The following is a 72,089-nucleotide window of genomic DNA, read 5'->3' on the forward strand; positions in this document are numbered from 1 at the left end:
TCCAGCTCAGTCCTCAAAAACTCAACTCGTAGTTGCAGGACCCAGTGTCTTGCCCTGCAAGAGCATGACCCCAAACTCCCCCATCAATTCCTATCAAACCCCCAAGAGCTCCACGCACTGCTGGAAAAGAAAATCATCCAGGTAGTGCAGCAGCCATTGGTGTCCAGACTTATGCCTAAAACCCCATTTGAGAAACATGCAAAACTTCTCAAAGTAGGAACAGGACATGGAGCAGTCCATAGGCATTCACTTATCTAACTAAAAGGTTCCCTTAAATTGGGAACCTAGGAGATGAAAATCCTGAGGATTGAGAAGGAGCAACCGGAAAGCAGACTCAAAGTTAGACTTTGCCAACAGAGTCCCAGGTCCCTGCTTCTGAAACATCTGGATCACCTGATCAAGGAAAGCATATGTAACTGAACATAAAGACCCATCAATAGCCTCATTCACCGAGTGACCCTAGGGAGCTGGCAGGTTATGAATCAATCTGAACTCCCCCGGTTCCTTTTTGGGAACCACCCCAGAGGGGAACAAACCGAGCCATCAAGTGGGACTAGGTCAAAGGGACCCGCCACCTGACTAAGGCTCAGCTGTTTTTAAATCATTGCCTTTGCCATCCCCAGGTTGGATCTGAGAGATTTCTGATTTTTACATTAAAGGGAGACCACATAACCTTCTGGTGGAATCTTGAAGTCTTGCTTAAAACCCTCATACAATGTCCAGGCTGCTGAATGGTTACTGTAAGTATTGAGTCAAGGGACCATTTTCGTCAAGATAACTGAAGGGGGAGCTTTATAAAAATGAAACTGGTCATTCCTTCTTCATGGTGCCCTTACTTTGGACTTTTTGTAACACTTAGATTCTGGGTGGGACGCCAAACCACAGAACAAAAATGTTTGAATCTACAGCTTCCTGGGGGTCTGGTACAGGAACACTGGTTGAGATCCCCACAAGCCCCCTTTTTTGCTCTCCGTGCCAGGCTACTAGCGGACCCCATTCCTGCCCAAAAGGTCTGGTTACTAGCAGTGTCTGGCTGCTTCATATAACACAGACAAATGATGATATCAATCTGATCCCATCCCAGGGTGGGCCTGTTGGCTTTAATCCTCTTGAACTCTTTATCATACTCTTTCCAGACCAGCCCTCATACTCACCATGCATAATCACAATCCTATTTTGATAACAGGCCATTTGAGCCCCTAGATCATTGAAACGCTCCGCCATAATGGCCTGAGAAGTTGAAAAACCTCTAACCCAATTCACCAGGGTTTCTTCAATTGTTTTCTTGTATGTCCAATGGCCACAGTCCCTAGAGTGCGAGCATTCCTTACAACATTTGGCCTTCTCTTTCTCAGACTTATCAACCAGTAAGTCAGAAATGTCCACATAGGCACCCTTCCATATCTTCCCCTTCAACTCAATTGACACATGCAAGCCCAGCTGCTCATGTTCCAAGCAAATATCACCCAACCCATAGGCAGTAAAGAGGGCCTAATGCCTGAAGTTGTTGTTCCCTGCGTGGGGGGGTGAACATTACCATTGCTGCATCATCCCTGGGTACCCTGCCAGTTAACAAGTTCCCAGACACAGTAGGCATTTGGCTTGCTGGCTGAGCAGGAACCCCTCCAGCCTGCTGTTCTTGGATCCCTGTTAGTGTAGCAGTAGTAGTGGGGGAGGACTCTGTTATGCCCTGTTGTGGGCCAGAGCACGGCCAAGTCCCCTTTTGACCCTTGACTCCCCTTCGCATTACCTAGTTGGGCCACTAAGAGCCTTGTTCTCTAAAACATGTCACCTTTGCCAATTCCCGCCAAGTGTCCCCCACCAGGGGTGCGGAGAGCATTCCCACCTCTGAGTACAAGGCAACACAGATGCTAAATTAGCCACCAAATCCAGCTGAGTGGGCCCTTCCGTGGAGGTCACCCCAATCATCATACCCCCACTAACGTACTGCACCATGCCACCAGCTGCTGCAGCCCTGCTCCGTTACCCTGCACTGCTGCCTGGCCGGAACTATCCACAGTCTGGGGTCGGACCAACCGGCTTGGCTATAAAGGACGGGCCTGTTACTGCTGTGGCGTTGGCCTGTACTGCAGCCTCCATCGAGTTATCCAGAGCCTGTGTAAACCCACCAGCACCACTACCAAAGAGCTAGTGCCATGAATCCCTTGTGTACCCTGGTGAACTGCAAACCCTTCTTACGCCTACCTTGCCCCCAGACCCTCTTTGGGACTGGGGGAATGCCTCCCTGGGAGGCACTCCCGCTCTCCTAGACCTCTCAGCCTGCTCCGCAGACACTCAGGTGGCTGTGACTTCGAAGATTCAATGGCCTGGTCCATGCCCTCCATCCTGAGCATTAACGCCTCCAGCAATGCCTCAGTCCGCAATCACTAGACACTAGCCTGCACATTCCCAGACATGATGCTCAAAGTGCCATTACCATCCTCACCAAGACAGAATCCCGAAAAGAGGCAGCAATCAATAACGCAGTGTGAGCTACATACAACTGGTAAAAGTTAACCGCTCCATGCCAAAAAACCCACAAAATGCAGGGCACAAGTTAACCATGCAATGCCCAAACACACTGCCCTAATTCCAAATATCACAAGAAAAAAACAACCCCCTGGCAAGACAGTCACTTCCTAACAGCCCTGCCTCGAAGGATACTCAGTCACTCCCTAACAGCCCTACCTCACCAGGTAAACCAACAGCAAAGTCACCAGCCCAACAATTAGCTGCTTCCCCAGAAATCAATACACTTTCACCTGAGGTGCCAGGGCCCCCACTGAATCCGCCACCAGGTGAAGTCGGGGCAGGTGAGCAGAAATGCTTCAACCCGTGCGGCTTCCAGGCAGTTAACAGCTGTTATCCAACATGCAGAGCGCAAAGCTTATGTGCCTGTCGGGGAAAAACAAACAACACAAACAACAAAAATCCAATTTGTGCAGAGCGCATAAGGGGGAGGGCAGTGCCTTCTGCGGGTCGGCGAGTGGGAGTGAAAAGACCAGCTCTCCATCCCGCGGCCCCTTCTATGGGCGTGGCTGATGTGCGCAAAACGTTTGCATGACCTTGAAGCCCTAGAAGTGCTTCCAGTGCTGGGTTGGCACAAACAACAATCGCTGCCCCTCTTGTTGTGCCGCCGCTCCCACCCAAGCACCCAGCCCGGCATAACCCGCCTTATGTTCAGCTTCCCTGAAGATGGGGGAGCCTGATGCATTTGCCAAACCCAGACATATGTAGGGAAGCTTACATACATTCTATAGACACTAATTCATGGATTGTTCTCCCGGGAGTGAGTTTTTTGGATGACTTCTGAATAATCTTTACATAGATCCTGGTTTACGCATGCCATTTCTGTCCCCAGTATTCTTTGTATGTGAACTCTTTCCCAATTACGTGCCAAAGGATGATCAACAAGAAGAAAGAGAGCTGAAAATTTAGAAAAATTACTGCTCTGCTAATGAGGTTCGTTGTGACTATTTTCTGTCCCACCTTAATGCCAGAATCTTCACTGCTTTATACATTGTCTCGTTCTAGCTTGGCCTAAGAATCTACCAAACTGTGTTTTTTGTTGAAGATGATGGTATGTAAGGGAAGCTGTCATAAGGAGGGTTCCTAAGGAACTTGAGAGAGACTGAGGACAGCTGCCCTTCTTGAGTTTACATTAAACGTATATATGTGTTCTATATTTTAAATGTCCATGCATATTCGGATTACATTTTAATTTTGATTGACATTAAACTTGTACTTATTAGTTGGGGTGTCTAGACATTATTTACATTTTCCTTGCATTGTTCATGGGCCGTTTTTTTAAATTTCATTTAGTGAATATCTTTAATATTTCTCCCTTGAGCATTAGCTAAAAAAATACTTATTTTGAGCAAAATTTAGCAGAAAGGGAGCTTTGGGATGATAGCTTCAAAGAAATGTTGACAAAAGATGACCAATGCTGCACATTATTTTCTCACAGCAGATATGTAAAACGTAAAAATGTGTTCTGTGTATTATTTGCCCTGATTTTCAGATGATTAAATGTTTAACATCTAGAATATGGCAATGTGCCTTTCAAATGCATGTTTGGTTATTTATTGGTTATTTATTGCAGGAAAATGCCATTGGCTTTGGGAGGGAGAGATATGTGGCATTGCAAGTTAACGACTTCGCAAAGATTGTTAACTTTTACAGTTTGTCAAATCTGCATGACAATCATAACTTTAGTGATAATTTGTGTCATATAAATCCATATTTAAGATAAACAAAATATTTATTTATTAAGATACACTTTTCCAGAAAATAATTAATGTTGTGTGTTAGACTTTTCATTCTTGGTGTGCTCTCCCTTAACTTTCTTCCTCTGTTTCCCAGGTTGTTGATGTGTGCTAAACTCTGTTTTTGCTGTTTTTGTTACTCTGGGCACTTTACCAATGCTAACTAGTGCTAAAGTGCAAGTGCTCCTATACAAAATGTGTATGTAATTGGCTTATCCATGATTGCCATATTTGATTTACTAGTAAGTCCATAATAAAATGCACTAGAGGTGCCAGGGCCTGTAAATCAAATGCTATTAGTGGGCCTGCAGTACTGGCTGTGCCACCCACATAAGTAGCTCTGTAATCATGTCTCAGACCTACCACTGCAGTGTCTGTGTGTGCAGTCTTAACTGTAAATTCGACTTGGTAAGTGTACACCCTTGCCAGGCCTAAACCTTCCCTTTTCTTACATGTAAGACACCCCTAAGGTAGGCCCTAGGTAGCCCCAAGGGGAGGGTGCAGTGTATGGTTAAGGTAGGACATACAGTAATGTGTTTTATAGGTCCTGACAGTGAAATACTGCTAAATTCATTTTTCACTGTTGCAAAGCCTGTCCTTCTCATAGGTTAACATGGGGGCTACCTTTAAATCTTATTGAAGTGTAGATTATCCTTGGGGATGGATAGACATGTGGAGTTTGGGTCTCTGAGCTCACAATTTAAAAATACATATTTTAGTAAAGTTGATTTTAAGATTGTGTGTTTGAAAAAGCCACTTTAAGAAAGTGAGCACTTTTCTTGCTTATACCATTTCTGTGACTCTGGCTGTTTGTGGATTCCTTGTCTGGGTCAGTTTGACAGTTGGGCTGGTTGCACCTCACACTGGACACTGACACAAAGGGAGTTGGGGTGTAGTCTGCATTTCCTAATGAGCCATCTGTGCTAGGAGGGGGGGGAGGAGTTGTCACTCACACCTGAAAGGGCTGTGCCTGCCCTCACACAATGGAGTCCCCAATCCCCTGGTGAGTGTCTGGGGCCTGGCCTGGGCAAGGCATGATTTCACATTCAAAAGAGATTTTGCTTTGAAGTAGGCCTACTTCAAATGAGAAATTGGGTATAAGAAGGGCACCCAAAACCACAGACTTTAGAACACTTCTGGAAACCAAGAGGAATCTCTGCCTGGAGAAGAGCTGAAGAGCTGAGGAAGAAGAGCTGCCCTGCCTGTGACTGTGCATTGTGGAGCTATCCTGTAGTTGCTGTTTCTGCCAGAGTAAGAGGGCAAAGACTTGACTTTGTAAGCCTTTCATCTTGTGAAGATCTCCAAGGGCTCAATTTAGAGCTTGCCTCCTGTTGTTTGAAGTCTCAGGGACAGCAAAGACTTCTCTCTGCCAGCACCTGGAGTCTCTGGAGAGACTCCTATCCTGCCAAGTGGTGCCCATCCAGTTCCTGGGACCCTGAAAGGAGGAGCTGGCAGCCCAAGAGTGAGAAATCCACCCACAGAACGCCGTGAGGGGAAAAGATCGGCACGACTCCGATCTGCGGCTGAAAAAGCGACACGCTGCTGGTTTGGTGGCTGAAACTTGACGCTCGCCTGCAACGCGACCCAAAGATCGACGTCTGGGGCTGGAGAAATGACGCACAGCATCGCTGACGGAGGCTGGTGAGATCGCAACCCGCGCTGCGTGGTTTTCAGAACATAGTGCGGCTGGATTTCTGACGCAAACACCGCTGGGCGTGTAAAAACGACGCAAGGCCTGCCCAGACCCGAGAGTGCTGACCGGATTGACGCATCGCGCTCCTGCGGAGAGAAGAAACAACGTGCACCGACCTGACGAAAGGAGAAACAATGCCAGGTCTCAGCCGTGAGTGAAATCGACGCATCGCAAGCCCTTTCTGATGCACACTCGCCCGAGTTGGGTTATTTTTGACGAGCCCAAGGTACATTTTCACACTAACAGTGTTAGTGTGTGTTTAAAATTACATGAAGACTCTTTTTAAATTTTTAGTGATACCTTGGCTTGTTTATTGTGGATTTTTGTTGTTTTGGTCTTGTTTTGTTTAGATAAAATATTTTCTATTTTTCTAAACCTGTGTTGTGTCATTTTGCAGTGTTTCATTATGTTACTGTGTGTGTTGGTACAAATACTTTACACCTAGCACTCTGAAGTTAAGCCTACTGCTCGTGCCAAGCTACCAAGGGGGTAAACAGGTGATTCTCTTTTACCCTGACTAGAGTGAGGGTGCTTGCTGTGACAGAGAATAACCTGATTGCCAACCAAAGACCCCATTTCTAACATTGCGTGAAAATCTATTGTGCATTGAAAAACTGAAAAACTCAGCAAAATATAAACTTATAGAGAGAAAATCTGCAAACTTTTTCACTGTGCATTTAAAAACTCTGCAAAAAATAAAATGGTAGAGAAAAGACAACATACAACTAACATCTTGTCTATGTTCTATTAGAATGCAAACTATATTGTTATGCCAGGAAAATTATCTCTCAATGAACGTAAAACTTTGCACCAGCAAAAATAAGTGAGGAAGCTTTGCAAGTTAAAATGAAATGTGATAACCACCAATGCCACAAAGCTGCCGGCATAAAAATACAAGCATTGGCAAAGTCAATCTATCTCGCTTTTCCAATGTTTGTTTGCTGCTAGTTATGGCTTTGTTAATGCTTATAGAATTGGAGTGTAAATATTAGCAAAGCCAACATGGGTGGCCAGTCATTTTGGATTGTTATTCGTGTTTGCTTCCAAGATGGCCATCATGTTGCCTGTATACGTAGAATGAAGCCCATCTTTACTTGGCATAAAATAACATTATTGTAATTGTATTTATATAGTGCTTACTACCCCTGAAGAGGCATCAAAATGATTTTCGGTGAGTAGCACACTGAAAAAAGGACCCCAAAAAAGGTTTGGTGGTGGATTAGTATCGGGAAATATTAGTTAATTTGAGTGGTGTCTGTTAGTTTGATTGAATAGGACATTGGATGAATAGAAGAGGAATGAGTCTAGAAAGCGTTATTTGGGATATCATAGTAGTAAGATGAGGTTTGGTGTGAGTAAAAGAAGGAATGGAGGACGGAACAGTCTCTAGAAATAGACAAGGGAGATCATACTAGTGAAATGAGGTTTGGGATGAGTCAAAGGAGGGATGCATGAGGGAAGAACTTAGAAAGGGTTATTTGGGAGATCATAGTAGTAAAATGAGGTTTCGGGTGACCCAAGGAGGAATAGAAGAGAGAAGAGTCTGGAAAGGGTTATTTTGGAGATCATAGTAGAAGAATGAGGTTTGGGATGAGTCAGAGAGTGGAGGCACAGGGTATATTCAAAGAGATATAGGGTGAGATATAGAGTAGTTCATTGACTAGAGGAAAAAGTGTTTTTTTTTCTACAGCAGGAGTGAATTAATACATATATAGATAAATAGGGGTATACATGTACAAGGAAGAGAATATATTGAGATTTAAGGTTGTGTTTTATATACTCAGATTTTCAAGTGTTTCTGTACTTTCAGCTAATTTATTTGTGAATTTTCATAATTAATGTGTTTTAATTTATATTTTACTCAATATTTAAACAGTGAAGCACTTGCAGAAAAAATAGTCACAATTCTAGTTACATATTGTGATAGATAAATAAAACAGAGACCCATAAGCATCTATTCAAATAATGTATATGAAAACTATGCTGTGACCGATATTCATGGTAAAGAAATACACATATCTAGCTACATACATATAATCAAATTATAAATGCTTTAATACACTGGGATGTGGTATACTATGTTTTGACCGTTACCAGACGGCTGCCACATTGTGGAAACACATGAAGTAATGATCTTAAGTGGCTGCTTTCTACTACAGGCAAAGTTAACGTTTTCAGTTTTACAGTACATGAAGTTTTGGTTAGACAATCGGGGTAGGTGAAGAATAGAAAGGCAGGAGATGGGGAGAAAAGGACACCAAGTGGCAGTCGTTATTAATGTTGTCAAAGGTAGTGGAGAGATTAAAGGGAGTGACGGCAATATGGGGGCGCTTTATGAACATTGGGAGAGCGAGACAAAAGGGAGAGAGTATGGGGCTGGACGGCCATCATTTGCACAGTTCAAACGGCGGCAAAGCATGCAAAAGTAATATAGGTCCTTGACGTCAGCAGTAGAAGGATACACTCAAATAATGAAAAGCTGGGGTGAAACTAAAACGCTCTGGGCTCTGGACAAATATAAACATAGAGCGGAAGCCATTCAATTAGTAGCAGTGAATGGAAATAGACATGCGGGCCATCCAATCTCGAGCAGGGAGCAGACTCAAAGTTTACTTTAAGATCATGTTAAAATGTTAAAGTATAGGATAAAAGGCTGTCTCTGCAGAGAAGTATTGCTGTCTGTACGGAGACACCTAAGTTCTGTTGAACAATTTCAGACGTGTACTCATGTTTAGGGCTTTTTAGAATGGTCTGGCAGTGAGACTTTGAAAATAATGAAGCTAAGAACCAGTGCAGCTCACCTTTGTTCCAACTGGTGCAAAACGTGTTTTTTCACTCACGAAAACACCACAAGCATGCTATATTTGCACGGGATGGTTTGTCGGTGCACTTTGTTTTCCACTGGTCCTAGCAGAATACAACTGAAACCTGCCATGTAAAGGTGCACGTGTATGTAAATTGGCTCCCACTGTCAAATACATCAACGGCCCAGTAGGACCTGGGAATATGTCCTTCTGTTGGGCAGATTCAGCCTTGAAATAGGAGAGGTCGCTTGTGTCAGTTTATGTTCCAGCTGCTCCGCATCAGAGTTCATCTGCTCGGGAGCTGGTGTGACTTGCGCCCAGGCCTTTTATTGCTGTTCATTCCTGTACCGGGTCTCTAGCATGTGAATCGGAATGATAAGAGAGATAGTCCTCCCCGGGGGCTAGCCGTGCAGGGGATTCGTTTGAGGCTGGGTGTGTGCGGGGGAGGGACGCCCGGCCCTCCCTCGGCTGTGAGCTGCCCCTCGCCTGAGGGAGGAATGCCTGGCCTCTTGCATTTGTTGCCTGCGCGTTGTGTTAAGCTCTGATTCGGTGTAAGCCGCAGCTTTCTGATGCAGATTTCCTTTTAACACCTTCTAAACAAAAGCAAATGAGGGCATCGCATTGCAATATCAACACTCGTTCATTAAAAGCAAATGGGAGGGAGGAGGAGGGTGAGACAGCATGGGGGGACGGGGGCGCAGAGCGAAGGGAGTAAGCCCGGCAGGGAGTAAGCGAGGCAGACGGAGCAGAAAACAGGAGAGGGAATGAGTGGTACAGGAAAAGAGTAAAAGGGAGGGGAAGAAGGGAAGAGAGAGAGCGCGGTATATTCAAGAGGGCGACTAAGGTGAAAACGAAGGCAGAAGCGAGGAGAGAAAAGGGAATAACATTTTTTTTGTAGTTTTTAAATAGCGCGAACGCGACCCTAGCGTGTACCTGAGCACCGGTTACATTGCATAAGGACACATTTATCTTTTGGTAGGCACGGGGAGGTAGAGCGATTTGCTCAAGATCACAGGATTTTGGGCCGGGGCGGAGGCTCGGGCCTGGTTCCCTGGTCTTCATGGGGGACGGCGCTGCCAGCTACGCCACGTCCTCTCCCCCAACATCAAACGAGATTGGAGAGACGGGAAAAGGAGGTGGGAAGGGGGCATTTAAGAGGACATCAGAGAAGGAGGGACCGATAACAGAAAGAGGGAGAGACAACAAAGATATTATGGAGACAGAAGGTCAGGGGAGGAAAAACGGGTGGGGAGAAACAACTGAATGAAAGAGAACGGTAATAGAAAGTGGAGGTGACAATGGAGATTGAGGGCCACATTTACCAGTCTTTCACGCAGTGCAACAAGCCACACAGCAACATTATGTGGCACATTCCTGTTCTTTCCTAGCGCTGGTGCACTTTTGGCTACCTAGTGCCAACACAGGCCCCCTAGCGTTATGTTCCAAGGGTGCCTAGGTTGTAGGCAGGATTGGCTTTGAGCAGGAAGGTACACCTTGTTGCACAAAAACAACCCCTAGTGGTATTTTCCTCTCTCTACGTGTGCTGCATAATGCAGCACACATAGAAAGAGTAAAAAATATGGAGCTCTGCCTCACAGAGGGAGATGTAGAATTTTGACGCATTCCCAGGTCTACCACTAATGGAAAATCTAGGAATGCAGCAAAATTCATGGGTGGATGAGTGTGAACACCCACGCTCCACCCATGGAACGCCTCCCTGCCACAGAGTAAAGCAAGGCAGAAATTTGTACTGCCTTGTGTTATTCTAGATTTATCAAGTCATGCAGGGTCACGCAAGGTGGCCTTGCATGGCTTGATAAATCTCACCTAGGTCTTGCATCACCCTTGCGCCCCAGGGCAATGAAAAATCTTGATAAATATGCCCATAGTTTTCACGGACGTAAGGCAAACCCCTGCAGCCCCTGTCCTCCACCTCCAAACCCTTCAGAAGCCTCTCAGTCTTTCAGCAGGGCCCCTTTCAGCCCAAGGTCAACGATTATATGTGAGATATTGGGAACCCGGGGGGGCTCTTTTCCCAATCTGTAGGCGTGGGAAGCAGAGGGGGGCACTGTTTTGCATTTGCACTGATCATTGGAAAAGGTACATGTGAGAGAGGAGGTTAGAAATGGAGTGCGTACTAGCGAGCAGGGAGGGAAACAGAGCTCAAACTTGTATTATGAAGAAGGGATAGTGAGAGAAATGAAAGGAGAGAGGGATCTTTCTGAGGGTGAATGAGGAGGGAATGACTAGAGAGTCAGAAATGGTGAACGTGAAAGTTATTGTGAGACAGGAATGAAGAATGGGATAGAGAGGCAGAATAATAAGTGAGGGATTACTGGGGAGGGAGAAAAATAGAGACATTGGGGTAGAAGTTGGAGACGGAAAGAGAGATATAAAGAGAAGAGGAAAACCTGTTGTATTGTAATACACTCTAAAACCTTTGGGTAATATCTGTGCTGTATAAAAATGTATACATAAAAAAGCAAATAGTAGTGCACAGACAGAACCCTGGAGAGGGGGACAGCAAACAAGTGGAGTACTGGAGCAGGAAAATGAGGTAGAAACTGGAGGTGGTCTGAAGGCGAGGTCCTCAATATTTCCATATATTGCTAAAGAGAGGCATTTCATATTGATAATAATGAAGGTTTGATCTTGTCACCAACTAAAGCAGCCTCGGAGAAAGACAGTTTGTATCTATGTCTAAATTGACGAAGGGTCTAATTTGGATTTTGGAGGAGGGGAATACTTTGTCACAAATGCTACGAATATCCTGTCCCCCATGTTACGATCCCAATATATCCTACGGAGATCGTAATATGGAAGACAGGATATCCGTCATGTTTGTGACAGAGTAACCCCTTCGCCAAGATATAAATCAGGTGTGTGTGGGTGTGTGCTTGCCTAATTTGGGCCTCTACATAACTTCTTATAAATTATCATTCATTTTCTTAACAGCCAAATGATTAGAAGGAGGAGAGAGTTGCTTTGTGGGTCTGTTCTCCATCTGCTGCCCTTAGCTGGGAATCCTAAAGTCATCTCTGAAACCCACATATAGTGTCTGTGGTGCCTGCCCGTCTTCCTAGCTGGACAATCAATACATCAAAGTGTTTAAAGAAATAGGTGATGGTGCATTAGAGAAAAAATGTACCTGCATCAGAGAAATCCAGTGCCAACTCAGGACGGGGAATGAGAATCCTATAGTCCTTTCCCCTTGATTTTTTGTGGTATCTGGGCATTGAGTGTTAAGACAGGCCACAGGCAGGCGGGTCTCTTTGACACTAAGAGAATTAGGTGTCCAACCACAAGGCTGTTTGCTTATTTAAGTTTGACTCAGTGAATGAGCTTTGTCTGTTGACTGATGTTAAAGTAAGGGTATTTTGTGAGTCATTTGCCTGCCTGCAAAGAATGGCCAAAGGCACGCCCCAAATGGGGCATGCCCTAGGCACCCTATGAGTGGTTAGCAGTGCTTTATAAATCTTGATTGATTGATTGATTATGTGGGGCACAGTGGGAGCAGGTCTGAGTTGCTGGTGAATTTGCCAAAGGGCACCCTGGGTCAAGGAGTGACACCTGCCGCACTGGTGGTATCATAGGGCTTATTTGGTCATCATCGGTCTCCTGTTGCGGCACAGAAGGGGCAGTTCCCATGTCCCCTTTTCAATAGAGGGCGAGAGTGGATTTCAGCCTTTTTTGCCTCCACCACACTCCTGCTCATCACTCAGCACCACGCAACAAGGCTGCCAACGGACTTCTCCTGATTTTTCCCAACCACCAGACCCTAAGTGCATGTGGTTTGCTGGGTAGTGTTGTTACTCCTCTAACCTTCTTTTCGTTTTCAGGTATGGTCAATTTTTCTGTTGACTTTTGTCATATTGGGGTGGGGTGACTTCATGGTTGGCAGGAATTTTCAGGGCACCCTTGCAGGTCATTAGGGAATGCATTCACAATTACTTTGTCTGTGGGACCTCAAAGGGAGCAGGTGCAGCATTCAGTAGAGAAGCTACCCAGTCTAGCTCAACACATGTGTGGTGGCACTTTTGGTACACTGGCCCTTTGGGGGGTTGGAGAGTGAAGCCCATGCCAGGGGATCAAGGCATGGCCCGGATACTCAGGCTGGGTCTGTGGTGGGTGTGGTGGGTGCCCGGGGCCTAAGCGCCCTTTTGGTGAACAGGCCTTCTGCAGATGACTTAAGGATCCACTTGTTTAGTCTCAGGAGGGGCATCTTGGTAAGAGATGCTGAAGGAAGTTACAGCTAGTGAGTGGGTCCTCGAAATGGCAGGGGTGACCCGGGACGAGTCAACCATGAGCTCACTGAAACCTAATTACTTGTATGGTACAGGGGCTAGGAGACTCTGTTTAACATCTGACTGGATGTAAACTCATGTAAAAAGTTTGCAACTGTTGCTGTGGATTTTTTCCGAATTCTGTTTGTTGGTGTTTTATTTGACCAATGTTTTATGAATAAAATCTGGCCTGAGCTGTTAAAATCTCTAGCCAACAGCAAAGCAAGGTCTCAGGCTGGGTTATTTGGGGTGGCTGGAGGGTGAAACGATGAGCGTATAGGGTGGGGCACTTGGGATCATCTGGCTTGGTGGAAGAAACTTGACGTATCCACCCACATATGTCATGACACACCAGCTGCCAGTGATGATGGCTCAGTTACATTTGGACAACAAGCCCTGACTTTTTGGGGCACAGCATTATGGCCCAGGGCCCACAAGCATTGGGCCTTCTCCCGTCGAGACTCGCTGGCATGTAGGTGAGGAGGCAAGCAATGGGGTTGTGCTGCATGGGTTGTTTCTGGAATTGGAGGCCTTTATGGCCTCACTTTCGCTCCAGCCGTTGCAACTGTCGTGACTATTTAGGGCGCAACATGCTTCCTCCTTTCCACTGGAGGCTTTGTGACAGCGGGAATGTTGTCATCATGAACGCGGCTTCTTTGAGCTTCCCATGGACCAACAGCTACTTTGGGCAGCAGTTACATTGGCTAGTGCCTCCTCTCCCCCTGCTCTGATCTGTGCACTTGACACTCCCTTGTTTCAGTGCAGGATTTGGGCCACTTGGGTGGCCTGGACATAGCTACTTTCTTCAAGTTTACAGCCTACTGTGTCCATCCCCACTCTTACTTAGCCTACAACTTCTCCCAGTACGGAGCACTGCATCAGGACTGCCTCCTCGCGACCTAGGTGTGATCGCGTTCTCCATCATGGGTAAAAGCCCTCAGGCTGTCACTCAGTGGTTTGGGGTTGATATTTTGGGTTCTTATCTTGCCATTTTCCCGTGGGGAACACTGCATCACTGCATATTGCGCTTCATATTGCTGTTGAGTGCTGCATCAGCGTGGGCTCCAGTAACTCAACTTTTTTTCTTTGTCTCATTTATTTCTTGTGTCTAAGTGAGCATTGCGCAACACAGGCATCACCGCAGGCCCCCAAGGAAGTTCTGTATGAGCTGCATGTAAGCTCAAAAGTCCCTTGCCTTGTTTTTTAAGGCCCCAGGCTTGCACCCTGTTTATCTGGAGCTAATTATTACCCATCCCTGAAGATTTGCACAGCTTTCCCAGGCTTGCACCCTGCTTTATCTTGGACTAGTTATTCCCCATCTGGTCACCCTCTCTCTTCCCGACAAGAATTTTTGGGGCTGTTATCTTGTATGTACAGCTCACTTTCACACCCACCTCCTGCAGCTGCCCCCTTCAAGGAACGCAAACGGGGACTTAAGGCGAGTACTCTTTCAGTTAATTAAAAGGTGTGTTGTTTTGCTGCGTGTACTGTTGGGGAACTAATGTCCCCTGGGTCTCCAATACATGCAAAGGGTGGTAGAGTGGGCAAAAGGAAGGGTCGGGAACATGAATTAGCCCAGCTATTGTAGATAGTCTTTGCGAAGTTGGGTGATGTTGGGGAGCCTGGCAGCTAAGCATCTGAGTCATAGCATGAGCTGGAACCCAAGCAGGTAGTGGTAGAGAGTCCGAGATGGTCAATTGATCCCCTGCTGGCAGCCTTCCCTCCATGAAGAGACGGGCTAAGAAACAACTGGGCCATTCTTTCCCACAGGGCCTAGTCAAGTCTGCAGGTCCAGGGGCAGTGGTAGTGGAGGAGTCCCACAGTGACATGGTGGCAACTGGCTCCAATCGTAGCATGACCCCCCTGCCCTAGGCCGCTGCTCCACTTACTATCCCGAGGTTCACAGCAGGTGTGTCGGATTCCAGTGAGGTCCTTGCTCTGCTGGTGGACATTAGGTAGTCGTTGATGCAGATTTCAGATCAGAGAACTGGAGCTTCTGCAGGACAACCAGGGATGGTGCCTGGCACTCCTTTGCTGTGGGTAGTGGAGAGCCGAACGTTTGAGTCATCACCTACAGTACCACAGGCTAATCCTGGGAGGGGGCTGGGGGTTCCTTCAGATCCTTTCACTGGGGTCTTTTCCGCAATTGCAGCTTTGCTGTCTCAGTTGGCAAGTCCTGCAGCAGAGAGTCAGAGAACACACACGCTTACTGAACCTTGGGCCCCTTCACCCACCAATTGTCCACCATTGCTGTCTTACAGAGACAGGTTGAATCCATGGCAAAAGCACACAATGGGTCTGGGTCAGACCTCAGAGCCCAGAAGGAGGGCACAGGGGGCCTGGCAGGGAGCACTGATTCCACCACGGCTCCATTGATTAAAGGAACTGAGAGTGGGGCGAAGGGCTCTGGCTCTGTGTGCAAGGCAGTGAGTGGGCAGGACACTTTGCTCTACAAGACAGGGAAGTTAGCATTGCATGTACCTGCGGAGATCATAGAAAACATTTGGAAGGGTGAATTTCTTTATATTTTCTCTCTAATTGGGCCCAAGAGGGGCAGGGTGAGGCAAAGGAAAAAGAAGCGAGGATGCCTCCTCGAAGGAGAAGCCTAAGGCAAAGAAGTTGATTGTAATTGGTTGTTTGCTTTTAATGTTTTTATGAAAGTTATTCTAAAAAATAAACCAGAAGTAGCTGCAGCCATGATATTTTAAGCGAACAAGATACTTAATGTGCATCACATGTATGGCGGGACAGCTTGGTTGGATTATGATAGAGACTTTAGGTGGGCTAAGGTGGAGGACCCTGACATTGGGTGGGATCAGACAGAGTTAATGCATGGCTTGATAGCGTGAATAACAAGACTCCCCTCAAACAGCCTTTTCATACTTAATGTGGTTCCGGGGACAATAAGTGATCCTGTTGGGTGTTCAACAGGAAGCTGTGCACTCAGCCAGCAGGATCTTGTAAATTCAAACATGTATGTTCATTTTGTGGGCACCCCTGCCATCCAGAATTCAAATCTGTTAAAAACTCCATAGAGCAGGGGGAGAAGTCCTCTAAGTCATCCAACCAGTAAGTCCTTATCCACACCGGTCCGGTGAGAGAAACTTCTCCCTTGGCTTAATTTGTACCTTAACAAAAAGGCGGCTCAGTTGTTACATCAAGGTTTTCCCAGTGGATTTTGCATACCAACTCATGGGGTCTTACCTGTCCTATATTGCAATATGTTGTTGTCTGTGTGGGCCCATCCTGGAGTGATCACTCAGAAGTTGGAGAAGGAAGGCTTGTTGGGCAGGATCTCTGGTTCTTTTGTCAAGCCACCATGGTCTAATTTTGTTTGTTCCCTGTTGGGTGTGGTGCCGAAAAAACAACTGGTCAGTTTAGGTTAATCCATAATCTCTCTCTACCCAGGTGCTTGTCTATCAACATTGCAATCAATCTGGAACTTTGCTCGGTGTCTTATGCATCAGTGGACATGGCATTCGCTAAGCTACTATAATAAAGCTGGTGACTGTGGGTCACCAGTAGCCAGGGTGCAGGGCATTTATGTGGGCCAATGACATACCAGCAACATTGTACTAATCATTTTTCTTGTTTTTCTTAATCTTAAACCACTTTTTCTCAAACCAATTTTGTCAGTTTTACACCACTTCTAAATGAAAACGAAATGTTTATATAAAAATCTTCTTCATTTTATTAGCAGTTTAATGGATCCACCGTACAAAATCCACAAGAAAGTTTGTACAAATTTTCATCTTATGCCAATACAGATTTCATCCATGATCATATGCACCCAATGCATTTCGGGAATAATCCCTTCGTCAGGGGTAACTGTAAAATATTGAAAAGGGTCCTATCAGAATAGACGCTAACACACTTGTTTTCTATGACTAATAATCACTCAATCATACACTAATGTTTAGTGCTAAGCAGTTACCCTGCATCTATAAACATATTGTCACCTGTTTCCGCTCCTTAAAAAAATCAAACTGATTATTGTGACCCCAAATAAAAACCACTCCGTGATAAAGCACTGCCCCCCACATGAAACTGAATGCACCGTGACCCCCATCTGAGAAAACGAAAACAAGTGCTCCCTCCAAAAACACCTAATGCAATGTGTGTCAATTAAAACGGTGTGTGTTAAAAATATGCTCTGTACCAATATGTATTAGCAGTCACATTCTTGAGCCCCATGCCATACATCAGATAGAGACATCTAGTTGGAGATTCCTTAACTTAGCATAGCCAACCATCCCAGCAGGTGGGTCTGCGAGCTAAGTTCATACCAGAAAGTACCTGTCCCTACGGACCTAACTGTCCAGGCAGTAGTGTTTGGTAAACATGTGCAGAGATGCCCATGTTGCCACCTGACAGATGTCAAGGACTGGAACACTGTATGCTAATGCAGTGGTCGCAGCTGTAGCTCTGGTAAAATGAGCACAAAACCCTCAGGAGGTTGCTTCTTAGCCAATGTGTCGCACATTTTAATGCAGATGGTCCGCCTCTGCACTGCCTGACCTTTGTTTTCACCCACATAACTGACAAAGAGTCAAACTCTTTGGGTCGATCAAGGTAGAAAGCCAATGCTCTTTTTTGGTCGAGGTGGTTTAGTCTCTCCTCTTCCTTAGAAGGATGCGGGGGCGTGTAAAAAGTAGGCATGGTGATGGATTAGCCTACATGGAAGGCCATAACCACTTTTGGCAAAAAGGAGTCCCCAGTATGAAGCTCTACCTTGTCTGGATAGGTGAAAAGGTAGGGTGGCTTAGATGACAATGCCTGCAGCTCAGTCACCCTGTGGGCAGAGATAATAGCCACAAGGAAGTCTGTTTTCAAGGTGAGAAGCCTGAAAGGACAATTGTGGAGTGGCGCAAAAGGAGCGCCCACAGAAATGGCAAAACTAAATTCATATCCCATTTGGACATAATGAATGGAGACGGAGGAAACATATGAGTAAGGCCTATAAGGAACCTATTTACAACAGGAGACCTAAACAAGGAAGGTTGATCAGGCAACAGCAAAAAAGTAAAAACGGCAGACAGATAACCTTTGTGAATGCCCACAGGGCCAGAGAAAGGATATATAATGGGACTTCAGAAAGGGGGTCAACAGAATTGTCTGTGCACCATGCCACAAATTTCTTCCAATGACAGGCATGTGCTGTTTTAGTGGAGGAACCCCTGGCTACCATGAGTACATTACAGACTTCAGGCGGAAGGTCAAAAGCTGTCAACTGTCACCCCTCAATCTCCACGCAAGAAACCAGAGTTTTGACAGTGTCGGGTGGAGCACTCTCCCCCTGCGGCTGTGATAAAGAAACTCCTGAAGGGTCAGTCTGATCAGAGGATCGATGGCCATGCTCAGTAGCTCGAGATATCAGACTCGTCGTGCCCAGTCCAGAGCCACAAGAATTACTTGGGCCTGGACATTCTTTATGTTCTTGACAATTCTGGGTAGAAGTGGATGAGCTGCGACCATAACTATCACCTTGGTGAACACCCGAGGGGCACTGGAAAGGCCAAACGGGAGCATGGTGAACTGAAAGTGCTTGTGGCCCACCATGAACCGTAAGTAATGTCTGTGGGCAGGCAGGACGGGAATATGGAAATAAGTGTCCTATAAGTCCAACGTTACCATCAAGTCTCCTGCGTCCAGGGAAGAAAGAACCTGGGCACCAGAAAGTAGCAGGATTAGCAACCACGACCTACTTCTGGCACAAGAATCCTCTCTATGGCTCACTTGGCCAAGAGAGCTGTAACTTCCTCTAGGAGAAGTACCAAGTGATCCTCTGTCATCCGATCGCAGGATGGTGGGATGGATGTAGGGGTAGTCTTGAAGGGGAGAGCGTAGCCCCTACGGACTATCTGTGGACACTTCTGTCTGATGTGATAAATTGCCAGGGAGCAGATGATGGCAGATCATGCCTCCAACTGGTTCCTTGTGGGAAAGAGTCAGACTAGGAAGGTTTGGAGGCAGCTTCAGAGGGAAGGCAGTGGACTGGCCACGCTGCTGGCTCCATGATCCATGAGGTCGGTGGATCCCATGACCCTGGCCACGCAGAGGCTGGGCAGCATGCACTGCATGGTGGCTGGACGGGAATGGACATGGCTGGGCACCCCTTCTGTAGCCATAAAAGGGGCAAAAAGCAGACTGAGGGGGATGAGGGGCTGCTGCACGGCCCGTGGAACTGGACATTACACGAGAATCTTTGAAGCGGTCGAGCGTCGATTCTGCTTTTTCTCCAAAGAGACAGGTGCCATCAAAGGGCATGTCCATAATGTTGGCTTGGACATCCCCTGAAAAGCCGAATGTCCTCAACCAGGCGTGGTGCCTCAGGGCCACTGTTGATGCAACTGCCCAGTGAGTCGGTTGTGTCCAATCCACATTGGATCATGAACTTTGCTGTGTCTCTCTTTTCCGCAGCTGCCCAGGAAAGTACAGCCTGTGCCTCCTCCAGCACCTGCGGCAGCACTTGCACAACCGTATGCCACAGCATGTGGAAACAACGGCCCAAAAGGCATGTGGCATTCAAGGACTGCAATGCCAGATTGGTGGAAGAAAACATCTTCTTCCTAAGGGTGTCCAGCCTCTTGGATTCACAATCCGGGGGTGCGGAAAGGAACATGCCATAGGACGTAGAGATTTAGATGACCAAGCTCTCAGGGGTGGGGTGTTGCATAAGGAAACTTGGGTCACCTGGGGCAGGGTGAAGGTGGAGGGCAATTGTCCTGTTCACAGGAGCCTCCGTGCTGGGTTTGGGCCAGGCATCCAGTAGATATTCGGTAAGCGTCTCATTGCAAGTGAGCAAGGTTCGGAGGCTGAAACTCCAGGTTGATGCACCTCTATCAGGCGGTTAGTCCTGACTACTGCCAAAGGCAAATCAAGGTCCAGGACCTCTGCTGCTCTTCGCACCACCATAGAATATGATGCTTCCTCCTCCTTATCCATATTGGGGGGGGAAAAGCATGCCAGTATCTGGGGTGGTATCCAGTTCGCTGGCTTGACCCAAGTCCGTAAGCCAGTCCATAGATTCTTGGAGCTGGTATTCCAAAGGGTCTGGCGACCCCTCCTATTCCTCATCATATCCTAGCACATAAGAAAAAGGCTCACGATCTGACACAGGAGGCAAGGCTTCTGTCAGTGCCAGAGTCCTACGACGTCCATCTGAATCTTTGTTGGAGCCGGCAATGAGAATGGGGATGCACTAACTGGAGCACGGGCTGCAGCGGAAGCGTCAGATTCAGGACCAGCATTGTGGAAGGTCAAGGTGGTATGACCAGTGCTGTCCTTAATCTAAGCATGGATCCCGGGGTGCCACTCAGGGGCAATGCTGAAGCCACCTACGTGGACCTGAAGGAGCCCATTCTGACTTCGCAGAGCCCAAAGATGCGTCAGCGGGGTCGGACTGCCCAAAAATTAGGAGCATGGCCTCAAAGAACTCTTTTAGTTGAGCAGAGGTCGCTCCGGCTCCCAGAAACTCAAGGTGGCGCAAAGTTGGCTCAGAAACAGGCTCCCAAGAGGGAGGCTTAGAACTACGATGCTCACGATCCCTCATCGGATTGACGAAGGGAAGTCGAAGAATGTTTTGTCTTCTTCAACTTCTTCTTATGCCTCGACTTACCTGATTGTCCCAAGTATCTGGATGGGACAACGACGAAGTCTCCCCGACTGATCCCAAGGATTTCCTCTCAACTGAGCCTGTGACTTGCTCGGATTCGAGAGCTCAGCCACCATCAGCTGTACGGACCGCTACCTCAAAGCCTTCGGATGCATGGCCGGACACTCAGAGCAAGACTTTGGGTCGTGGTTGCTCTCCAGAAACCAAAAGCACACAAGATGCAGATTTGTCATGGACATTGTCAATGACAGGGCCCACAAAGCTTGAAACCATTCTCCCTTGAAGACATCCCTTGACACGCCAGGAATTAACAACTCGAAAACGCTTTGAGAAAAAGTAAAAAAAGACCAGTCAATAATTGACTGAGGGGTAGCTCTCTTTGGATCAACACTGGCAGGCACGGAAAGAAAATAACTGACATCAGCACCCTGGGGTGGTGATGATATAAGACCTGCGATGTCACATCTGGTGCTGACGACACTGACAACCGACACGGAGCCGATCGGCGCCACCTAACAGCGTGCATGGGTACTACTTGAAAAAAATCTCCAGATCCAGACTGATGCCAGGGGAAAATTCTAAGGTAAGGAATCTGAAACAAGATGTCCCTATCAGATACAGCATATTCTTTGCCCTTCTGGGGTGTGTTATGCATTTGCAAGCTCAATTCTCCCAGGAAGGTAGGCTGTTCCAGGCTTGCAAGTGGTATACTTAACATATAGTAAGACCATGATCAGATTTCCCAAAATCAAAAACTGGCAGGAATAACAGAGGGGCCATCACTCATTTTAGAAAGGTCCCAGGACAACCACCATGATCAACCTGAGAAGCAAGGTCAGTCAGGCAACTGATTCCATTAAGTATTTCCCCAGGGGGCTGGAGCTGTTTGGGGGTTGGTTTTGAAGGTACATGCCTTCTGAGGATGAAAGTGTTCATAATAATGTGAAAACATGTGCGGGAACATTGTACCTCACGTTACCGCTGTAATTTTGTAAGATGAACAAAATCATGAGGCGGTACCTGCTGAAGCAGATGTCTTAATTAGAAATTATTAATGAGCGTTTATGTATTTTGAATAATGAATTTGAAGAAAATGAATAACGTAGAAAAATAATGTGCACGTTTGAAAATGTGACCTTGAAGAATGGCCTCCAGTGTTCACGAAATGTATTAATTGATGATTAATACTTATGAAATATTGAAAATGTATTAGATTAATGTAGTAATATGTCATATTAAGGGCTATGAAGTATGCTTGAGCGTATTATTTATAAGCCTTAACTTAGTGAGTGTCTTGGCCTAGTTTGCCAGGCCTCATGCAGAAGCTGTGTTTCTTAGTGTTTAATAGAAAATGCTGACAGAGTAGACTAACTGTGAAATGTTCATTGTTTAATAAAATGCTTAGCAGAAGCTTTCCAGGAGAACCGACTAACATTAGACAGTGTCCTTAAAATGTATCGGACTGTATGTAATGTGTGCAAGAGGTTCTTTCCCAGAACGCGAACAATGAAGACACTGACTGGAGATGAAGATGCAACAAATACGATACCTGACAAGCCGGATGATGAGAACATCGTAAAGCGGACCAATCAACGTTGTGTGAAAGGTGAAATATTAGAATTCATAGATGTGGTGCAGAATCACTATTGGGAAGAGTAATAACTTACAATTAATTGACCAATTGGAAATTAAGGGATAGTTTGGGTGACTTTGATATAACAACTTGACAGAGGGAAAAGACTTCAGACCAGATTTAGGCAGATCTTACCCCGTTATGAGATGCGATATTGAAAAGAAGAGATTTGAGATGATGTCATTGGGCTCATACTCTCTGACTGCTTTTTTGATCAACTGATGACCTGAGGACGAAGACTGATTCTGTTTGCTGACCCATACCATGGGTAGGTAGATATGACAATATGACTGAATTGTATTTTTATGGATTTTCTTTCTAGGTACCAACTGCGCTGTTTTATTAATTTTACTTAGCTAGATGTTTTCCTAAATTTGTGTTCTAAATGGTTTTGCATGAAGCCCCACATGCTGATGCTGATCTGGATTATTTGAGGGTATCTCCATGACGACTGACAAATTACAGAAATAAATGGTTGACAACCTATTTTGCCGAACTGCATGTATTATGTAGCATTATTGAGAGCTAACTTTTCTGATGATTTGCACTGATGCTTTAGAATATATTGTGATTCAAGCTTTAATTAGGTTGTGTTTCTTGCGTCTTTTTGGTTAATCAATATTATTCTTATATACATTCTGACTTGATTTCGAGATAATCTATATGACTTTAGCATTGTTAATATAAGGGAAATAAACTTACTAAACTTTTACTAAAGGTGTGGTTATTCATGGCTAAAAAGTCATGCTGTGTGAAAATTACTGACTTTATTGATTAATTGATTTGACTAATGATTATTGATTATTGTGTATTGATTCTGTTCTGGAGCTATGGTAAGAACATCTTAAATGAGTCAAAAGGTTTATCGACCTGTACGCGTCCCCTTGTAAGTTCACTTATTAAGGATTGACGCGCTAACATACCCAATGGACAGTCGGGTGGCACACCCTTCACCACTCTGTCCTGTCCTGTATGGCAGACACAGCTCCAACCTCAGCATTTCTCCAGCACCCACAGCCTTGGAAAACAGTTCCAACACACAGGGCCTGATTACAACTTTGGAGGAGGTGTTAATCCGTCCCAAAAGTGACGGTAAAGTGACGGATATACCACCAGTCATATTACGAGTCCATTATATCCTATGGAACTCGTAATACGGCTGGTGGTATATCTGTCACATTTGGGACGGATTAACACCTCCTCCAAAGTTGTAATCAGGCCCACAGTGTCCACAGTGGTCACAAACTGCCCATAACACACACTGCATGCCAGGGCTTTAAGTGGGATGAAAAAACTGGGGGAGGTCTCTTAGAGGGGTGTGGCTTAAAAACGCCCAAGTTAAAAATCTGTGCTTCACATCATGTGCCGCCCGACTGGTATTTTCCTGCTTCTTTCTGTGGTTGCATCCAGATATATAATACAAATAAGATCACACCTTCAACAAGCCAGGACTATTGTCTTTGTCAATGGTTGTTAGTTGCATAAGATAAATAAGCAACAACAATGGATTCATTGTGTAAAATATTGAACACGCTTCAGTTTTGAAATGATGAGACTGAAAGAATTGTAACGAGTCTCTGATTCAAAGGCAGTGCAGGATGGTACTGCTGCCCAGTTAAGATTTTTTTTTCACCCTGGGGTGAGGGCAGTGTGAGAGCCCGCTAGGGACCCGGCTCAGCAGATGCTTTTAGAACTGCCGGAGCTGATCACCGGCAGGCCCCGGCCCACTGAAAGGCCTGCTGCGCGGGCAATCTGCTCTTTCGTTCCATAACAGCCATACCCCAAATAGAGTCGCCGTTCTTTAAAAATTGCACCCGTAAAAGAGAGGGGGCGCCGCAGACAACAACGCACAGAGAGAAATTAACACATTCAGACCACAGCTGTTTTTTGAATCTGGTATTTATTGAAGTATATGTTTAAATATTAATTTCAATAAGATGTCATTAGAAGTGTGTGTTTGCGCGTCTCTTTGTCTACGCGTGTCGGTTTATGCTTGTGTTTCTGTACCTAAGCGTGAATGCGCATTTCTGTGTGCATACGTAGTTCGGTGTACATGAGTGTGAGCGTGCAATTTGTATGTTAGTGTTATTGCTAAATTTGTAGTGTTAAAGAATAAAAAGGAAGATGCTATAAAATACGCCTTCGTATGTTTTGATTTGTTTTATGTGTGTTCTCGGTTCCTGTTCAGTGTCGATGTCCCTTACGACTGTCCTGCTTTTGTTGGCAGTTCTCACCGCCAAGCGGGTCTCAATTCCATTTTTCTTCAGCGGCCTCCTTCTCCAGATTTCTGTATCTATCTGCGGCCACCAGCGCCCCTCTATTCCTTGCAGCTGCCATACAACACCTCGATTGTGGTACAAATATATTCTCTAAAAATGAGATCCTGCCCCGTGAGCCTCTGCCACTGACAGTGGGAAACGAGAGTGGGCGTCGCCAGAGAGCACTGCGCACTCGCGAGGAGGCAGATCACAAAGGCAGGTCGGGTTGGAGGGCAGGGGTGTCAGAGAGAGGGGATGGACGTCAGTCCTGGAGATACAATGCCCAAGAAGGGCAGAGAGAGGGGATGAGCATCCGTCCAGCCTGATCATGTGCCAAGGAAGAGCAGGCGTTCAAGGGGGCAGATGGGGAGTCCGAGGATTGGCCTATCTGGAATTGTGCCAAAGAAAGGAGAGCAGAGAGAGGCTGCGCATCACTCCTGTCTGGACCAGTGCACCAAAGAAGGGCAGTGAGGCTGAGCACCAACCGGACCTGTTCCAAGGAAGGGCAGGAGGGCAGAGAGAGGGGATGATGAGCATCACTTCTACCTGAACCAGTGCACCCAAGAAGGGCAGGAGGCAGTAAGGCTGAGCACCACCTTTACCTGTGCCAAAGAAGGGCAGGAGGGCAGAGAGAGGGGCCGAGCATCTGCCTGCATAGACCTGTGCCAAGAGATAGCAGGAGGGCAGGGAGAGGCGCTGGGCATCAGCCCTAGCTGGTACTATGTCAGTAAGGACAGAGAGAAGGGCGCAACATCAGCCCTACCCTACCTGAGCCCGTACCAAGGAATGGCAGGGCAGAGAGAGGGGCCAAGGGCCGTGTGCCGAAGGGCCTAGAAGGAGCTGGGCATCAGCTGTGCCTAGACCTGTGTGCCCCAAAGAGAGGGCAGGCGGCGGCAGACTGATACTGCACCACCTCTACATGACCAGTACAGACCCTACAGAAGGGGGGCGGAAAGAATATCCGCAGTCATAGAACACTGTCCATTATTAGGAAAATGCAATGTCTTTAGTTAGTTACAGTGTTGAAAACAGTCTGCCTCGCGCGTGAGTGCGCACGAGTGTGCGGGAGGTAAGGGAGGGGCAGGGGGCGAAGGAAGGCCAGGTTGGCGATCTGACACCTCCAATTGTAAACATAATATCCTGCCTTCGGACTATGGGAGATTATTCTAAAATTTGACTGTTGTTAGAATTGTCTGAACATATAACAATAATCGTCATCTTACTACAACTTCTGCTATTGCTACTAATAGTAATAATCTAGCAGTGTTGGCTGGATTCATAATATGTAAGGCGTTTTCTGACTCTCCATTCGCAGGTTACCTAAGCAGTATTGTAGTGCATAAAATGCCCCCTCAGACTCTGCACGCCCACAAGCTGCGTCACGACCGGTATGTGGCAAGTGATATATACATGGTAAACGGCAGAGAATGAGTTGTGCGTAAACTGCTTCCACAGAAGAGCAGCACGCGGATTGTCACGTGCGTGCCTCTGTGCGGGGTCCCGCCCTCGCTGAATCACTCCAGGCCTCTTGTCTGCCGCGGCCCGGAAACTCGTATTCAAAGACGTGATGCGAAGGAGACGGGGTTACCCGGGAATGGATCCGGGAGGGGTCCATGTGAGCTGCTGTTCCGTCCAGTTGTTTTTTTCCTTCATTTCACCCTGTGCCCCATCGTGTTAACGCCGATGGTTACTGCTACAAACCCCTCACTTTGCTTCTCACAGGGCTGGGATGTAGTCTCCCACTGAGTCTGTGCCTCGCACTGGGATGGGTGTCTGACCTGGTATTCGTATGGTTTCTTTCTGTGACCCTGTACCTTAAGGAGGCTGGGTGTCTGACCATGTGGTTGTGTTGTTTCGTTCTGAGGGCCTCACAATGTATGTCAAACGGGTGCTGGGTGTATGATCTTGTGTTCCTGTGAATTCTTTCGATGAGCTCTGTCCTCACTGTCCCTCGCACAGGGGCAGTGGCGTAACGAAATTTGACCCCTCCCCCATGCAAAGTACGTGGAGGGCGCCCCACCTTCGGACTTACTCAGGTACTCTCAGGCCCGGGTAATGTGCTGAGGGGAGCTTCTGGAGCTCAGCCCTCCCCCCGCCCCCCTCATAGCAGGGGCTGCCGGGTGCTTTGTTATGCCACTGCACAGGGGTTGAATATCGCGTGGTTTCTTCTGGCGAGTTTCTTCAGATTCCCTTCTGGAATTTGCTCAGTGTGTCTCACATAGGTGCAGTGTGTGACCCCTTGGTCTGGTAAACTTTCTGTCTATGTGCTCATCACTGTAACTCACACGAGCTAAATGTCTGTGTTTGTGGCGGTCTCTTCTGTGAGCCGCCTACTTTGCCCCACACTGGCACATCAGCCTAGGTATGGTTGTTCGCAGTTCGCCCCTCTCTAGCTCACCACACACATGCCCAGTGTCTGACCATGTGGCCGGATTTCCTTTTGTGACAATTCTATGTGTCGCAACCCGGCCCTGCGTCTGTCTTCGTGGGTTTCATTATTGTCTGGGCGCCCCAACTATGTGCCTCAAACAGATACTGGGCGTCTGGTCATGTTCCGGGTTTCCCTTCTGTGAGCCGCGCACAGGGGTGAGGCTGGGTCCTGGGTGTCTGCCCAGGGGTTGATTATATAATCTCTCGTCATTCTGCCTACAGGGACCCATAGGTCTCTTGAAAACCTCTTCCTCGTTTCCTCTTTTTAGCGATATCTCGCGCGAGCAGCTTGCCGGCGAAGCACCCCGCCCCCTGGCAAAATAAAGCAGGGGCAATTATCCCGCCGGCATTTCTCTCCAGCATTTTTTGCTTTCTACTTCAGAGGCCGCCGCTTAACGCGAGCAGAATTAACGGCTCCGTAGTAGACTGGGGCCGTTTTCGCTGCCCCTCCCTAGACATTCAGCACGGAGCAGCATATGTGTTTAATTCGGACGAGCTCGATGCGGCTCGGAAGGTTTCACTTACCTGCGGAGGTCGCGGAAAAACAGAACCTAACCAGCAGAATTTCAGGACTGAAATGGAGAAACATACCCCTCTCCCGAATTATACCAATACTCCTTGGAAAAACACCTGGTGCAAGAATGCATCTATTACTCAAACAGTGCAGAGGTTAAATGACAGGAGCTGGTAACGCGGACAGTGAAACGTTCCCATTATTGGTACATCATACATCATGTACAACGGAATGTATAAATGTGTGCAAATGTGCCCCACCAAAAACTGTACAAATTACTGCTGCAATATATATACCATCTGATATATAAACCTGTTTTAAGATGCTCTGTATATAATATCCACAGAGCTGCCACACGTTCTACAAAAGAACAAGTGACTCAGCGCTAAGGTACCTCGTAGATTACTGTACCCAGCACTGGCGCAACAAACTGTTTCCATTGCTGTCACTTAGTACTCAACAGAGCAGACTGGCACAACTTGCACAACTGAGCATATACATCCGTATTAAGGTGCTGTACAATCTCCCAGCCCCACCCAGCACTAGCTCACTATACACAACTGAATGCACAGTGTATGTGAAGTTCCTAGAAATGGTCCCATACAATACTGTTCCCATTATTGGGACAATATATACTACAGAATATATAAATCTGTATTAAGGTGCCCCATATAAATCTGCACCCACTATATTCACAATATTTATAACAGAATTCACAAATCTGTATTAAGGTTCCTCTAAGAAAACCGTCCTAGCACCGCCAAAATATATACAACAAAACATAAAAACCTGTGTTATGGAGCCCCGGAAAAAAAGCTGTTCCCATTACAACATAGACAACATAACTTAGAAATCTGTGTTAAGGTGCCTCGTGGAAAACTGTTCCCTGCACCAGCACAATATATACAAAAGAGCATATATAGCTGTGTTAATGTGCCCCCCATAAAACTGTTCCCATTATTGGTACAACATATACAAATCTGTGTTTAGGTATGCTATATAAAATTGTTTCCAACAGTGACAATATAGAAGATACACAGTATTTGATATGGTTCCCCTTAGAAAATTGCTCCCAGCACTGTGACAATATATACCACCGAAAATACGACCTATATTAAGATGTCCCATGTTGTTCTTAGCAGTGTTCTCACGTACGAGATACACAACGGAAGATATAGTTTATTTTAAGATATACAATAGAAAACTGTTATCCGTGGTTTCACACAATATATTTGCAACAGAGTGTCGAAGCAGCCAAGGGCTCCATAGAAAACGGTTTGCTCGCCCTATCGCAATAGATAGTGATCGGAGCACGACATTACGTGGTTAGGCGCTGCTGGAACTGTTCCTGGCGCTGTGACAGTATCTGCAAATACCGCTGAGCTGGACGACTGACCAGCGAGGCTCAAACGGCAAGTTACATTTTATTCTCTGGTAGCCTATAATAAAATATTTACTGGCCTGATTAAGCATTGCGAGGTGATGGGAAGCGCTATATAAATAGCGCTAAACTATCTCCAGCAGAGCACCATCTGATGTGTGAGGGTTCCTAGTTCGGAGTTCCTGATGCTGCCCGCAGACCCGGAAGAGAGGGCCCTTTTCATTTCTTGGTAGATAAAGCACCATATACCGCCGCTCTGCGGCCGCCATCCGCGGCTCGCAATAGATTCTTTCTCCGCTGGGGGCTTATTTTTTGCAGCCTGAGTTATATTTACACCCAAAACAAAATCATGCTACTTTTGTAAAAAGGGGAAGCAGTGATTAGGGCCGGTCATGCACGCACGGCGGGGAGCAGGGCCAATTCTGCACGGATGGATGGAATCAAGGCAGGGCGGGGGCGCGCCCTGGGAGCCATTTAAATGTACAATTTGTAGCACAAGCGGTGAGAAGGGGAGGAGCAACCTCCGTGAGGGAGGGGGAGCTGCTGCTGCGTTTGGTTAATGCTAAAATAGAAAGCGGCGTTTTCTGTCTCACACTGAGGAGGTGACGGGGTCGGGTAGGCATGCAAAAACAATTTGAATATATACACACCGCAGCCAATCAGGAGGGAATTTTAGCAGGAGATGAAATATTCACCCTCACGAGGTTGGGCGGCCCAATAACAACACACCAGAGACCGGACTCTGCGCACACCCGCCACTGCGAAGGTGGATACACATGCCGAAATAGTGAGCGTATATGTACACACTGCAGCCACCAAGGCACAGTTCATTGTATAGATGCCTATGCACCCCAAGACTTGTGCACACAATATACACGCAGCGGTCTCATCTGCCATCGTCGTATAGTAAAGTGTGGGTGTGCGCTTACACCGTTAGAATATGTGCACCGTGCAGAGAGGATGTACATAGAAGGTATCAATGTATGCCCCCCACACCCCCCACCCCAAAAAAAGGTGCATGGCCCTCTTAAGAGGTAAGCACAGAATGTACAGATCATCTATAAATGTACGGCCCACTGTGGAAGGGCACCTACATCACCAAGGCGTGTGCATACATTGTAAAGGCACCAGCCATGAAGGCATAGTTATACATTCATTTGCACCCCGATACATGCACGTCATACAATCTGCAATCATCGAAGCCAACGACATCTGAAAAGGCGCACTTATGAGTGTATACATTCTTCTGTGTGTTTGTGTGCGAATGCACTGTGTCAATACACAAGCGTAAAATTAAACAGCACAACCACGTGTCTTTCTCGTTTTAGCAGCTCAGAGGCTCGCCGGCAGAAAGTCATTTAAAGGCTACTCTTGGCTCGCTTCAGTCGTGTTTTTATTTGATGTATCGAGACTTGTGAAAGTCATACAGCTGAGCATACATATACATTGACTCCTAACTAACTGCAACCACCCGTCCATTAGTGGAAATGGTTTGGATGCTCAGTTGAAACACATCTGAAATTCCGTCGCCGAAGGCAGGTGTTAAAAACGGATCATACAGCTAAGCCAGGCACATATACACCCCCTCCAATCAACGCCAGGTTCGAATTAAGGAAACGGGTAAGGCATGTACACTGAACAGTCTACAGGAAGAGACACTGCACGGGGCCATGCAGCCTGTCCGTACATGGCACACTCGAGAAGGTACTTAATTCAGCATGAGGTTCTTCAGCCAACTTACTGTGCAGCCTCCCTGGCCCCTAACCACCCCCCCACCCACCCCCCCTCACATGCAGCAGTGTACATCTCCAGGCATTTCGGTATGCGCACCCCCAAGAGTTAGTTATTTAAGACGTGACACTATGTGTGAGCAGTTTTCACCCCCCTCAAGACGCGCGTCTTTATCGGGGTGCAGCGGTGTTGGGGTGTGCAGCGTTGCTCATAGACAAAAGTTACATCTCGCCTCGAAGTGATGCGGGAAGAGAATGACATGGAACAGGGGACGCGGGTAGGTTACACGTCCGAGAGGGCTTAACTGATTGGAAAACATATTATTTGCTTGTTTGTCCTCTGTCTCTTTCACTTATCCTTCTGCCTTCTGTCGTGCTGTGTAATTGTTTTGCACTTGCTTCAGGAAAGCAGTACTGGGGGAGAGGTAGAGGATGTAGGGGCGAAGTGGCACACAAGGAGCTGTGGCAACGCCCAGTATGGGTGTGGCAGACAGAGGAAGGGTGATTGGGATGGTGGTGGGCGGCCAGGACACGCACAGAGTGTGTTGTTTACACACTTGGGTGAATATGTTACACACGCGAAGAGTGGGTTGCACGAATGAGTTATACACAGGGCATTTGAGGTACATGAGGAGTGGGACACTCGATGGAAAGTTTACACGAAGGGCAATGACGTGCACGCATGCTGGGTGAGCTAACCCATGCTTGGTCGTTTAGAGGGGGGTTTACATGGAAGGGCGGTATATTGATGTACTGGGTAGCTGAATTACGACGTGGCCCAGTGTTGCACCGATAGTGGACATACACACACATAATTAGTTAGGTGCATGTTTGCACCCTTATTTGGTGTTCTGGACAGAGAATGAATGCTTTACATGGGTTAGTAGATCAAAACAGACTAAAATGCGCATATGAAGAACAAATAGGTTGTTAGATTACACGAGTGTACGTGTTACATACATGGCGTTTGGGTTACACAAAGGATGAGTAGGTTTACCCACAGCTTATGTGAGTTACTTAAACACAGGATGGGAGGGTTATACTCGGAGTATGCAGGCCATATACACACACATGGCTGGTCTCTTACACAGAGAATTACTGGACTACACAGAAGGTAGATGGGTTGTGCACAGAGTGGGGGGGATCACACGAAGTGGGTTAAAAGCAAGGTAGATGGTTCGCTTATAGACTGGATGATTTTACACAGGGTGGATGGGTTAAAGGCAAAAGGGGTAAGTAAAATTTTAGGAGACGCAAAGAGAGGATGTGAGATTTATACCCAACTAGGGTGGGATTCGCACTTCTTAAGGAGGATGGATGTGTTTTATAAACGTAGCAGGTGCCGCAGTTGAAGCTCAGCTTCTGGAAAGGACAAGCCACCCTAACTCGCGGGCTTGGCAAAGATAAAGCAAGGCTGTGCGCTCAGAGATCCCATAGCAGAGGAAGATCCAGAATCCTTCCTGGAGGTGAACTGATGATGTACTGGAGCATAATCTGTATCTGACTGTGACGCGCGGTTTCTATCTTCCTCTCCTGGAGACACAGAGTAGAAGGTTCCCCCTTTATGAAGCACCTGTAAGCTCCGCCCGCTGAGCCACGCCCCGTCAACCCTCGAAATAGGTAGGGGAATTCCCACCTCTTGCCAGAATGATGGACAGCTTTCCAAGGCGACCCCACTGCGTTTGCCGCCGACTCGCGTGGTGCATCGTTGATGCGCAGGGGCGCGAGGACATCTCCGCGGGGACGCACTAATGGCAATGACATTGCCGGGGGCACACAAGGTTGCTGAAGACGTTTTGCCCCCGTGGCCCATCACGTACCCTAGTGTACAATGTGGACGCGGCAGATGCCGCGGTTGAAGCTCACCTTCTGGAAAGGACGGCCCACCCTGGCTCTTGGGCTTAGCAGGGATGGGGCGGGGCGGGGCTGTGCGCTCAGAGATCCCATGGCGGAGGGGACCTGGAATCCTTCCTGGAGGTGAGCTGATGATGTGCTGGAGCGTGGTCTGTGTCTGACTGGGACGCGCGGTTTCTGTCTTCCTCTGTTGGAGACACAGAGTGGAGGGTTTCTCCCTTTGTGGAGCACCTGTGGGCTCCGCCCGCTGGGCCACGCCCCGTCCACCCTCGAGGTAGGTGGGGGAGTTCCCGCCTTTTTACCAGGATGATGGATGGACGACTAAGTATTTTTTACCCATGTTTCTAATTATGTATTGTATGTGCAGATGTGTGTGTATAGTCATGTGTGTGTGTGTGTATAAATATATATATATATATGTGTATATGTTGTTTCTGTGCCTGGCATGTTTCTATGAATTTCTGCTCTCTTTTTATCACACTTATCTACTCATCGCTCTTATGTCATGTCTCTATCAAACTATCCTCCATTCTCACTCGGACTCATCCCAAATCCCTTCGACCACTTCCATCTCCTAAATATCTCTGCCTAAGCTCATCCCTCCACCCCCACATCTAACTCACCAAACCTCACTCTACCTCTGTGACCTCCCACACAACCCTACTAAATTCTCCTGCATTCATCTCACCCTGCTACTATGCTCTCCCTAACCCTTCCACATCCTCTTTCCCCTCCGCCCCCCTTTTATTCATCTCAAGCCTTTGGATTGAGCAAATGAAGGATAAACTCCCAATTAACACTTCTGGATTTCTTTCCTCCTCCACCCCTCCATTACTCCAGTCAATCTAACTAACAAACTCTCATATCCGCAACTCAAATTAACTCATAATAATACTAAAACTGTACTCCTTATTAAATTATACTAATCCATCACTAATTCTTGTTGGGTACCGGAGTAGCGTGCTACTCATCGAAAAGCTCTTCGACGCCTCATCAGGGGTAGTAAGCGCTATATAAATACGATTACAATTACAATTACAATTTTATAGAGAAGAGTTGCAGACACGCTGAATGGTCACACATGGGGGAATTAGAGAGATGTGACATTTAAATACAGAATGTTTGGTTGCACGCATAGTGAATGCTTTGCACGCACGGTGAATGGGATATAGACTGAGTGGGTGTGTTAAACAACGGGTGAGTTTCCGACAGTGCAAGAGAGCTGAAACTAATTTGAAAGGGGTGCGCACAGTACAAGTCATTCACTGGTGATACACATGGCGAGTGGAATACACACACCATTCTAGGAAATTAACTGCTGAGGCTTTTCTATCTCAGTGCTGAGACCTTTTTTGGCTATTTGGGGTACTTTGCGCTGACGTCCTCCTAACTTTTTTCCACATAAGGGATCAATGCCACATTTGTGACCTTTTTTCCCCAACATCATGGGGAATCTAGAGATACAAGAGTTTGTGGATTCCCCTGGAGGAGACAGAAAATATAGCCAAAATATAGCACATTTTATTTTTTGAAGAGGGAAATGTTGAAAAAGTAATCCACAAAAAATGTCTATTGTTTTTGCACTAAAAACGGCTAAACAAAAGGTTTGCTTTGCTAAAATCACCATCAACCCAGCTTTTAGGAACATTCAGAGCTATATAAAAAAAACGTTTTTTTTACCACAGTTTTGGCATTCTGTAAGCAATAGCTCTTTTGTCTTAATTGTACTTTCAACCTACTTCCAGGTTATGGTGGAACCAGGTGTGAAACCAATGGGTGACACAGGAAAGCTATATATTTCTGAAATGTAGACAAATTTCTGAAGTCAAGAAGGGGTCATTTGGGAAAATCCCACAGGATTTCTCCAAATAAATTAACTCTTGAAATATAAAAAAGTGAAAAATGGGTAGGAAAAACAACCAGCTGTGACAATGTTTTTATCTATAACTTCTTGTCATGATGGCCACTTTACAAAAGCAATACACTGGTAGGTGTGCTAGACTCTTCTGGTGGTGGGGATATATAGGATTTGTAGTTTCGCCAAAAACACGAGGTACCCAGAGCCAAAAACTGAGTTACACCTTATATTGGTTATATTTTGTGTGCCACACACAGAGTAATTCATGTGGTAAAATATAAAGAGGGAAAATGGGTCTGAAGGGAACCTATGTATTTTTAAAATGTACATTAGATACTGAGTTTAGGAGCAGTGGTTATTGGTACATCTCTGAATTTTGGGGGCCCATACTGGCATGTGATTCAGAGGATGTTATGCAACATTTCTTCTTTTTTACACAAACCCTTACATTTGGCATGCACAAATGCAAATAAATGTAATTGATACTATCAACTGTTCTACAAATGTATCCCATTGTGTGGCTGAACCTAGCACCTGCAACACAATACACTCCAAAATGTGACCAACCGTAACCAGAGATTTCTGTAAACTAGACACCTTTGGCATTTTCCCAGGGTGGTGTATCTTCTGTTGTTCTAACAAGCAGTTTTTGCCCAGAAGCCCTTCCAAATCTCAAACTTTGTCTAAAACATATTTTTTTCAAGTTTCTGTGAAGGAGAGTTCTGGAATCTATGGGAGGCCACAAATTTCCTCCCACCCGGCGTTCCCTCACAGCTCCTCATAAAAATGGTACATCACTTGTGTCGGTGGGCCTGGGCCTAGCCCCCTCAACAGGAAAGGGTCCAAAACATAACCTAGGCACATCAACTTTTTTCACTGAAAAAACACTCCTTTTTTTGCAATTTGGTTAGCTATGAATTTTGGGCCCTAGCTTAGTCTGCACCTAGGAAAACTTACCAATTCTACACATTCCTGAAAACTAGACACTGAAAAATAAAAAAAAATCCCCTCGCTTGCCAGGGAAATGGGGCTATGCATCCAAGATGGGCAGGAAGAAAGTTGAGGATTTGGGGTTAGAGGCTCTGCTGAACACCAAGGTGGGCCACCCACTCACTATATTTGTTTCTACAATAAAATATATCCTTGACGTCTAGTGTACTTTCTTTCCCTCCACTGTTAAGGCCCAGGGCTGTAGGAGCACAGGCCCATCCACAGGTGCAATTCTCCACTCCCCAAAAAAGCAAACAAAAAAACCCTGGTGTCTAGTGGACTTTCTGATCCCGAGGGGCAGATTGGGGGTGAACACTCCCACCCACCCCAGCACGGGGACTGGAACACTAATGGGGACCCTGGTTGTAAGGGAGTACAGATCCATGCCCAGGGGGGTTGCTCCCCCCCACAAAAAAATAGTCTATGCTAAAAACACTGTGGTGTCTAGTGGACCTTCTGACCCTCTGGTGGGGAAGAGGGGTGGTTGGGGTGAACACCCCATACACTCCCAAGGTGGGCAGAAATACTAATAGGGCACCTGGTCGGTAGTAGCACAGACTGATGCACAGACCGGCCGCTCGCTCCCTCCATAATTGCCTATGCTAAAAAGTTGGCTTTCTTCCTCGCTAGGGGGGCAGATTAGGGGTGAACACCCCCAGGCTCCCCCTGGTGGAGGAGAATGACTAATAGGGCTCCTGTGGGGGAACAGCACAGTCATATGCCTAGGGAGCTGCCCCCCCAAAAAAATAGTCTACCCTTAAAGGGCCCTAGTGTCTAGTGGGTTTCCTGCCCAACAAGGGGGGGGTCAGATTGGGGGCAAACACCCCCATCCACGTGCCCTGGGAAGGGGGCCAGAAGGAACAATTGGGACCTTGGTGGGGGGGGGGGGGGGACTGGCCCATATCCAAAGGCTTGCTTCATCCTAAAGAAAAACAACTGCAAATTAAATAACCCAGGTGTCTAGTGTGCTTTCTGTCCCTCCCCAGAGACAGATTGGGAGTAAACACCCCTGTTCACCGTCCAGGTGGTGTAGAAAGACTAATGGGGTCCCTGATTGGCAGGAGCAGAAGCCCATAGCCAGGACAGTGCCTCCCCCAAACTAGTCCACCCTGAATAGACTTTGGTGTTTGGTAGGCTAAGGGGCAGATTGGCAATGAACAACCAATCGCCCACACTCAGGGGGAGCAAAAGCACTAATGGGGCACCTGATTAGGGGGTGGGGAGGCACAGGCTAATTCCCAGGGTACACTCCTCTCCCCCAAAACTTGTCTACCTTGAAAAGACCCTGTCGTTTAGTGGACTTTTTGCCCCCAACTCTCCTGGAGGGGGGGCGTAAATAAGGGGTCAACACCCACATCAAACCCTTGGGGGAGGTGACAGGCTAATGGGGCTCTTGGTTGGTGGGACAACAGGCTCATGTCCAGGGCGGATGTCACCCAAAAAACATACTGTGCATCTAAATTCCCTGGTGTCTAGTGACTTTCTGCCCCCAAGGAGTGTAGATTTGGGGTAAACACTTCCACTGATCTCCAAAGGGAGAAACTAAGACTAAAGACACCCCTGGTGCTGGAGAGTACAAGCCCTAGCTTTGGGGGGGGGGGGGGGGAGGCCCCCCAAAGAATTAGTCTCCCCCAAAAAGACAGTAGTGTCTTGTGGGTTTTCTGTCCTCCCCACGGAGGGGGGTGGATTGGGGTTCACTCCCATCCATTCTCTGGGTGGAATGGGGGAGAGAAAGACTTATGGAGTGCGGGGCCACAGGCCCATGACTAGGGGGGCTGCTCCCCAAGAAATACTGTGCATCTAATTTCCCTGATGTCTAGTTTGCTTGATTGGGGGCAGAATGTCTAATGTGCACTGGTGCATGGGAGGCAAGGGCCATGCACACAGAGTCCCCTCCCCCGCTGTAATCCTATCCCTGGTGTCTAGTGGGTGGAACCCTGATGGGGATCACTCTCCTTCAGTGACCCCCTAAGCAGGGGTACACTAGGGAGATATGTGATTGGAAAGGGAATAAATATTCTTCCCTATGATACCTGCTCCATTCAAATCAGTGCTGGGGAGGTTGAGATATGACCTTGAACACTGATAAACTGCAATGAAATAAGACTATTGGCGCTTTTCACTCTTACTTTCATAGGAATGACATCAGTGCACCATGCATGCTGATTTTTCTCATCTCCTCCCAAAAAAAAAAATAGATTCCGGTTGCTAGAGAAGCTCTTCCCTAGCAGCTCGATCTTAAAAAATAGATAAAGGAAACCCTTTGGTGCGAGCATCGGAGGGTCCTTTACAACCTTCCCCGGCATCGGCTAGTGGCCAACAGGTGCACTTAAAAGGCTGACCTGAGCCCACTCATCCACCATATGCCCAGGCTTTTTACAGGGGAGTACATTGGAGTAATTCTTCCAGCAGTGTCAGGTGGCGGACCGCTCAGAGACCTGTGAGATCTAAGTCATGACCAAAGTTAGATTCCCCTATTTTTGCATATTGGTTTTTATTGGCATTTCAAACAACTTCAAGATGTAGCACTGCAAATCAAATTGACAGTGTCTTAACAGCATTACGGAGTATGACAATTATCATTAATGGACCCAGTCCAGCCTCTGTTCCAGGTACATGTTCCTGGTCCCGACACATCCATAGCCGGACATATACCATAGCATTAACATGAAAAAACAAGGCAATCACCCCCCCCTAATATTAGGTGGAGCCCCCCTCACCCATCCCCCAATTCCCAGGGATTCCATCTTCCTACATTGCACAGCTCACTGGGGATGGGCATCAAGTAGTTCCAATAAGGAGATAAGCATCTCAGCCCAGGCCTGCAAATTATCCATCAGCTTGTTGTTCATACTAGATTTACACATTAAGGATTCCTCTGAACTGAGCCATATCATGGTCTGCTGTGCAAGCACCATCTTCCTGCATCTCCAAGGCCGTGTGATGGAGTACCCCTGAAGGCTAAAGAAAAGCACTGTAGCACATGTCCCATGCCCTGCTCTACAGACCAAAGTACTACTGCCCTGGTTTGAGGTAAGGCATAAAAAAAACAAATCCATCCTGAGTTCACCAGCACTTATATTCCCGATGACAAGGTGTCAGTCTGGTTTGTGGCCAAACACAACTCTGCCCCCACCATAGGCCTGGGTGCTTAACCAACAGACCAGAAAATGCTGTATCACCAAGGCTCCCAATTGTTCAGCAAGCAACTTATTACTCGGGGTTCAAAGATTAACTCCACCTCTGTGGAATAAAGACCCATTCCCTGAGACAATCATAGGGAACTGTCTTAAACAATGCTGTGTTAAGAACTGTTTCAATTCATTAAGACCCTTGGATGAATGGCCTACTGTCTATGCCCCTCTCAGGATGATATGGGACCACGCAATGACCAATCCAGGAAATCTTTAAGCTAGCCAAGAAATCTCTGACAAAAAGTTCTTAAATAAGCATTTTGTCCAAAAGAGTAGCAAGTCATAGCCTCATAGTGAAGGATATGAGCGTCTGCAGCCCCATGCCTGCTACCTCCCGATCAGCTGGCGTAAACCATTCAAAGAAAGACCGCCTCTGTTGTACCAATGAAACTGTAAATCTTCTTAGGCTGTCTGCCCACTGAACCAATTCTGCATGACTGTTGTTCCCACTCTTTAGACAAAGGAATGGATGAGGATCCACACCCTTGCTGTTTGCCATATGACCTAATGCAAAAATGGATAGGGAATAAAAAATAAGTCATTACTTAAACAGTCTCAATGAGCCAATTCAATTCCTGCAACTTGCTCAGACAAATATATAGGGGGTTATTACAACTTTGGAGGAGGTGTTAATCCGTCCCAAAAGTGACGGTAAAGTGACGGATATACCACCAGCCGTATTACGAGTCCATTATATCCTATGGAACTCGTAATACGGCTGGTGGTGTATCCGTCACTTTACCGTCACTTTTGGGACTGATTAACACCTCCTCCAAAGTTGTAATAACCCCCTATATAGTGCTTGTAGCAATCAAATCTCCACATGCCTGTTCTCTTTTTTATTATTTTTATTTCCATTTTTTCATCATCTGAACAACAAACAGAGACCTCTGACTTCAAGCATGAGTATATCGAATAATGACACAGACAATCACATCCCATCTATATTACCAAACCCCTCAGACCGGTTGAGGCGGTACCCACTATGCATAGAAAAGCATCTCCAGCATAGAGATAAGCCTTTTAGAGGAGGACCAACACCTACTTCCAAATGACTCCATCTCGTCCATATTCTCGAGTGCTTAGCGCAACAATCATGGGGCCTGTATGCACTCTTGTAATGAAGTGGTTTGGATTGTATGTATGTCACCTAGAATCTGGTGACATCGCTGGTTGTTGAGCGCTCTACATCCGCTTGGTGTTCACTGACTGACGCTACAGCTGTGCTCTGTGCCCTTTTTTTATTAATTGTATCTGCTGACTTCAATCAAATAAAACCTTATGAAACGGATCGTGTGTCGAGTCTTATCAGGGTGACGACGAGGATGAAGACTTATGTGGGGAAAAAAGAACTGTTTTCCCAGCACTTTTGGTTATGGAGTGTTTCCGGCGGATTCTGGAACTTTGGGGGTCATTCCAAGTCTGGCGGGCGGAGGCAACCGCCCGGCAGGCGGGAACCGCCATTTGGCCGCCACACGGCCAAAATAGCGCTGCCCCCATTCCAACATTCCCGCTGGGCCGGCGGGCGCTAACCATTAGCGCCCGCCGGCCCTGCGGGAATGAGGGCCACAACACAGGAGCCGGCTCCGAATGGAGCCGGCCGTGTTGCGGCGGTGCGACCGGTGCAGTTGCACCCGTCGCGCTTTTCACTGTCTGCTAGGCAGACAGTGAAAAGCTTCATGGGGCCCTGTTAGGGGGCCCCGCACTGCCCATTCCAGTGGCATGGGCAGTGCAAGGGCCCCCAGGGGCCCCAGGACACCCCTTACCGCCAGCCTCTTCCTGGCGGTGAAAACCGCCAGAAACAGGCTGGCGGTACGGGGGTCAGAATCCCCAGGGCAGCGCTGCTTGCAGCGCTTCCACCGCCGGACCCGGCTGGGCGACCGCGGCTGTACCACCGCGGTCAGAATGACAAGTGAAGCACCGCCAGCCTGTTGGCGGTGCTTCCGTCATTCGTGACCCTGGCGGTCCATGACCGCCAGGGTCAGAATGACCCCCTTTCTCTGGTAACTGTCAACAAACCGCTGTGAGTGCATTTTTGTGGGGGGGCAAAGAGTTATTTTGCCGTGCTCTTGTGGTTTGTTTTTGGCAGTTTTTGATTGCGGGTGCAGTAACAGCCTTCTGCAGCGCGTGAGAGGCGGTGCGTGTTAAGCACCTAAAGCGTGTGCAGTAACGTTTTTCTGCAGCGCGTGTGAAGCGTCTGTAGCGCGTCTTCCTCGTCCAGGTTGCACGAGGAACGCCGTGTATTCCTGAAACGAAGAGAATATTTTCCCTAATCTTATTGGACACTTTTCTCAAGCAATTAAGTTTTAGAAAGAGACTTACAGGATCTTCAGGAGTCTTTTTGTCTCCATTAGCAGCTGCTGTTCCATCAAATGTAGCTTTGCCTCGACCTAGTTCATCAAGAAGCACAAGTGAATGTTCTGTCAGAGGCTCCAAGTCTTGTAAATACCTTATCAACAGGAATAAGTCTGCAAGTTTCAGCAGGTACATAACATCCCAACTGAGCCATGATGACGATAAGACCAGCCTGTCTCATGAGTGTTGATTTTCCACCCATATTTGGACCAGTTACTAACACAGTGAGCTTCATTGCCGCCTTCATCATTGTCTTCCTTACATCTAAATACAATATCATTTGGAATAAAATCGTCCCCAAAAAAGTTGTTGTGACGCACGGATGGCGTGATCCTCTCAGGTCCAGGAAGGGTGTAGTGTCAACAGGCAGTTGAATGTAGGGCTGGCACACTGGCTAGTCACCACCTCGACTGTAGCGAGCCAGGCACAGCAGCACATCAAGCCTTGCGAAGCAGTCCACTGCAGTTTGCCAGTTTTTGTAGTTTTTATCAAAGTTGTAGAAAAGTCTCCTCATGCAATTTTTTAATGCTGCGTCTTTACGCTCTTCAGCGCTGGCCAGAGTCACAAACAATTTCTCGATTGCTTTCGTCCAGTAGCGTTTAAAACCCTTTTTGGTCGACTTCAACTCATACTCTTCTGGCAAATTGCATTCAGTAACACTCTCAGGAACTTCTAATTGATGGTGATTTTTCCCTGTATCCCAGTACACAATGGACTTGCATCCTAGTCTTGGGTGTGTAGGAAAGTACCATCTTGCCTGACATGTTACCCCAATTTTTACTGTATGTATGTTTGTTTTTGCCTGTGTGTCACTGGGATACTGCTAGTCAGGACCCCAGTGCTCATAAAGTATGCCCTGTATGTGTTCCCTGTGTGGTGCCTAACTGTATCACTACGGCTATGCTAACCAGAACATCAGTGTTTATGCTCTCTCTGCTTTTAAAATTGTCACTGCAGGCTAGTGACTAATTTTACCAATCCTCATTGGCACACTGGAACACCCTTATAATTCCCTTGTATATGGTACCTAGGTACCAAGGGTTTTGGGGTTCCAGGAGATCCCTATGGGCTGCAGCATTTCTTTTGCCACTCATAGGGAGCTCAGACAATTCTTACACAGGACTGCCACTGCAGCATGAGTGAAATAACGTCCACGTTATTTCACAGCCATTTTACACTGCACTTAAGTAACTTATAAGTCACCTATATGTCTAACCCTCACTTGGTGAAGGTTAGGTGCAAAGTTACTTAGTGTGTGGGCACCCTGGCACTAGCCAAGGTGCCCCCACATTGTTCAGGGCAAAGTCCCCAGACTTTGTGAGTGCGGGGACACCATTACACGCGTGCACTACATATAGGTCACTACCTATATGTAGCGCCACAATGGTAACTCCGAACATGGCCATGTAACATGTCTAGGATCATGGAATTGTCACCCCAATACCATTCTGGTATTGGGGTGACAATGCCATGCATCCCCTGGTCTCCAGCATAGAGCCCGGGTACTGCCAAACTAACTTTCCAGGGTCTCCACTGCAGCTACTGCTGCTGCCAACCCCTCAGACAGGTTTCTGCCCCCTGGGGCCTTGGCAACCTGGTCCCAGGAAGGCAGAACAAAGGATTTCCTCTGACAGAGGGTGTTACACCCTCTCCCTTTGGAAATACGTGTGAAGGGCCTGGGAGGAGTAGCCTTCCCTGGCCTCTGGAAATGCTTTGAAGGGCACAGATGGTGCCCTCTCTGCATAAGCCAGTCTACACCGGTTCAGGGATCCCCCCAGCCCTATTCTGGTGCGAAACTGGATAAAGGAAAGGGGAGTAACCACTCCCCTGACCAGCACCTCCCACGGGAGGTGCCCAGAGCTCCTCCAGTGTGTCCCAGACCTCTGCCATCTTGGATGCAGAGATGTGAGGGCACAATGGACAGCTCTGAGTGGCCAGTGCCAGCAGGTGACGTCAGAGACCCCTCCTGATAGGTGCTTACATTTCTCTGTAGCCAATCCTCCTCTGTGGGCTATTTAGGGTCTCTCCTGTGGGTATCTCACCAGATAGCAAATGCAAGAGCTCACCACAGTTCTTCTGCACTTCCCTCTTCGACTTCTGGCAAGGATTGACCGCTGACTGCTCCAGGACGCCTGCATAACCGTAACAAAGTAGCAAGACGACTACCAGCAACATTGTAGCACCTCATCCTGCCGTCATTCTCAACTGTTTCCTGGTGGTGCATGCTCTGAGGACTGTCTGCCTTCACCCTGCACTGGAAGCCAAGAAGAAATCTCCAGTGGGTAGACTGAATCTTCCCCCTGCTAACGCAAGCACCAAACTTCACCGGTCCTCTGGGTCCCCTCTCATCCTGACGAGCGTGGTCCCTAGAACACAGGAGCTGGGTCCAAGTGTCTTTGACAGTCCAGTGGCCCTTCTGTCCAAATTTGGTGGCGGTAAGTCCTTGCCTCCCCACGCCAGACAGTAATCCTGTGTACTGTGTGAACTGCAGCTGCTCGGGCTTCTTTGAACTTTTGCAAGACTACCTTTGTGCACAGCCTAGCCCAGGTCCCCAGCACTCTGTCCTGCATTGCCCAACTTGCTGAGTTGGACTCCGACGTCGTGGGACCCTCTTTTGTGGCTCTGAGTCAACTATTGTCCTCAGATCTTCTAATTGCCTGTTCAGGTGCTTCTGCGGGTGCTACCTGCTTCTGCAAGGCCTGTTTGTGGTCTTTCTGCGTGGAAACAGCTCTGCATCCTCCAGCATGCCGTGGGACATCTTCTGTCCAAAGGAGAAGTTCCTGGCACCTTCCGTTGTAGCAGAATCTTTGGCTTCTTCCACCCGGATGCAGCCCTTTTGCACCTTCATCCGGGGTTTAGTGGGCGCCTGCCCCCCCCCTGACAATTGCATGACTCTTGGACTTGGTCCCCTTCCTTTACAGGTCCTCGGGTCCAGGAATCCGTCTTCACTGTTTTGCAGTCAGTTGTCGTCCTTGCAGAATCCCCTATCTCGACTTTACTGTCTTTCTGGGGTAGTAGGGTAACTTTACTCCTACTTTTCAGGGTCTTGGGGGTGGGGTATCTTAGACACCCTTAGTATTTTCTTACACTCCCAGCGACCCTCTACACACTACACTAGGCCTGGGGTCCATTCGTGGTTCGCATTCCACTTTTGGAGTATATGGTTTGTGTTGCCTGTAGGCCTATTTCTTCCTATTGCATTATAGTGTGGTCTACATTGTTTGCACTACTTTTCTAACTGTTACTTACCTGACTTTGGTTTGTGTCTATATATTTTGTGTATATTACTTACCTCCTAAGGGAGTATATCCTCTGAGATACTTTTGGCATATTGGGGGTGATTCCAACCTTGGCGGGCGGCAGTAGCCGCCCACCAGGCGGAAACCGCCATGTGGCCGGCATGCGGCCACAATAACGCGGACCCCATTCCAACATTCCCGCTGGGCCGGCGGGCGCTAACCAAGTTAGCGCCCGCCGGTCCAGCGGGAATGAGGCCTGCAACACAGGAGCCGGCTCCGAATGGATCCAGCGGTGTTGCGGCCGTGCGACGGGTGCAGTTGCACACGTCGCGCTTTTCACTGTCTGCTAGGCAGACAGTGAAAAGCTGGCCGGGGCCCTGTTAGGGGACCCCTGCACTGCCCATGCCAGTGGCATGGGCAGTGCAGGGGCCCCCCGGGGCCCCAGGACACCCCTTACCGCCAGCCTCTTCCTGGCGGTGACAACCGCCAGAAACAGGCTGGCGGTAAGGGGGTCATAATCCCCAGGGCAGCGCTGCCCTGGTGGATTATCCCAGCCGGGGCAAAAACGGCGGAAAACCGCTGGCCCCGGCGGGGCGACCGCGGCTTTACCGCCGCGGTCAGAATGGGGATTGAAGCACCGCCAGCCTGTTGGCGGTGCTTCTGTCATTTTTGCCCTGGCGGTCCAAGACCGCCAGGGTCAGAATGACCCCCATTGTCACTAAAATAAAGTACCTTTATTTTTTTTAGTAACTCTGAGTATTGTGTTTTCTTATGATATAGTGCTATATGATATAAGTGGTATAGTAGGAGCTTTGCATGTCTCCTAATTCAGCCCAAGCTGCTCTGCTATAGCTACCTCTATCAGCCTAAGTTGCTAAAACACCTCTAATCTACTAATAAGGGATAACTGGACCTGGCACAAGGTGTAAGTACACAAGGTACCTACTACAAGCCAGGCCAGCCTCCTACAGTGCGCTGCTTATCCAAGTACTCCTGCAAACGTTGCTCAGTCAGTCAAGCCATTAAAGATCTTGTTTGGTCCTATCGCACTACACCACACGTGGCCACTGGCAAAAGTCCATTAGAACTTATGAGGGGTAGAATCGCCGCAACTCAACTTTGTCCTTTTTGGATGATTAAATTCTTTCATGATGAGGGTAATTTGAAAGAAATTTGGCAAACAGCAAAAAACAATTCAAATTTTGTGGGAAAGAAAAGGCTGAGTGGAATAAGAGATGGAAGTGGGAAATTGCATGTAGGAGATAGGGTGAGAGTGAAGAATCCCATGTTAGTTAGGAAAGGTATGTCTAAGTTTAAGGATTCCCAACAAATCCATGAAATACGCAGGAATGCCGCAAAGCTTTCTGATGGCACTTGGTGGAGCATCACACAGTTAGCTCTGGATCCCAGTATGAAAGTGCAGAGTATACCTATTCTACCTATTGGGGATAGTTCTACTGGAAAAGGAAAAAGTGATAAGAGAAGAACTATGAGAGTTAGTTATAAGTCTACAAAATTTGAAGATTATGTTATGTATTGATAAACTCATTTAAAAAAAAAGTCATTTTGTTCTGTAGAAATGATATAATATGTATTAGGGTTGTTTTAGTTGCTTCTTGCATTTTCCTTAGTTTGTTTTGTTAATTTTATGGTTTTAATTTAAGAGGGGAAGAAGTGTAATGAGGTGGTTTGGAATGTATGTTTGTCACCTAGAATCTGGTGACATTATGGTTGTTGAGCGCTCTACATTTGCTTGGTGTTCACCGACTGATGCTACATCTGTGCTCTGTGCCCGTTCTTTATTAATTGTATCTGCTGTCTTCAATCAAATAAATCCTTATGAGACGGATTGTGTGTCGAGTCTTATCAACTCTCTTCTTCAAAGGTGGGGGCAGGGGGTGGTCAACGCTACTCCACTATCATGCCAGGTCATGTTTGGTGATCAGCAGTCTAAGTCCCACAAGCATCCAGGAACATGAACCGCCTTCCCATCCATCCATTATCCCCAACTGCACAATCTTGGGAACAAAAGGAAAAGTGTGGCCCACCACCTGCACCAAGCAACCATGAATCTTAGTCCAAAAGTGGGATATGGCCAACACTCACGTTTGGTATGCAAAAATGTGCCCTATGAATGCCTACATCTTAGACAATTGAGTGAGGGAGTCCTACCTATCTTCCATAGCTTTGTGGGTGAAAATAAACCCTGTGCAAGTATTTACACAGCATTAACCAGAGCCACACTGATATGGACAAAACATTTGATGCCACCTTAACCTCAAACTGTTCCTCCTCTTCTAGATCCCCCAGGTCGCAGGTAGCAATGGAGCTAAATTAAGTTCCTGACTCAGAGTAGCATCTCAGGTGGTCGTTTTGTTTAAGTATTTAAAATGTTTTTTGGCGATCCTCAATTATGGAATACAAGCTGGGTCAAAGGCGCCCGGACCAAAAACAGGAAATTTGATTTGTCCCTATGCATCCTGAGGGCAGAAGCTTCACCAAAAACATGCAAAATCTGAAATGCCCTGGGACTGAGCACTCAGGCAGCTGGACATTTATCAGCATAGAGGGAAACTCAGTCCTCAGAGCCACTATGCCACAGAAATCCACTCATATCAGCATCACGTTGAATCGATTCCATCAAGGGCTCAATTACCAAAGCAAACAACAGTGGCTATAATGGGCACCTTTGATATACCCCACAACCAACAGAGAAGGGCAACAGTGGTTCAAGTAGCCTGAACCTGGACCCATGGGGAAGAGTACAGCATTTTAACATAACTCAAAGCCACCCAATACATGCAAAGCTAATGAACTGCGTCAAAAGCTTTGAGAAAATCTATTGATAGTAATGCAGCCTCTCTCTGAAAGTCTCTTGAGTTTGCCACAGCCACATGTAGGCACCTGAGGCAATGCTGGGTACCCCTGCCCAGCATAAAACCATTTTGGTCCTGGTGCTCTATGGTAAAAATCTTCTCCCTGTACCTCGTGGGTAGGGATCTAGCTGCAATGTTCGCTTTGATATTAATGAACAAAATGGGCTTGTATGAGGCACTGAACTCATACAGACCACCTGCCTTGTAAAGGGACCATATTGCTATCACCTCACAAAACACGTGGTAATTTCCCCACCTCCAGTGCCTCCTCATAAATCACCAGGAAGTGTAAAGCCAGCAGCGAAGCATATTTCTTATAAAACTCAAGTGCGATGCCATTGGGCCGAGGTGTTTTTCCCAAAGGCATGTCTGATATGGCCTGTTGAAGCTCTTCAGCAGAGAGAGACAGATCTAGATCCACACTGTCTGTCTCCCACAGGGTTCTATAGGGAGGTTGTCCACAATTGGATGCTCATGCAAAAAGGGGGGCAAGCATTTGGGGGCATTTAATGCTTTGTAGTATTTTGCAAATGATTCAACTAAGTTAGCCAGGCCAGTGATGCCCTGTCCCTTCGCATCTTGAATCTCAGGGCTTATGCACAATTCCTCCTCCTTGTGAGCAAACCAAAATATCACTTTTGCCAGCTTTGTCACCCCAGTCATATATTCTGTGCTGTGAGACCAGCCCTGCGCACCTAATGGTAATCATGAGCTTCCCTTCATTGCCTCTTTAACAGCCTCAAGTTGCCCCCAGTGGTGTCTGTGGGAGTATCAACCTGCTGAGCTTCTAGAAGTCCACCTGGACTTCCAGAGATATTATGACCTACTCCCTCTCCTTTTCTAATTACCCTTATATTAAGATAGTGCTTGTCTTGGGTACAATCTTGTAGGCCTTCCAGAGAGTGCCCTGGGAAGTAAATGTGCCCTTGTTAAACCCCAAGTACTCTTCTATACCCTCACACAGAAGGTCAGTTAGTTGGGGGTCCTGAAGCCACCACACCTTTAGACTCCAGAGCTCTTCCTGTCCACCTGCCTATTGAGCCAAATTTCCAGTAGGAAATGATCTGAGAGTCCCTTGTACAGAATCTGCACCTGCCAGATGACAGGGATCTCCCTGGCTGGCATAAAAGTAATGTCAATGTGGGAAAATGAGTAGTGTGCAGCAGAGTAGTGCGTGCATTGTTTTACCGGCTATTTGCACAATTTATCTACTAATCCCAGCAAGACCACCCAGCTAACCAAGTAGGATATCCTACCTGCACAGAGCTGAGAAAGTCCACGTCTGAGTCCATCATTGCATTAAAGTCTCTGCCAATAACCACCATCCCCAGTGGCAAACCACATACCAAAAGGTACCAGACCAGTGGATCTGACTGTACTGTGATAGAAGCATGGAGAAAACATATTTTATGAAGAAAGACAACCCCTCTGGAAGTCTGGACAAACCCAGCATGGAAATCCCTCATATATACAAATCTGCCCAGAAAACTGCATAGAGACAATTATGTGGGTTTTCTACAGAGGCAAGGCATCTGGGTCATGCCTTACGGCATACATCAGGACTGCTGCTCTCTTTATCTCATCACTGAGGCATTAATTTCAATGAATTATACAATACTGGCCATGAAGTAGATCCTGAGTGGTATAAACCACATGTATTGTGTCTGATGTAAGACACAGGAGGACAAAATCCTCCTCTGTCTGTGCTTGTAAGACATGAAAAGGCAATTGGTGCGGGAAGTATATCAACTGGACACTTTGTATACCCTAATTTAGCAGTTTGCCAGAATTTTACTTCCTGTCTGAGCTTTGATATTGACATTTTTCACAATGTCCTACCAAGCAAATAGGAGAGAACAACACACCTCCAAACTGGGCCAAGTGTTTAATACGACTGGTGCTGGCATCAAAAATTCCCAAACTGCCAATCTGTTAATCTAAGAGTACGTTCTTAGCTCTGGAAAGACCATTAAAGAAAGAAACTTCAAAATGGTGTGAAGTTGCCTCCCTAAAAAAATATCTTGAGCATGATCGAATCCTTCAAGGACTTAGAATACTTATTTTTCCACCAATGGATACTACCTCTGTGGAGTATCTACAAAAATGGGAAGCCAACCTACAGATGGCATCAACTAAAATGATGAAACAGCTCATTGAGATATCTCAGGAAGAGTATGAGAAACACCGATAGGAAGTTGATAATCTCACCCAAGGTATAGAAGAGGCAAACTGGGGAGAAATCACCACCAAGAATTATGCTATTCTTAATAATATAATTGATCGATATGAGAAAGATATCATACAGAGAAAGAATCGCAAGTTCAGATGGGACCTAAATGACTATCAACGGCTGGCTGAATGTTCACTCTGTCCTATGATCCAATCAATTATGTGCAATATGGAATTAATCTATCTCTTCTGAATAAATTTCTTTTTGAGAAGTAGCTTAGAATATTTCAAGGAACTTTCAAGAATAATTGGCAATTGATTGCTCTAAATTTATTGCTACAAGTGGGAACTTACCATATACCAGTTAGTTTACTCTAAGTATGGAGGATTAGGGTCCATTTCCTCCAGTTTAAGTTCCCACCTCTATCGCATGAACAGGCAATTGGTATGGGAAGTATATGAACTGGAACCTTTGTATACCCTAATTTAGCAGGCTATAAATAGTAGGCCTGCAGTTATGTTTGCATTGTCACTGTAATGGATGGCACACTGGGTACTGCAGTTCACTAGTGACACTAAGCATATAGGTCTAGGGTACCCTTTGTATTATATACTAGGGACGTACAGTTAATTTAAACATACCAATCAGGGAAATGCCAATTCCACCCTGATGAAAGGGGAAGCACATGTTCTTTATCACATGGTAGTAGGAGTAAAATGCACAGAGTTTACAGCTGGCAAAAATATAAGGGCCTACAGAAGGTGGAAATTCAGGTGTGGCCTTGCAAAAAGGGGAAATTTCCTATACAAGTGAAAATTGGTGATTTATCAGCATTATTTTTAAGGCATGATTGAATTGGCCCACCAATACCTGCAGCTGCCATAGGGAGACCTTGCGCCCCCTAAGGCAAAATTCCAACAAAGACCTCAGTGCTTCAACTTGTTTGTTCTGCAGCCTGCATTTGGAAACAGTTTCCAAAGTGGTAGCTGGCTCTACAGTTCTTTTCCTGGGCCAAAGGTCCTCCAAAGTCCGACATATGTTTTGTGAAGGTGGATACTTGGCCCAGCCCATTGAATCTCCAAAACCACTCCATAGAAAATTATCTAAGTAGTGAATGACTGAAGCTGACCTCAATGCCTGTATGAAGACCCAGTCTAGGATGGTGCTAAACTGCTCTAAGTAGGCTCATGAGTCCGAGCACCACATGAGCATCCATTTGTCATAGTAAAAATGTTCTTGAAACTAAAGATCCAATATGTGGTAGTCATCTGGATAAATTGGAAGAAGCTGGAAAGCAGGATCAATATCCCCTTTGTTCATAAGGGCTTGAGGGCCCAACGCCCTTGATATTTCTAGGGCCTCATCTAAGGAAAAGTACTTCACTGAGCAGGGTGATGGGTCAATTGCATCACTAACCAAGAACCCTCTTGGTGCTGACAGATTGTGAATGGTGAATGGGTCTAAGGGCCAGATGTAGGAAGGCTTTTGCGCCTCGCAAATGGCGAAAATCGCCATTAGCGAGGCGCAAAAGCCCTTACGCGATGCAGAAACACATTTTGCGAGTCGGTACTGACTCGCAAAATGTGTTTTCGACTCGCACATAGGAAGGGGTGTTCCCTTCCTATTTGCGATTCACACCACGATGTAGAGTTGATTTGTGACCGCGAAAGCGGTCGCAAATCAATTCGCAGTTACCATCCACTTGAAGTGGATGGTAACTCATTCGCAAACGGGAAGGGGTCCCCATGGGACCCCTTCCCCTTTGTGAATGCTCACAAAATTATTTCTTCAGAGCAGGCAGTGGTCCATAGGACCACTGCCTACTCTGAAAAAAAACGAAACAAAAAGGTTTTGATATTTTTTCTATTTGCAGCAAAGAGAAAAAAAAACCTGCTTTATTTAAAAGCAGTCACGGACATTTTGGTCTGCTGTCTCCAGCAGGCCACCATCCCCGTGAGTGCCTAGACTCACTATGGGGTCGCAAACTGCGATCCACCTCATAAATATTTATGAGGTGGGTCTTTGGGACCCCATAGCGAGTCGCAAAAGGTGTCTGAGACACCTTTCTGCATACCAGTTTGCGAGTTGCAAATTGTGAGTCGGAAGGACTCGCAATTTGCAAGTCGCAAATTGGTTTGTACTTACATCTGGCCCTAAGTTCCCAGGTCTTTTTTGGAATAAGGCCCAATGATGAACAGACAAAATCTACCAAGAAGGAGGTATAGTAAACAGCCATACAATTCTTCCTGATTTAAAATATTTTCTGATTTTCTTTCTGGCAACATCCTTGCTCAAACACAAAATCTGAGCAGTTGCAGCAGCACTGGAGCCGATTTTCTGAAACCGTAGAGAAAGGCAGAGTATAGTGGATGTGCTACATCATGTTGTGGATATGAATTTAACCATGGGTTCAAACCCAGTAAGGAGACTTCACATGGGTGTTCTTTACCACTGGCATCAGAACACCCTTACTACAGACCACTTTTTCTCTGTTTTTGTTTAAACATTTAAACTCTGTGAGTTCTGCTGTCCCACAGAAGGAACAGTTATTGCTAAACTTACAAGACCCTTCATGGGTGTGGAATGTAATAAAGTATATCCTTGTCCATGGAACAGGTTGCATAACATATCTACTTGTCCTGTACCCTTTTGGTACCATGTAGTGCGGCAACAAATTATGGCAGCAATCTCATTATATAAGAGCTCTGATAATACGCCAGGCCTAATACTACAGTAGGGCTTGAATACTAGCAAGTTCCTTATTTTGCCACCTTTCCGTAGATCTACATATTGTAGCTGGAGGAAGCAATAAGCAACAGTTCCAGGGTTGGAATGCCTTTGAGTCTGTGCAAACCTACTAACTTGCATGTTTTAAAGATTTTTGCCAGCTCTTTTCTAACCTTTTCCCATACTGATAAAGGTTGGAAATTTACTCCTGACGAAGGCAGGACAGTTTTTTTCCCACTTGCGTTTTTTTTTTTACATTTCATTTTGAAAGCAAAGAATCATCAATCTTCCTTACGTGCTTCTGCAGAAATTTGCATCTAATCTGGGAGCATTCTGTGAACATTATAGGTAGCCTCCTTGTTAAACGTTTCAAAAGAGTGTGTACACATTTTTTACTGTAACCACTATCAGTAGTGCAGTGTAAGTTTACAGCATTTATTTTGAGTGCTCACCTTAATAATAGAGGCTTTGCATTAATGAGCCATAAATACAAGTTCAAACAGCATTAATGTGTGGACCTCAAATGTAGACAGTTCCCTTCCATGTAAACTGGCAGCCCAAGGGCCTGCGCTGCAGGTGTGGTTGGGCCTACCTGCCCCAAGGACAAGGTGAGCATGAAAACTTGTTGTACTTGACCCTAATCAGCATGTCCTGGGTGTCAGGCTATAGGAATTCCACACCTTTGTCCTTGTAGTCTAGAACATGCTTTCTTAATAAAGGCACAAGATGCTCCCTTACAATCCCCTCTCGCAGCTGTTTTCCGAATAACTGGGGCTAGTTAAGACCACCTGATGCTCCAATGGTGAGAGCAACCCTCTTTTGTTGTTTGTGGGAAGTCCTCTTCACCAGGTTCTTTCCCACTGCTAATCTCCCTCACAACCATGTGGCACTATTCCCCCTTTGCCCAGTATTGACAACCATGGTTTTACGCAAGCTAGGTTTGTCACCAGGTCACACCTACATCTCCTGTAATACCCTCTTTTTATACCATGCCACCGGCTCTCACCTTCCCAACAGTAATGACCTTAGTTTGCCCAAAATGGGATGGTGGGTACTCACTGGAACTGATCAAGGAGCTATACCTTTGACCCCCTTCCCATTTTGTGCCCCTCCATGCATGTTTTGGCAAAGGTAAAAATGCTGCTTTGGGTGGGCTGGGGTCCCACCAAAGCAGCATTTCCACCCAAGCGCTTCTAACGTGCTCCTAATAGCCCCCGGAATTAGCTGCTGCTGATTCAGGACTAGTTGCTTCCTGTGAACTGGATTAAGTTTAAGGTCCAGAGGGCTAGGAAGGGATGCAATGAGGCCAACACTCTATCAGTGACATCCAGGTGCCCCATTACAAGCATCATATCTGATTTTCTCTTGACCTGTTTTGTAGGCATACTCTCCTAGGACGTATCTGCCACTAAACAAATTGAACCTGAGTGAAAAATGCCCAATGTATTAGTTTAGTACTTCCTTCATAAATTAATAAAATGTCTGATCTCATAATTTCTTTTTGTATTATAACAAAAGTTCTTCATTTTGTCAAGACCAAGATTACACATATTACACTCATGACAAGTGAAAAATCCTTTCTGTGTGGTAGGCAACCATGTTTGTTTTTTGTTAGTAGTAATATAGCTAGGACATAAATGATCTCTTAATGTCCTACCTCTACAATAGGTAATTTTGGGTGATTTAGATACATACCCCTTTAGTCCAGGTACTTCTGTAAGTAATGACCAATGTTGTCTTAAAATCTTGTAAATTTCATCACTTAGCAATGAATATTGAGTCACAAATGCTAATGGGGCTGGGTTCTTTCTATTATTCTTTTTCACAGATAGTGTTTCCTTTCTAATGATTTTTACAATCTGTTTTTCTGCCTTAGATAGCCCTTTTTCACCATAACCCCTCCCCCTGAATCTCATTTTAGCATTGTCCATCTGATCAGTAAAATTATCCCCAGTGCTGCAATTCCGTCTTATTCGTACCATTTCCCCAAATGGGATGTTGCGAACAACTGTCTTCGGATGAGTGCTTGTTGCATGTAAGATACTATTACATGTCGTGGCTTTTCTAAACATCCTACTCTGTATAAGAACTGAATATCCCAAAAATCTATTTTGTCCTTACTGTATTGGATACTAAGCTTCACATTATAAGGATTATCATTCAGATAACTGTGATACCTCAAAAGTTGTTCAGCCGTCCCATCGCATAACATAATGATATCATCGATATACCTCTGCCAGAAAACAATAAATTCTGTCCAGGATGAGGCATATCTGCCCCATGAATGTTCTCTTTCATACCAGCCCATAAAAAGGCAGGCATATGATAGAGCAAATCTCGAACCCATTGCCGTGCCCTGTATTTGATGAAACCAACTACAATCATGTAAGAAATAGCTCTTAGATAGAATGATATGAATCATCTCTATAATCATAATATTATGCTCAAATTTATCCGCTGTTCTGGTATTTAAAAATGATTCAATTGCCCTGATTCCAAATTGTTTTTGTATACAGGTATATAGATGCGTTGGCTGTTGCTGTTGTGGATTTATGTATTATCAGATAAAAGAGAGTAAATAAAAAGAGAATAAAAAGAAGATTTGCACAATATCAAATTGAAGCACTGGATATTCTATGTTATTGATGGTGGCGCACTACCATTGTTTCAAATTTTAATTTTCCTTTAGTTTTAAAGGAGTACACCTTTATTTTCACTTGTCATGAGTGTAATATGTGTAATCTTGGTCTTGACAAAATAAAGAACTTTTGTTATAATTCAACAAGAAATTATGAGATCAGACATTTTATTAATTGTAAGACTAAATATGTGGAATATATCATAGGATGCACATGCAACAAAATGTATGTAGGAAGTACTAAAAGTCCGTGCCATAAGAAACCAAGATATTAAATACCCTCTAACAGAACATATAATGGAACTTCACTGTGATGGTAGTTCTATTTGGTTCCATGGTGTGGACTATGTACCACCTGATCAAAGAGGCAGAACTAGAGAATTAACGTTACATCAGAAAGAGGCTGTATGGATTTGCCATTTACGTTCTGTTGAATTGGGCCATAATACGGATGATGAACTACATTACATAGAGAATTAACATTGCGTCAGAAAGAGGCTGCATGGATTTGCCGTTTACATTCTGTTGAATTGGGCCATAAAACAGATGATGAACTACAACATTTTTTATAAATTGTTGGTTAACGCTTTCTTGCTGTATTATTTTATGTAATAGGAGAGTGTGAGCCTTATAAATGACTATTTGATCAACATTAAATATGCGAGAAATGGGGGTGGTGGCCATCTTTGTGAAAAATTAGATTATAGACCTAGGTGTCACTTTTTATGATGGTGATGATTGTGAACATTTGACTGCTATGTAAATATGATTGAATAATTTGTGAGTAGAATAATATTGATAAATTATATAATGAAAAAATGGGAACTTGTGTAAAAAGTCAGTAATTATGATGATATTTGACCCCATTTCTTAATAGGATCTGTTAGACAGAGTGGCTCATCAATCCAGCTAGTTATATTGATATTCTTGACGATGTGAGAGATAAAAATAAAAAAAGGAAATTATATGAAAATAGTGGTTTTCTTTCAATATGACCACCGTTAAAAAAAAAGAATTGTACATAAGTAATGATCATTTTTGGCATATGTAATTAGGGGGGGTGGCCATGGCGGCACCCTATTCAGTTTAAGTGTATTAGTAGTCTTAACAAACTGGTGTAATAATGAATTGGTTATGCGCAATGGTGAATATTTCAGCGAGTCCCGTCTGTAGTACCAATGAAATTTAGGAACATTTACAATAAGGAAATTCACATAAACAGATTTGTTTATAATCAATATGGCGGCTGTCAGTACAGTGGGACTTAGTGAATTACAACCTCCGACATGTATGACCAGGGTATGTAAGGATGGTACCGTCAACTTAATCAGGTCTGTGGTGTAATAATGAATCGGTTATGTGTAATGGTGAATATTGCAGCAAGTTCAGCATGTAGTACTAACGAAATTTAGGAACATTTACAATAACCAAATTCCTATAAACAGATTTGTTTCTATTCAATATGGCGGCCGTGAGTATCCTGGGACTTAGTGAATTACAACCTCCGACATGTATGACCGGGGTATGTAAGGACGGTACCGTGAACTTAGTCAGGTCCGTTTGGAGTATTGATTATATGTAGGAACTTTAGAAAAGGCGCGATCCTACGGATAGGTATATTCTTATTCAAGATGGCGGTCATGAATATCTCTGCACTGGGTAAACTACAACTTCTGGTATACGCGATCAGGGGAACTGATGACGGCATTTCCTTAACCTGATTCGCCACACCAGTGCCCAAGAAGGTGGGGTATTTAAATCGGTTCTCCCGCGTGCTGCTGTTTTGCTGGATTTTACGTATATCGACATTGCTGTATTGCCCAACCTTGGAGGAACAAGAGGTACTTGAATGATGGTTTGGCTATATATTATGAGGGCGCTTGATTGTGGCATTCTTGTATTCATTTTATATGCTTTAGTAAATTATGAGAAGCTTGTACATGCATTGGTGCACAAAAAGGTGGTGCGTTCAAATTGGGTGTCTCACGCGCTTTTCGTGTTGCCTGACTTTACGCATTTCGTGATTGTCATATTGTTCAACCTGTGGAGAAAGAAGTGATATGAGAATGACAACTTTGTTATATACGATGAGAATGCCTGATTATGGCACATGTGTTTACCGGTTTATATACATTGGGAAACTATGATAAGTTTTTATATGCGAACTGGACACTTGGCGCGCTGTCTGTTCTGTTGGATTTTATGTATGATGATATTCACATACTGCCTGGTTGATTGGAAGAACAAGAAGTATTTATTGTGGGTACTTTGGATAAGTGCATGAGGGAAATGTATGTTTCTCTTTGAATATTGTTGATAAAATGGCGCTAATGAGTATTTAATGGACATAGTGAAGATGGTATTTTTTTCTAATCTTATGAGATAAAAGGGGAATTAATTATATTATGTTTTCATATATATATAAAAATATTTGTAATGACATCTTTTGGATACTATTTGGAAATTATGATTATTTTGATTAAATAGGTGATATAAGATTCTTTTTCTCTCATATTACATGCTTATTTTGGAGGTATGAATGACGTCAGAACAACAATTAAATTAATCAAAGTTGAGGCCAATTGTTTAGGTAGGTTTATAAAATTGTTTTTAGTTATGAATTAGAAATTGGTAGGTTGACATATATGGAATGTTGTTTTTTATCACATGGTTTGGACAACAGGTTTTAAATTATTAATGGCAAATTAATTTGTGCCATATTAAGGGTGGGTGTAATTGATCATATTTAGAATGATGATTATGGGGGTGTTTTGTATATATTTAAAACTAATTTATAAATATTTTAAAGATATACACTTTTTGTATTGAAGGTTTTTGGGATATATTTTTTGATAATGTTATAGTAATGAGCACATATGTCATATGTGCATGGGTGTTTTTATGTGTATATTGTATATGTATTATCTGTATGGTTGTTGATATGTAGTTTAAATATTTTGATATTAGTGTCTGTTTCTTGTAACTATGACTGTCCCTTGCCGGTTTCTTCTCTTTTAAAGCACTGTGAAAATGTGTGTATTTGTTATAATATTGTGATATATTGTGTGTTTACATAATGATGTATTTGTTTGTATTTTGTATTTTTTTCATTGAATGTGTGTCATTAATGTTATATTACAGGCCCTGAAGAAGTCCTATGTGAAAGGACGAAACGCATTGGCTGTTGCTGTTGTGAATTTATGTATTATCCGATAAGAGAGAGTAAAGAAAAAGAAAAAAAAGAATAAAAAGAAGATGTGCACAATATCAAATTGAAGAACTGGATATTCTATATTAGTGATGGTGGTGCACTACCACAGTTTCAAATTGGATGGACAACAGTCTTGGGGGGTGATCTCTGTTGCTGCAGAGTTTCTTCCTCACGAAGATGTAAATCCGGCCCTAAATCCTTAAATACTAATTTTAAAAGCTTTTTGTAAAATGTTTCTACTCCGAGAACTACTGACTGGGTCTCCAAGGAAAATAACAAAAAAGAGTCTCATTATCATATTTTTGAAACTTTGGCCCTCATTATGACATTGGCGGTAAATCCCACTTACCGCCACGCTGACTGCCTGCCAACATACCGCCGCCACAGCGGATATCCGTTCACCACGTCATGGCACACACACACCAATCCATCACTATTCAGCCACACACACAAGTGTGCCGCACCAAAGGTCAGTGATAAACTGGCAGTATCAAAACCCACACCATTACGCTAACAGAAATTATGACCCACGAATCACCATGGCGGACATTCAATGGGTGTTAACCATTGGCGGTACATACCGCCGCGCTCAAAATACACACACACAAAAAAAACAACACCACATTGGACAATTCAAACAACACACACCTGACACCCATAGACAAACCATACCCACACACCCACACCACTATAAAACACCCACCCACATTACTCACAACCCTTTACCATTACAAGCCATTGGCATGAGACAGACACCATGACCCCAGACAAGACCAGAGCCACACACCACCTACACCTATACACCACTCACGCACCCCACATCACACACCCCAACACATCACCCTACACACCCTCACCTACACACCTCACACAACCCATGGCACCACAAAAACACCCCCGATTCTCAGAGGAGGAGCTAAGGGACATGGTGGAGGAAATCATCAGGGGAGAACCACAGCTATTTGGAGCACAGGTGCAGCAGATATCCATTGCTAGGAAAATGGAGCTATGGCTGAGGATCTTGGACAGGGTCAACGCCATGGGACAGCACCCAAGAACTACGGATGACATCAGGAAGAGGTGGAACGACCTACAGGGGAAGGTACATTCCATTGCAGCAAGACACCAACTCACTGTACAGAGGACCGGCGGTAGACCCCCACCTCCTTCCCAACAACTAACAACATGAGGGAAGCAAGTCTTGGCAATCATGCATCCTGAAGGCCTGGCAGGAGTAGCAAGAGGACTGGACTCTGGTAATTCTTCTCTCTATTACTATCACCCTCCCTACCTCCATACCATCACATAACCCCACCCTCACCCTCACTCCCATCACTCCACCACCTCCCACACACCCCACCATCACATATCACTCACACCAGTGCCAAGCCCTGCATACCATACCAATGCATGGATACCACTCACAGACCTGCATGGACATCTGTCATCCAAGCATGCACACTAGAGAGAACTATAGATCCCACCATACACCAACGTACACAAGTAAAAGCTGCCAGGGCTAATACAACCAAAGAAGGCATCCCACTGATGCACAATATGTCACACACAGAAACAATAACACTGCATTTACATCCCCACAGGCACCTCAGCCAATGTCAGCGGACAGAAGATGCCAGCAATATCCAGTCCCCCCACAGAAAAGGCCCACAGCGATGACAGCAACTCTGGTCGCCTGGATCTGGATGACCAACCTGGCCCATCAGGGACCTCTGGACAGTCAGTTACCCAGGTCCAGTCAGACACCACCACAGAGCCTACCCCATCTGGAAACACCACCACAGCACCGACCCAGCGTACCCATTCCTCTGTCCCCAGGACACGTCAATCAGCAGTGTGTCAACTTCTACAGTGACCCCAGGTCACACTTCGCACCCAAGACAATCAGGGACCTGGGGTCAGTGGCAGTGGGCACAGGGGACAGAGGCGCAGGACAACAGGGAAACTGGGAGGACTGCTGTACGCCAGGGGGAGGACAGGCCCAGGGAACCAGCTCCCCAGGAGGCACTCACCGAGATCCTGGGAGCATACCAACATTCCCAGGATACTCTTGGCCAGATCCTGGCCAATGTGCAGGAGAACATTTGGCTACAGGAGGGACAGTACCAGAGGATCAGGGAGGACTTGCAGGAGATTAACACAACCCTGGTCTCCATAGCAGGGGTGCTGGCAGACATGGCCAACATTATGAGAGAGGCAGTCTTACAACAGCAGGCCCCTACCACTAGCCAGACATCAGAACTGCCTTCCAACTTTGCTGCCGCTAGTAGACAGGAGGCCCCGCCACAGGACCAACAGGCCTCCAGCACCCCTCCCCCTGCAGAAGGAGAGCCACCCTGCAAACGTTCCCTGCGACCCAGGCAGAAGCCAGAGACTATTGCCAAGACCCCCGTCAGGAAATGAGACTCTCCTGATTGTCACCCTTGTGCCCCACTCTGTCACCCTGTCCACCTTGAACTGCCATTGCTCCCCTTCCTATGTCCCCTTGGAGAATGCACCTGTGCTAAAAACAGACTGGAACAATACCCTGGACTTTCTTCTATCATCACCCCATCCCAATGCATTTGCCCCTCTCCTTCTTAGCACTTCAATAAATACCCTTTGAAAAAATACAAGTATGGAGTATGCCAATTGTTTTAAGTATGTATTTGTTTAACCAGGTTCAAACATAGCAATTCAACTGTACAGTAATGTTTACATAGGGAAGACCTGTATTTGGCTGCAGTGATCATACTAGGAGCGATAGTGGGGGACCAACATCTGCAAAATGAGTTCCCAAAGGGAACAGTGAGTGGGCATAGAAATGGGAAATAACAGCATGCCAGTGACAAACATAAACCAAAAAATGACAATGAAATGTGAAGTATCACTGCCTTACCTGTGTGTCATTGGAAGTATTGTCGAATCACTGCAGTTCTGTTGTCCTCATCCTCATCCTCTGCCTCCTCATCCTCACTGTCCACAGGGTCCACTGCTGCCACAAGGCCATCTCCAGCCTCCTCCTCCTGCAGAAAAGGCACATGGCATCGCAAGGCAAGGTTGTGCAACATGCAGCATTCCACGATTATCTGGCAGACCTTCTTGGGTGAGTAGCACAGGTATCCACCTATTAGATGGAGGCAACGAAAGCTGGCCTTCAGGAGGCCAAAAGTACGTTCGATAAACCTTCTTGTTCGCCCATGTGCCTCATTATAACGTTCCTCTGCCATTGTCTTGGGATTCCTCACAGGGGTCAGTAACCATGATAGGTTGGGGTAACCTGAGTCACCTGAAATTATTGAGGGACAACATTGAGGCACACACTATCCCATATGGCCCGCACATTACACCAACATATACTGGGTGGGAACCAGGGATCACCTATTAGCCACACCCTATGCCTCTGTAGTTGGGCATCACATTTGGGATTCTGCTATTCCTCAGGATAAAGGCATCATGCACCGACCCAGGATACTTAGCATTGACAGGGGAGATGTACTCGTCCGACAAGCACACCATCTGCACATTCATGGAGTGAAAACTCTTTCGATTTCTGAACACCTGTTAATTTTGCCGGGGGGACAAATGCAATATGTGATCCATCAATTGCCCCAATGTTGTTGGGGATATGTCCCATTGCATAGAAGTCAGCTTTCACAGTGGCCAAATCCTCCACCTGAGGGAAAACAATGTAGCTGCACATGTGTTTAATCAGGACAGACAACACTCTTGTCAGCACTATTGAGAACATTGGCTGTGACATTCCTGCTGCCAAGCCCACTGTCATTTGGAAAGAACCAGCTGCGAAGAAATGTAGACAGATAGGACTTGCACAAGAGGGGTGATCCCAGTGGGTTGACGGATAGCAGATATTAGGTCAGACTCCAATTGGGCACACAGCTCCATGATTGTGGCCCTGTCAAGTCTATAGGTGAGAATAATGTGCCTGTCCTCCATTGTTGCCAAGTCTACCAGGGGTTTGTACACGGGGGTATATCTCCATCTCCTATTCATCCACAGCGGTAGCAATCTATCATGCAAAACAGTGAGGAGCCGGTCATAAACTGAACATCGTAGCCACAACAGTACAATGCATGATGTTAATTTTAATGTATACGTGGTATTTGTCCTGTATGTCCAATTATGAACTGTTACGCAGTTGTTATCCAGGGCCTCCCTGCCCTGAAATGGCATCTGCCTGTCCTGTGTGGAGGGACAGGTGGAATTGAGGTAATTCCGCTGACATTCTGCGCTGTTGAAGTAGGTGGTCAGGAACCGCTGTGCAACTCCTCATTGGTTATTAATGGGCCCTATGGGATACAGTGGCGATGTGGAGGGGTATGGTGGGCCATAAGTGTAACAGGCAGGAGGGTCTGACTGATACCTTTTCCTTTGTGTATTTCTCTGCAGGTCAACGCCCATCAAAAGAAGGGTATATGACATGCCATCGCCAAGGACGTGCGGACCCTGGGGGTCTACGGCAGGTGGCGCACCCACTGTTGGAAACAGTGGGAGGACCTGAGATTCTGGGCACGGAAGACAGTGGAGGCCCAGCTGGGGATGGACTCCCAGCGAGGAAGGGGTGCCCGTCGATCCCTGACCCCCCTGCTGGCCCGCATACTGGCGGTGGCCTATCCGGAGCTGGATGGGCGCTTGAGGACATCCCAAGCCACAAGGGGGTGAGTACAGTTCCCATCATTACAACTTACGCATGGTAGGGGGGTACCCGGATGGAGGTTGTGTGTCAGTGGTTGCCCCTAGGCCGGGCCTGACACTGCAGAGTAGGTCCCATGTTGGCAAGGGTTCTGAAGTGATAATCCTGCTACCTAGCTTGTAGGCATCCACTACTGGTCTGAGTTGTGTGGGTCCCAGATGTGCTGCAGTGGCGGTATGTGCCCCTCCACATGCCCTGGTGGCTAGCATTATTACTGGTAGTGCATTGCATGGTGCGTAGGGCTGTTCCCTGTGTGCGAGTGTGCTGTGTATGCCAACAGTGGTGTTGGTGCAGCCATTGAGCCAGTGTATCCTTTGTCTCCCCCCCCCTTTTTGTTTTGTCATCCTGTCCTTATGTGCGTTAGCATCATCTGGCGGAGGAGCAGAGGCAACGGCGACAGAGAGAGCTGCATCCCACAGGACCCAGGAGGCAGAGTCCACCGACGCTGAGGGCACCGGTGGGACGGAGGATGAGCGGAGCACCATGGCGGGGACTGGAGGGGACAGTTCTGACACAGATACCTCCCCTGATGGGAGCTCCCTGGTGATGGCAGGTACAGCCGCCACCCCCATACCAGCACTGCCCTCCCAGCAGTCCCGTAGCAAGTTGCCCGTGCCCACTCACCCAGGAGGGTGGACATCTCCTTTGCCCCAGGCACCTCAGGCCTTGCCCCAGTGAGCCCTGCTGCCCTGAGTGAGGAGGCTATTTACCTCCTGTGATGCATCTCTGTAGGGCAGTCAACCATTGTGAATGCCATCCAGGGCCTGGCAGCCACAAATGCATTCCTGGAGGGCATTCACACTGGCTTGGCGGCCCAACAGAGATCAATCCAGGCTCTGGCCTCCTCTCAGATGACAGCCATTGTCCCTGTTTCCACCCTCCCCCTCCAACTTCCTCTTCCCAATCCCATTCCCCTCAACCCCAACCTATCCCAAGCACACAGGCAGACGAGCATGCACACAGGACAAGACACAAGGGTGGCCCAGGCAAACACAAGCACCACTCATCATCCCACAGGCATTCACCCAAACACCATCCAGATGCAGACATACCAACATCCTCTGCCTCCACTGTGTCCCCCTCCACCACCTCCCTCCCAGCTATGTCTACACTTACACCTGCATGCACTCCATCCTCATCCACTTCCAGCATCACCACCACACCTAGCAGAACACACACCTCACTGGCAGACACCACCACAACAGCCGTGCACACGCCCCCTATGTCCTCTCTAACTGTGTCTGTCCCACCCCCCCAAGGCAAACAAATGCAAGCACTCAGACACCCAACAGCCATCCACCTCACAACAGCATCCAGCCCATGCACCTGCACCCAAAATCAGCAAACAGACACTTCCCACAACCACTCCCTCTTCCTCCACTCCCCAACCTTCTCCCACTTTCCGCCCCAATGTCCCTATGAAGCTTTTCCTCTCCACCATTGACCTCTTCCCTGCTCCTCCACCCCATCCTTCATGTCTGGCCAGGGTTGCAAAAACCCAGGCAAGCACCTCAGCCACCCAGTCCATGGGCCCAGTAGTCTCCGCGCCCACTCGTGGTAGGAAAGGATCCAGGGCACCAGGCAGCCTCAAGGAAAGGGTGCCTGCACCAAGTGCTGCCAGGAAGGGCAAGGAGCCATCACCAGCTGATGCCAGGAAGGGCAAAGAGCCTGCCTCAAGTACTGCCCGGAAGGACAAGGAGCCTGCCCCAAGTGCTGCCCGGAAGGACTAGGAGTCTGCCCCAAGTGCTGCCCGGAAGGGCAAGAAGCCTGCATCAAGTTCTGCCAGGAAGGGCAAGGAGCCATCACCAGCTGCTGCCAGAAAGGGGAAGAGGCCTGCACCAGCAGGCAGGAAGGACAAGAGGCCTGGTGCAGGGACTCAGTTGGAGCCCCCACCACCAACCACGGTTGTGCAGCTGTCCGAGGCTGCAGGGGATGGGCTGAAGCCTCCCCCCTCCCACCATCAGCAGCCCCACTACCACCAGTGGACAACCGTCCGAGGCTGCAGGGGATGGGCTGGAGCCTCCCCCCGCCACCACCAGCAGCATCAGCTGCACCACTACCACCAGTGGGCAGCCGTCCGAGGCTGCAGGGTAGGGGCTGGAGCCTCCCCCCACCACCACCAGCAGCACAACTACCACCAGTGGGGAGCCATCCGAGGCTGCAGGGGATGGGCTGAAGCCTCCTCCCACCATTACCAGCAGCATCAGCTGCACAACCACTGGGCAGCCGTCACCGCAGGTGGACAATATGTAGTCCTGCCTCCATGGGCTGCTGTGTGGCCTGCCCCCTGCAAATCCTGTGGGAATGACACCCAGGTGAGAGACTGTGACCTTGCACTCCCCAGGATCAGAAGCACAGGGCACAATTTCCCCTCCAGAATCAGTGGATATGACAACCACTCACCCCATCCTCCCCAGGATCAGAAGCACAGGGCACGATGCCCCCTCCAAAGCCAGTGGGTATGACACCCACTCACCCCAGCCTCCCCAGGATCAGAAGCACAGAGCACGATGCCCTCTCCAGAACCAATGGGTATGACACCGACCAACCTCAGCCTCCCCAGGACCAAGCACAGGGCATGTTGCCCCCTCCAGAGCATGTGGGGAAGTCACCCACTTTAGAGACTGTGGCCTTTCATTCCCCAGGACCAAGCACAGGGCATGTAGCCCCCTCCAGAGCATGTGGGCAAGTCACCTACTTCAGAGACTGTGGCCTTGCACTCCCCAGGGCCAAGCACAGGGCATGTTGCCCCCTCCAGGGCCAGTGTTGTTGTTCCATCTGCCGGCAGAGGTGCCCCCCGCTCCCCATCCTTCTAGGTGCCTGCCTATTTTCCAACTGATGCCCCTGCAGTGTTCTCTCTGTGTTGCTGCAAGTGACAAGTGGGGCCTTGGACTTGGGCCTGTGGCCCTGTGGCCCACACACATTGAGAACTGGGCAGTGTCCCTTGAACTGTACCTATGTATATACCATTAGAATTAATTTTCGTATTTCTACTGTATTTATATTATTACACTCACTTTATCACAATCCTGTTGTCCTTGCATTAATCCTGAGATGTACGGGGTAAATGTGTTTTATTTCTACATCTGATTGTGTGCATGGTGTTGGGGGTGGGAGTGTGTGTTGTGCATGTGTGTGTCACTCTCTTTTTCCTCCCTCCCTCCCCTGTGTGCTAGGCGGCTGTACTCGCCGTGGGCATCTTCGCCGTCGTTGGTGTTCGTGGTGGAGCAGGACATAGAGAATAATTGGGAAGATCTGAAGTTCGGGCTCCATTGCGGTGTGGTTGTTCCCTGTGTCTCCAAAGGTGAGTCCTTTCACTTCTGAGGTCTGTTTCCACCAGGCTTTTGATGTCGTTGGTACCGCCCCAGAAAAGATGGCAGATTGAGGGGTCTTAATACGGTGGGCGGATCTTTGACTTCTGCCTGGCTGTAAGCAGCTGCCGCCGTGGTGCCCGTTGTTTCCGCTATGGCAGTCGGTGTGGTAAAGTGGCTGTCTATGGGAGTTCTCACCACCATGGTCATAATTTGGCGGTAGTTACCGCCAGCCTGTTGGCGGTGTTACCGCTGGTTTATCACCGACCACCAGCTTTTTCTGTCAGTCTAACACCTAAGACTCTTTCCCATATTGATGTCCATGGACCTAGTTAGTAGACAACAACTTTGTGTCAACACATCTTTTGTATAGGAAAACCTTTGATGCAAAGAATGACTTTTGCCTGGCTACGAGTCCCCCAGCTGGTGTGGAATAGAGCAGCTCACATGCTATAAAACTGAGCAGCTATAAATGGCTGCAATAACTAATTTTAATCTTTTATAACCAATATAAACTGCGTAAAAGTCATAAAAGCCATTCAGGGTCCTGTGCTTCCCCAGTCACCATCACTAGTGTTACATTAAAGGTCTCATATCTACAGTCCCAGCTATTTGAGGATGAGCGCTTTTTCGGTCCATGTTATTTCAACAAACACTTGAACAGCTCCTGTGGCACTAAACTACCTTCCACTTGAACATATTCATAGTCTCACACTATTTTCTGCCTACTTCAATGCTTAAGTGGCCATTTAGACCATGATGGGCATCCCCTAGATTAACAGTGTGTCAGAGGAATTTACCTCTGCCCACCCAGCAGGAGACCACCTGCCATAACTGAATATCCCTATCACATTGATGGTGATCATTTGGGCGAAAGTGCACCTGCTGAAGTTGGGTAGATTGCTTTGTCATGTCATCTAATGTGATATAATGTTTCTTTTGCAGAAAGAAAACAACTGGGGAGGAAAGCTATGCACCAGAAAGCCCACCCTAAGTAGTGCAGCCTTCTGAAACACTGACCCAGATGCCCTATCGCTGATGCACTCCTAGTTCATAGGTTCATAGGAGTCCTTACCATTGGAATTCTAGTGGTTCCTCTATCTCTAAATAAGGGGCATGATTTCATTCTGGCTTTCTCTTATGGAATACGTATGTTTTTAAATGTGTAGTTCATTACGAGTGGTGATGCCCCCTTGATCTTCTGCTTCTATACAAACCACTAGATCTTCCAAGTTCTGGATGAGGGCCTCTAATGTACCATAGCTCTCTTTTGAAGACTAGATTATAGCTACATTTATAAGGAAGCATATTGGATACCTTTATGCAATTACCATATTATGCTACCTCACCAAAATGAAATAAAATTAATTGTCACAGAGTTGGGTCATGGCTCAGATACAGGGGCTGCTTTTGGCACGAGCTGGCTGGGCCCAAGCAGAGGGTGCATAGCTTCAGAGGGGCGCACTGAGCTTACTTAGCACATTTATTTTAATAATTGTTTTTTTAATTACCCAACTCCAGCCCTTGATCTTTCACTCCAAGCTCCCCTTCCCTTACTGTATTTTTCCTTTCCTGTCCTCCTCATTCCTTCTCCTTCAACCTCCCCTCTTTAGCCTGGGTTCTCACTTCCGAATTGTGCGGAAAGGAGTTTGGGCAGTGCCATAACACAAAATGGCACTACATGGGGTGAGGGAGTCTAAGTTACCCCCATATCTTACAGAAATGTATAGACTTTAGGCTGAATGGGACCTCTGGAGTGTGGGGGCTCCCCTGCAGCAGGGGGTTCTGGGGCCTGTGTTACAACCTTGTGTCCAGGTGTGGCATAAGTAGTTCAGATGAGGGGAGGAGTGAGAAATGCATCTGCCTAATGCAAAATGATGCCTCCTTTCCTTCAGAATATGAAGAGGGTCCCTGAGTCTCATTTATGGTGCAGATATTTGTTGGCCCTGGGCTCATTGGGACCCCTTGAATAGTTGGCGGACTCCTTTTGGGTTGGGGCTCACTTGCGCCGCAGGGGCTGCAGGGACCTGAGTTACACCCCGTGAGAAATGTGTTCACAGCTTAACCAGTGCTTTGAGGTGATACTGAACCATGATCAGCACATGTTTGGCAAAGCCAATAACTCTTGTCAATGCAGAGCTGTTGGCTTTGCCAGTGTCTTTTAATCATGTTGCAGAGCAGAGCAGCTGATCTTCAGCATGACTAAAAGTTATGAAAACGTACTATGACGCAGCCAGGTCTTGCTGTGTCAGAGAGTTTTGTTTTCTTATGGGGGGTTGGGGCAAAGGGACAACACGTGGGAGGGTGGAAGAGAATGGGCCACATGGACAATATGATTATGGGAAGCGGGATGGTTAAAAAAAAAGCAATACGACGTAGCCAGAGCTGGCTGCATCATAGCGATTTTTCCTTGTGGGGGTAGGAGGAAGGAGCAACAGAGACAACAGGAGGTTGAAGAGTGGGATGGCAGAAGCAAGGCAGATAAGGGTAGGTGGGAGGGGAAGAAGCAACTCGGACAAGGGAAGGTTGGAAGAAAAAGAAGCAACATGGACAACAGGGCTTGGGGTGGGAAGGGAAGAGGCAACACGGCCAATGAGGGTGGAATAGGAAAGAAGTAACAGAAACAATGGGGATAGAAGGGAAAGGAGAAATAATAATCACAGTACCTCAATCACAACATGAGCAGCGGAAGGACCCTCAACAAGATGAAGCCATCAGCACCTGGTCCATGTTCCACACAAAAGAATAGGAAGTGAAGTCAGCATATACTGAACAATTAGGAGGCACCAAATAAGAGCGAGAATGAAGCCAATGAATACCCCTTGTTGTGTCCAATATTTTTTTGCAAGCGAGAGCGCATGCGCTAGCTCATAAACTGTCATAGGCGCGATCTAAAAAGGAATCCCCCATTGAGAGGAAGAAAGAGATAACATCAGTAGGAGACAGTAGACCTTCCCTAATTCTCAACCACCAGCCCCTTTTGTATTCTCAGGCAAACACCAAGAGCCCACAGTTAGGCAGCTTCTAGTTCTGCGTCATAGCAAGGTTAGATGTGTATGTTCTTAGGCTAGTCATAAAACCCTACCAATTGCCAGGACAGCAACAGTTATTATTTTCACCCTACTGATTTAACCATTACAACAGTGTCAGGCAGAAAAAGAACAGTGCCGTAGCTGTACTATTTTCTATTAAGTAGTAACTCCTATTATCGTCAAGAAAGTGCTTAAAAAAGGCCTGGTCGAAGCAGATGAGAGGAGGACCGTGGAGGGCGCCAAATTTGATTTCACCTGGGGTGCTATTTAAGCAAACACCGCCCCTGCTTACATGCAGCACTTAGGGACAGACAAAACATACATTTCTTCAAAAACAGATTAAAAAAGTTCCTCTGATTTATCCATATACAAAATATACACACGTGTGTATATATAGAGGATCTTGATCCTCCATTTAAATTGGGACCCCGCAACTACAGTGCGACTTCCTGGTGAGGCACTCGCATACATAAAATCACTCTTCACCATCCATGAAGAAAAGCGCACTCCAGTGCATGAAAATTATGAGGCTCGCGCTTGGTTTACATATTTAATCCAGTACAATCTCCAACTGGATTAAATATGTAACACAAGCATGAGCCTCATCGTTTTCGTCACTGGGGTTCGCATCTTCATGGATGGTGAAGAGTGATTTTATGTATATGTACGTATATCCATATATAAAAATACATATGCCTCCCCACAAAATTTTGTAATTGCGTTTTAACCTGCTATCAAATACCAAGAATCCCTGGAATTATGCGGCCGGGGAGGTCGTATTAAGCGGCAGGTTTGAGTTAATTATGCAGTAAGAAAAGGCAATTTATGCAGCATAATGTGGCACATTTTGTTATAGCATTTCTTAATTATTTTGTCACTTTTACACTTCTTAACACTATTTGGGCATTAGTGGCACCTCATTAGTACGAGGTTACCATCCAAACGATAGCAATGAGCAATAGATAGGTGACCAGTCAACATTTCTAAAGGGCCTTCCGCAGCACAGAAACACATGTTGCTACATTTTTTGTACCTTTTGAACCGTTAAAGCTAGAAACAAATGTTATTGTTAAAATCCGCAGATTATATGGCAAGTTCTATAAAAATGCAAAAAAACACCGCAGCCGCACAATTGCATAGTTCCAGTGGCCCTGCAAATACCTCTCATTTGCTCACGTTAGTGTTAGAATAAAGGTTTGCACCTGTCATCCAGCATGTGAGAAAGATGTGACTTTGGATGGGTTGAGGAAACTAAAGCAGGCAGACAGTTGTGCTGGGAGATGTCTATTGAGCAAACCATAATGGATGGGAGCAAGACTGATAGCAACTCATACAGCCTACTGGACAGAGAGGTGGATACGTGCACATAAGTAAAAAAAGACAGGCGTGCTGAAAAGTATGAAAGTTCAAACCTGTTTGGTTGTTTTTTTCCACATGAAAAGCTGGAAGACATCTTTGAGATTTTGCAAACAGAACTCTAAACTATGCCTAGCCAGGTGCTGGCGCATGCCTACCAGAACAATACATGCATGATGAACAGTGTACTGTGCAGAGGAGGCCTCCCTGCCCAGCACTATTGCAATGTTCACTGTCTGTGAGTGGGTGCCTGAGGGTTTCAGTGGGTCTGTGAGTGGGTGTGTGAGAGTCTGACTGGGTCTGTGAGTGGGTGCGTGAGTGTCTGAGTGAGTCTGTGAGTGGGTGCGTGAGTGTCTTGAGTGGGGCTGTGAGTGGGTGAACAAGGGTCTGAATGGGTGTACAAGGGTCTGAGTGGGTCTGTGAGTGGGTGTGTGAGTGTCTGAGTGGGTCTGTGGGTAGGTGAGTAAGTGTCTGAGGGAGTATGTGAGTGGGAGAAAAATTGAAAGAGAGAATTTGAGAGAGAGAAAAAGAGTGAGAGGGAGAGAGATAGAGAGTTTTTTAAGCTTTTATGAATGATACATTTAGAATGAGAAATTTCTGGAGATATTCAAAAGAAAAATGTATTTGTCGATTAAAGGCTGAGATCACCTTTCAGTGTGAACACCTACACTTTTGAAGTGTAAAAGCAATTAAAGAAGAAAAATGCCTACAGACACACCTGGAGTAGAACCCTACACTTTCAGTGGAAGGCTCTGTGACCTTAACCTTTGGACCACAGGTGACTCCTTACTGTGATGCATTCAGACTATGACAGTCAACCTATCCACGTGATTGGAAAGAAATGTGTATGTTCTATCACTAGGAAGGTTTAACAGTCAAAACACTAGTAAATGAACAAACACACTGCCAAGCCATTCTAGGATTTGAAGCTTCAGCCTGCTGAGTGACAGCACAAGACCTTGACCACTAGACCAGAAGTGACTCTGTTCTGTCTCTGTATGGTGAGACCATTTCAATTACACTCTCTCTCTCTTTTGCATCCCATTATGGGAAGGAAGAAACGGAGTGATTGGACCATGGGGGAGCCTCAAGGCCCCCGCAGTCCTAGATAGCTCCCCGCATTCTGTGGGAGCCAGCATTGCTCCCACAAGCAGGGAGCTGCTTTACATAGCAGCTCCCTGCTTGTGGGAGCAATGTTTTCATCGGTTTCCCTGCATGCATATTTGTGTGCAGGAAAACAGTTGAGCACTCTGCTTTCTGCTTGATAGCTCCAGCTGGCAGAAAGTGGACTTTGTTTGCTTTTCCTTGGTGGGAGCTGTCAGCTCCTACTAATCAAAAGCAAACAGCTGTGTCCCGGGGGTGGGCACCCTGGACATAGCAGAAGCTGGCCCTGTGGGATGATGTTCCAGAGGGCCATCATTGGCTCCCCTCCAGTGACTATTGCCCCAGGGAAGTGGTGGTCCCAGGGGCTGCAGAGGGGGAGTGCGTACACCCCACATAATATATTATATTGGCCTCGGGAGGTAGCAGTCCCTGGAGTTGCAGGGGGGCTGGGTGGTCCCCCCGCATACCTTATTAGTTTAGCCTAGGGGAGGTGGTGGTCCCCGGGGCTTTAGCAAGCCCAGGATGGGGGCCCCATATTCTCCCCCCGTTATTTTTTCATGGCCCTAGGACATGGCCCACCTGGGGCCTTCATGGATAGGGTGGGAAACCACCCGTTGTTTTTTAAATGCCAGAAAAATCCATGGATCTGCTGATTTTTCTGACTTTAAAAAAAAAATACTTTTAAGCTCTGGCAGGGTCCCTCTGGGACTCCAGCTCCAGAGCTGAGAGGTCAGGGTGTCCCTACCCTGGCGCCTTTTCTTTTTTTAAACTTTTTGTTCTGGGACGAAGCTGGAGTTGAGTCCAAAGATGGCTGCCAACACTTCCTGCTTGCAGTGTTGACAGCCAATCGGATATCA

Source organism: Pleurodeles waltl, chromosome 11 (genome assembly GCF_031143425.1).
Source record: "Pleurodeles waltl isolate 20211129_DDA chromosome 11, aPleWal1.hap1.20221129, whole genome shotgun sequence".
Lineage (NCBI taxonomy): Eukaryota > Metazoa > Chordata > Amphibia > Caudata > Salamandridae > Pleurodeles > Pleurodeles waltl.